Raw genomic sequence first — 72,089 nt, forward strand, 5'->3', positions numbered from 1 at the left:
GAGTTGGCATCAGCACTGGAAGCAGCGGATCGACATGCGATGGCGGCTGGGGGCACTGGGGGCAGCTCACAGGCTGCGTCCGAGAGCGAAGGCATGCATCGGGTCGGCGGAGCGCGCGCGGAGGCTCGCTGCGCCTGCAGACGCTGCGGCAAGCTGGGCCATGCGGAGGGTCGGTGTCGGTACAAGCACTACACCTGTGACTCATGTGGCGAGAAGGGACACCTAAAATCAATGTGTCGGAACCGTAAAGGTAACCAAAAGATTGAAAAAAACCGAGGTCAGTACTATTTAAACCATAGTGACTGTGATTCTAGTGATAATAGTTTTTATAACTTAAAGGACCTGATCAGTAGCGAGGGTGAAGGACCATATTACGTGAAAATTTTTGTTCAAAATGTTCCATGTAAATTTGAGATTGATACGGGTTGTAAAATTTCGGCCATATCTAAAGCTTTTTATGAAAAGCATTTTATGTGTATTCCTATACAAAGCGAAATCTTGAATTTTAGTTCATATACAGGCGATGTAATTGAGACTATCGGTTATATAATGGTAGACGTATCTTGTGGTCGTGAGTCCGCCAAATTAAAACTATATGTAATTAAAAACGGCGGCCCGCCACTGCTAGGCCGAATTTGGATTAAAATATTAAAATTAAGTTTTCTAAAATGTCATTCGATTTCTGAGACGACCTCGACGGTGAAACGAATTTCCAGAAGTGTTTGCTGGAGGTTTAGGAACATGTAAATCACGCATAAAATTACATCTAAAAGAAAAGACGCCAATATTTGTAAAGGCGCGGGCGCTGCCACTGGCGTTGCGCGAGCGCGTTGAGCGAGAACTTGATCGTTTACAAAGTGAGGGAGTTATTTACAAAGTAGATAGGTCTGATTACGGCACGCCTATAGTACCAGTCGTTAAGGCAAATGGCGATATTCGTATTTGCGGCGACTATAAAATCACAATAAACCCACGTCTGAAGGATTATCACTATCCTTTGCCGCACATTAAAGATTTGTTTGCCACTTTAGGTGGTGGTGAATATTACACAAAATTGGATTTATCTAATGCATTCCAGCAATGCCTCTTAGACGAAGAATCCCAGCCGATGACAGCGATCACGACACACATTGGTACTTTTGTCTATAAGCGCGTTCCGTTTGGTATTAAATGCATTCCGGAAAACTTTCAGAAGATTATGGAAGAGATTCTAAGTGGTCTGCCGTCAACCGTTATTTTTGCGGACGATATATGTGTAACCGGAAAAAACAGGTTTGAACATTTATCAAATCTACGAGCAGTGTTGAGGAGACTCAAAGAAAACGGATTAAGAATTAATTATGACAAATGTAAATTCTTTCAAAGTTCTGTTACGTATTTAGGCTATAAAATAGACAAACAGGGCTTACACACTGACAAAAAGAAAGTTGATGCTATAGTGGCCGCCCCCGCACCTACGAATTTAACTCAATTGAGAAGTTTTATGGGTCTTGTTAATTTTTATTCGAACTTCGTTGTTAATATGAGTGATATTTTGAAACCTTTGTATAATTTGTTAAAAAAAAATGTAGAATGGTGTTGGACAAATAAATGTCATCAAGCATTTATACGAATTAAAAAAGTGTTAAGCAGCTCCCCGGTACTGGCACATTATAACCCAAATTCGCCATTAGTGCTTTCCGTTGACAGCAGCCGGTACGGACTGGGCGCCGTCCTCACTCAGAAGCACATCGACGGCACTGAGCGGCTCGTCAGCTGTGCCTCACGGACTCTCGCGCCAGCCGAACTTAACTATTCTCAGCTGGACAAAGAAGCTTTGGCTATAATGTTTGGGGTTACCAAACACCATCAGTATTTGTACGGGAGACGTTTTGTTTTACGAAGTGATCATAAGGCTTTGAGTTATATTCTTGGAAAGAATAAAGGTATACCTCTAACCGCCGCGAGTCGTCTGCAAAGATTTGCTGTAAAGCTAGCTGCGTATGATTTTGAGATCGAATTTATTAGTTCTACAGATAATTGCCAGGCTGACGCGCTATCACGACTTCCACTGGATACTAATTTTAAGAATAATATTAAGGAGTATAATTACCTAAACTTCGTTCAAGAAAGCTTTCCACTCAGTTTTAAAGAAATTAAAAAGGAAGTTACGGAGGATCCTTTACTAAACAAAATTTACGGTTACGTCATGTTTGGCTGGCCCTCTGTCAGTAAAGAACAAGCAGAAAAACCCTATTTTAACAGAAGAGAATCCATACATATTGATCACGGTTGTCTTGTATGGGGTTACAGAATAATAATTCCAACTTCATTGCGAGAGACTGTGTTACAGGAGTTACATGAGGGACATCCGGGTATTGTTAAGATGAAACAATTAAGCCGGAACTACGTATGGTGGGAGACAGTCGATGCGGACATTGAACGTGTATGTGCTCAGTGCCAGGCCTGTCGATCTCAGCGCGCTGCACCACCATCGGTGCCGCTGCACTCGTGGCCATGGCCGGAAGAGCCGTGGGCGCGCCTTAATCTTGATTTCTTGGGACCGTTTAATAACAAATATTACTTAATTATAGTAGACGCTCATTCAAAATGGATCGAGGTGGAAAAATTGAGCTGTACATCAGCCACGGCAGTAATCGCATGTCTCAGACGATTGTTTGCTCGATTTGGCTTAGCAAAAAAGGTAGTAACTGATAACGGACCACCTTTCTCGTCGGTCGAATTTAGATCATATTTAAGTAAAAACGGTATAAAACATTTACCGGTGGCTCCGTATCATCCATCTAGCAATGGTGCAGCGGAAAACGCCGTAAAAACCATAAAAAGAGTGTTGAAAAAGGCTTTAATTGAAAAGGAAGACGACAATACCGCCTTGACAAAATTTCTCTTTATGTACAGAAATTCTGAGCATAGCACTACAGGGCGCGAACCAGCAGTTGCTTTGTTCGGACGTCGCCTGCGTGGAAGACTGGATCTGTTGCGTCCCAATACTAGCTCCATAGTACGAGAAGCACAGCTGGCAAGCGAAAGCTATAATGCAGGCACAGCCGGATATAGGGAGGCTGCAGAAGGAGACTCGGTCCTATTGCAAGATTTCACACAGGGAAAAAAGAAATGGACCACAGGAACAATAAAAAACCGCTCAGGTCCGGTGACATACAGGGTAACAGCAGATGACGGGCGGGTACACAAACGTCACATCGACCAGATTTTAATAAGTAATAATAGTCGAAAATCACGTTATTCTTTGTCCAAATTAAACACTGATTTCGAGACAAAATCAGTAAATGATAGTGTGGGTGAAGTTCGGGAAAGTCCGGGTATGATCGGAGAAAAGGAGCTCAACTCCAGCTATGACACGGGACCGGAAAGTCCACAACCTGTGACTCCTAGTCACTCGCCGGCGCCGAATGTCTTGCAACCATCGCGTCAGCGCCGTAAAGCTGCTTTAACGTGTATTCAGAGAATTAAGGACCAAAATTACTAAATATATTTACATATGTGTGTATAAGATTATATACATGTATTTATGACAGGTATACTAGTAATCTAAATGTTGAGAATAAGAACAACGTGAAAATTGTGTTTAGAGCCTTATAGGGTTATTGTTCGCATATCATTTAGTTAGAAAATAGCAGTATAAACATCATTTGTGTATATGTATTTTTATGTTAGTTATAATCATACGATATTTGTTTCTTGTGAACACTCACTTTTGAAATTGCCTGTTTTAACTGTCATGTGTAAGCAATATCATATAACGCGTTGTTTCAACCATGTTCTCTCATTTATTCAGCATTCGGGAATTTGTATTCATTAATTTAAGAGGAGGACAATGTTATGTATAGATATTAAGTCACATTATAAAAGGGCAGGTAGTTGAAAAAATAAATCAGTCTGCTTTGGAATTCCGACTTTCATTTGTAATACACAACACTTACATTGCAGTAAGCACGTATTTACTGTAAACGTATATGTAGGTCATGACGTCTTACGTAGCATGGGTGACTGAACTCCTCAGCATTGGACTCGAGCTGACTCCTAGCTGCTCCATCTCGGACCCGTACAATTTATCTCCCGGCGCCCTGCATATCCTCTCACTATAAGGCTTGAGCATTCTCCTGGCTCCCGGCAGCAACACCCTTTTCTGTCTTCTTCTATTGTTCTCATCGCTTCATCCAAATTTTTTTTTTTTTTCATTTTCTATAATTTGAAAATCTTCTTTCCTCTTTTCGTCTTCACAAACTTCTATTCTTCATAATTGTATTTGTTCATAATTTATTCAGCTACTCTCGTAATTTATGTATGTTGCAAAATTTTAACTGCTGGCTAAGGGTCGCCATGTATTGGAGTGTTGTAGGTGAAATAAAAGAGAACTGTTCAAGTCGACAATTCGTGTAATACTGTTATAATTTAGTGTGTGCAGTTACAAATATAAGGTTAGGCGAGCTGCACACTACACACTCATCTTGACAGTACGAAAAATAAATAAAAATCACACATTTTCCTAATTTGAATTTGGAATTATCTTCTTTAAAATTTAAACTTTTAATAATACCAAAACCAGTCAGATCCACAGATTCGGTAGAATCTGGCGCCAAGTTCCGTTCAAACATCCCGTTGTAAACGGAGCGCCAGACTACCGACTGTGTTTACTGTGAGCAGAACAGTTTTTTGAGGTTGCGAAATTTTATTTAATTCTACGGTACTTCTGGTTCCTAAATTGTATATTATATCAATCACTCACAACTTTATTTTACTGATATTAACTAGTTATATCAATTACAACAATTAATCTACTTGAAATTATTAATTTTATCACCACAAACTATGGCTCGCTCAAAAATTTCGATCCTGACTTTTTTCGATGTACAAAGTGACATGCCACAGACTATAAATATTCGAGAATGGTAATCTACGGCCGCCAGGGTGCGCTGGAATTATTCCTATTTGTAATGGATTTTATGACCTGGTAACTGAGACCTTTAAGTCATGTCTTATTTTAATTTATATTCATATTTTTATGAAAAATGATATTATGGAGTGAAATGAAATGTGATATTATGGAGTGAAATGAAATGAAGATGATTAATTTGAGACATTAATCAAATGGGATGAAATGAAATGAGATGAGATGATATGGAATGAAATATAATCTTAGTAAAATGGTGGTGGTCATTTACTAAGATCTCAGTGGACTTTTTGGAGGAAACCGAGAAGTTACGTACAGCGACTTTGTTTAATTTTCCCACATTTGTGCACTTTCACAGATATTAAACAGTTAATAAACCACTATTATTACACATTTAAACCCGAAGAAACACTAAATAGACAAATTAAAACAAATCACACAACTTCACACCTCACGTTCCCGCCAAAAAGTCATTATTCCTACATAAACTGTAGCTTCAAGGGGATAGTTTGCAGTTCTTATTGAACGGTTTATACATTAAATAACGTTAATGTTGTTACTGTTAGTATTTTAGTTTAAGTACTGCCGAAGCAAGTACTGTTGTTACTGTTGGAGAAACAATTTTGTTTTGTAATGTAATACCGAAATACTTTACGAGATGGCGTTACAAAAAATCCCTTCCCAAAACTATAAAACCGTTGTGATTGTCTACGAATAATAAATAATATAATAACTAATATTTATTCGTAGGTGATTGTTTAAGATGCTATGATTATTTCGGTTTTGATTTCATCAAAATAACTTGAACTTTACTATTGAATTCCGAAGAAAATTCTAATTAAGGCTGAGTTAAGTTCAGCTTTTTATTTAAGCCTCTTACTGTAGTTTTTAAATTACATTTATGCGGATTGATGTTTCAAGGCTTTCAGATTTTAATTTTAAATTCTGAAATAATTAAGAACAGCGTCATCTACCCTTCACATTTGAAACAAAATTTAATTCGGTTTAAATTTGTAAAAGTTGATGTTGATTATTATTACACTGTAACGCAGCGTTCCGTTTCGCGGGGCAACAGCAGCCAAAGGGAATGTGACTCAGGTCCGTGCCGCGAAGACCCACCCCGCGCTACCCGCGCCCGCGCATCTGTTGCATCATTCGCACCCCCAATTAGTGCGCGCCAGACTTTGAAGCGGAATACACGCGTCCCCGGTCGATACCGGAACTGACAACCCGAGAGTCTCATGCCAGTCGGGCACCTAACATTAAACTGGCAGCCCAAGCGCGGGCCCTTTAACTAGTATTTCGGAGTGAATCTACGTAATTACGACACGTACTCGTCGTCAGTCACGGCGTCAATCCGATTTTCAAGACGTTGAAGAAGAAATTGGTTCAACCGCGGGACCGACGCCAACATTTACCGCAAACAACATGGCGTCATTACAAGAAAGTCAAATGGCAGCATTCGAACGCCTACTCGACCGAGTTTTTGAGCATAAAACTCAACTCGAATCATCAGCAACACCGACGTCGGAGCCGACATCGCCGCCTTCCTCGACGCCCGCTCACCATTCTGGGAACTTCGCGTCATGCACGGCGCGGTTCAGCGGAGCGCCCGGCGACTCACTCGACGGTTTCCTTGACGCGGTCGAATCATACAAAGATTGTGCTGACGTAGGACACGCCATCGATGTTACTAACCGGAAATGCAGCCGTGTGGTGGCAAGGCGTTAAAGCTAGCATCACTTCCTGGGACGACGCTTTATCATCGTTACGAAGCGCTTTCGGTGATTGCAGACCGCCCCATCGAGTCTACTTAGAGCTCTTCAAAATGTCGCAAGGACAAAGAGAGAAGACGGAGATCTTCGTTGCCAGAGCACGAGCCCTACTAGCTCGACTCCCACCTGGTGACCTTAGTGAGAAAGTTCAAATTGATATGCTTTACGGCCTTCTACACCGTCGTGTTCGTAAAAAATTAAGAAGAGACGAAATAACTTCATACGACACGTTATTAAAGAAAACGCGCCATATCGAGGACTCCATCTACGAGACCAGTCCGCCTGAATTTATTCATCATCCTCAGCGAGCGACGCCACGTTCATCGGGTAGTACCGTAGGCGAAGTTCCCGCCGGTGCTTCGACTTCGCAGCATACATACGCGCGGATGACGCCGCGGAAAATATTCAACTCGGGCGCGGCTGGCGGCCCGCCACGCGACGACAGCGCTGCGCCGAGCACCGTTCGAGTCCCCGCGCCTCGCTACACGAACACTGATAATGTATCATCTACGTCGATTGTTAAAAGACTGTTCTGTGTTTATTGCAAAAAGTACGGACATATTCGTGATGAGTGTTTAAAATTAGCGTCAAAAACGAAATTCGACAACGAAAATACGCAAGCTGTATCCTCGTGTTACGGGTGTGGTACCAAAGGTGTTACTCGGTCTCAGTGTACAAAGTGTAACGCAAGTTATTACGCCGTCGACGCTGCACGGACCCGATCAGTCACATCCGATTTACCTATTGGTAAAGTAAATACACAGCTGTCAAGTTCAGTGAACTCTATTCATCGCGGCAGCTCGTTGCATACAGCTTGCACTTCAAACACCGTAAAGTCGTCCATTTATATTAATAATCGTAAACAATGTTTTGTTGATAATGAAAATAATTATTATCCTACCGATTTTAAGGCGATTCTTCCTCCGCGCTTTTTCGGTACTGATAACAAGGTTAGACTTCAAAATTATTCTAGACTTAATCATAATATAAACAATAATATTAGTTCTAGGAATAGGCCCCTGATGCGTTACTCGAGTGGTACCGAACCAAAACATAGTTATTCCGAGGTACCAAGTGGCCGCGATAGGGTGGGTGACCATGATGAACGAAAATAGTGTGACCATGGAAAACGTCGGACATTTTTCGACGATTAATTCTAATGTGAAAAGTGTTGCCCAGAGTAACTCTACTGAGCACCAGGTTAGGTTAAGACCAATTTTAAGTGTTCAAATTTTAGGTATACGAGGTAATGCTTTGTTGGATACGGGAGCTAAGAGTAGCGTTACCGGTGCGTTGCTTTATGAATTGCTGTTAAAGCATAACCATCCGTGTGAGGAAACCAGGCGTCGGGTGAGGCTTGCAGACGGTTCCGCGCGCACCCGCCGAGTTTTGCTCACTACTCTAGAAGTAAGGATAAGTCCCGAAAGGTCAGAAACCCTTGAATTTACTGTTTTTCCAGATGCTCAAAATAATGAAACTTTGCTTGGCATGGATTTTTTGGTGGCGGCAGGTATTGTGCTTGACTTTGCTTCATCCACTTGGCATTTTTCGGGAAAACGGGTTACCTATCCAATTGAATATGAGTGCCCTAAGCCATGCATGTTTGCTTCTACTGCTGACTTCCTGCGTGATGATAAGGGTTCTATGCCTGGCTCCGATGAACGGCAGCAGCTATCACATTTATTGCAGCAGAATGGAGACATCTTTAGGGTGGGGGGAGCCCCAACCCTTTACGCCGAGCACCACATTGATACCGGTGATCATCCGCCTATATCGGTACCGCCGTATAGGCTCACTCCTGTGCTTCAACAGCGAGGAGAGCTTCTCGCAATCGATTTGTTCGGGCCACTGCCAGAAGGAGAGCAGGGGGAGCGATGGGTACTCCTGGTAGAGGATGTAGCTACAAGATGGGTAGAACTCTACGCACTTGTTGATGCCACCGCCGTGGCTTGCTCCCGAGTCCTACTGGAAGAGTATTTCCTTCGTTATGGCTTGCTTATGCGTCTAGGGGTGTAACACGTAAGTTCATGCCACGACGGGATGGCCCGTATCGCGTAGTAAAAATAGTTAGTCCTACAACGTACTTCATAGCAGACTTGTCAAACAATGTCATCGGCAAGTATCACACCGCGGATTTAACCCACTCTCCGTCAAATTCAAGTACGGATCCAATTATGCCAAAGAGGCAAAGAGGAAGGCCGCCGCGTCTTCAGACTAACAGTCCCAAGTTGGACTCGGGACGCGTTCCCAACTTGGAGGGGGAGTATGTAACGCAACGTTCCGTTTCGCGGGGCAACAGCAGCCAAAGAGAATGTGACTCAGGTCCGTGCCGCGACGACCCACCCCGCGCTACCCGCGCCCGCGCATCTGTTGCATCATTCGCACCCCCAATTAGTGCGCGCCAGACTTTGAAGCGGAGTACACGCGTCCCCGGTCGATACCGGAACTGACAACCCGAGAGTCTCATGCCAGTCGGGCACCTAACATTAAAACACTAATTAATTGAGCGTTTCATTAGCTTTTAAGCTGAGTGACTACATATTTATAATTTATTTTTAATTAGTAATAAATGAGCAAAAAATAATACTTAACAAAAAGATATGAAATCCGAACAAAAACAGTTTCACTGTAAAAAATTGCGCCAAGTCCACGTTTATAAAACTCATCTCAATAACATTTGCACTTTACAAAAAAAAGAAGACTTCAATAGCTTTCATTCTCTACAAAAATATGTGAAATACAAAAAAATACCAAGAAACCGTCATAAAGATGAAAAAATTAAAAAAAAAATGTTGAAAATTTAAAAATAAAAAAATAAAAATTTTATCGTACTTGGCGCGCGTCATTGAGTACCCCAAAATTTTTCGGAAGAATTTCAACCCGAGAAAAAAACCATTTTGCTTTAATATACAGTGAAAGCTGAAAAAGTTACCCAGGTTATCTAAAAACTCGACTAGCTTCTCTAATCTTCATCCCGTTTCTGATCGCGGCCATAGCCTATGACAACTGCTCTTCTTTTTACTGGTGGATTGGTCGTTTCGACATTATGAAACTCTAGAATATAAGATTTTAACTTGATCCTTATTAAAATGCATTAAAGTTCAATATTACACAATAGAACTAACGGCCGACTATAGGAGTTAATAGTCCATTAGTCAGCCCTCAGCATATATTTTACTTTTATACACGGCTGACTACTGGTAAAATAATATTTTGGTCATCTAAGAGTTATATTCAATCCAAAGCAAATAACAAGGACTATTCTCTGTGTTAATTTCGACGAATTCTAAGAAAATCGTAAAAAACCAGTAGTCAGCCCCTTGCTGCTGACTTCTGGATCAACCTTAACAAATCGTATGCATCATGTATTTATAACAAATACATGATGCAAGGGAACGACACACGAAGTTGAAGTGGTTTTATGAATGTTGTATTAATTTAAAAATAAGGACAACATTGTGCATAACAGGCGGGGTAAATGCAATTACTCCAGGCATGTGTGTTTACTAATAGCAGATTAAATCAATTATATTTTTAATGGACTGTGATCAGACAAATGACGTTTGATTGTAATAAAACAATTCGCGAAGTATGAAGGTGAAGATTTGTGTAAATGAAAACCTTCTTTCCGTTTACGACTTTTTCGACCTAATTATTATAATCTAATTTAGTATAAATTATTATACTAAATTGGAATGTAATAACTTGACCTTAAAAGTAAAAAATATGAATAGTATTGCAAAGTTATTTTTTTTTATTGCTTAGATCAGTGGACAAGCTCACAGCCCACCTGGTGTTAAGTGGTTACTGGAGCCTATAGACATCTACAACGTAAATGCGTCACCCAGCTTGAGATTTAAGTTCTAAGGTCTCGGTATAGTTACAACGGCTGCCTCACCTTTCAAACCGAAACGCATTACTGCTTCACGGCAGAAACAGGCAGGGCAGTGGTACCTACCCGTGCGGACTCAAGAGGGCCTTTTTTTTTTTTTTTTTATTATTATTATTATTATTTTTTATTTTTTTATTGCCCTTGTAGGCAGACGAGCATACGGCCCACCTGATGGTGAGTGGTTACCGTCGCCCATGGACTTCAGCAATGCCAGGGGCAGAGCCAAGCCGCTGCCTACCGCTTAATACTCTCCACAAGCCTCGTTTGAAGAAGGACATGTCATAGCGCTCGGGAAACACCGTGGAGGGGAGCTCATTCCATAGCCGGATGGTACGTGGCAAAAAAGACCTCTGGAAACGCACTGTGGATGACCGCAGTGGCTCCAGGTAGTATGGATGAACTCTACTCCGGTGGCGGGAGGTGCGATGGTAAAAACGAGATGCCGGTATCATCTCGAACAATTCCTCAGAGCACTCCCCATGGAACATACGGTACAAAATACAGAGGGAACCGAAGTCCCTCCGCAGACCCAGAGGTTCCAAACGATCCGCGAGACCGGGATTATCGACAATCCGAACGGCCCTCCTCTGTATGGAGTCAAATGGAAGAAGCTGGTATTTGGGAGCCCCGGCCCAGAGATGGGAGCAGTACTCCACGCGAGGCCGGACTTGTGCTTTATAAAGCAAAAGCCTTTGTCCAGGCGTGAAGTACCGCTTCGCTCTGTTGAGGACTCCCAGCATTTTGGACGCCAACTTGGCTTTGCCTTCCAAATGACTCCGAAACTGGACATCGCTCGAAAATGCACTCGCGAAGCCTTGAGCTATTCGTCCTCCTTCGGTGGCGTTTGAGCTATTTTTAGCAAACCTTCTGCATAAAATTTCTATTTCATCGAAGAGTAAATTATATTTTACTCGCTATTTTTGACGTTGCCTCACAATGATCAACTACCAGTTAATGCTCTTTGACTTCGAGAAGGGTTCCCTCACGTATCCTGTTTGTTATATAATATGTATTACAGTTATTATAAAAAAAATACAGGGATTTCGTGTATTTGAGAAATTACGTATTGAATTTTACCATATTATTTTACTGTAGCAAATTCTCTATAAAATGTCTAGTTTTCGAATTCAAACCATTTTTACATTTAGCTATTAATAAGTATTTATTTTGTTGGTGTTACAATATAATCGGTGTCATAATAAATGTTGTCTCAAAAATTCGTTTTTAAATTTTGACCTAGTTATGTACAAAAACCAGTGTTCGTGTTTTAATGGCTCGAAACGGGAAACATGTAAGTCTTAAGGCAATAGTCATCATATGGAGCATCAGAGATAGGATCTTCCTACCGGCATACATTCAAATATACAATACAATTACCAAATTCACAGTTGATGTTCGATATATTATATTTTTTTATTTTATTGCTTAGGTGGATGGACGAGCTCACAGCCATCCTGGTGCTAAGTGGTTACTGGAACCCATACACATCTACAACGTAAATGCGCCACCTACCTTGAGATATAAGTTCTAAGGTCTCAGTATAGTTACAGCGGCTGCCCGCCCTTCAAACCGAAACGCATTACTGCTTCACGGCAGAAATAGTCAGGGTGGTGGTACCTACCCGTGCGGACTCACAAAAGTGGTCCTACCACCAGTAAATATTTGTATATTTGGATTTCCCCAAAACCATTTGCAACGACTATTTCCTATTCCTTTACTTACCCACATGTTCTAACCGTCGCAGAGCGCGTCCGAAGATTGCCGAACCATCGATATCAGACGCGTCTTAAATGTAAACTAATTCGTGGAAAACTATCAACGTGAAACATCTAAGAGCCGTCATGTCTTCACTAATTTGCCATTAGTATTGGATTTATTTGGGGTTTGCGACCGGGCCCTATTAATAAGTAATTTCATCCTCACTTGATTTGGATGTATTTAAACACCGAACAAAAAAAAAAACAAAAAAAGCCATCAAAACAAAGTCTCGATATTGCAGAAGTCTTTCTCCATGATAGAGACGACCTATTATAATTGCGTTACGGGGTTTACAATGTCTAAATATTCCATAAGTCATACAAATTTGCGGCGAAGCGGTCACGCGTACCCCTATGAAGGGTGTGATAGTACAGGACAAGCTATCTTTGGGTGTCTGGGCTCCGGTTAATACTTACGAGGGGTGTTCAATAAATAGTGAAAATGCGATACAATTTTCTTTGGAAAGAAAAAAATACTGGCAGGCATAGTTCAGACATTACTTATATATTAAAAAAAAGCAATAAATTATCTTTTATTTTTGAAAAATTGAATTAATTTGTTTGCGTCATGTTGAAACGTGTCGTTAAAAATGGATAAAATTTTATTTTGACTGCGGAACTGGTAAAGCAAGACTCGAGAGCAATATTAGGGGCTCATTCTCCACCATATTCTACGGTTGGGTGTTGTGTGTTGAGTTCAAGCGCAAAATAACTTCTATTAACGACGAACCCCCCGCACGGGACGCCCTACATCGATAGTGACTGAAGAAATGATTAAAATAGTTGAAAACATTGTCCTGGCGGATCGTCGTGTTACTGTTTGTTTTATACCAGAATAAATGAAGATGTCTGTAGGAAGTGTCCATAATATTCAACACACCCAAACTCTGTATAATACCAACGTCGTGTTTGTCGTCCGAGAACCTCACATATAAACGTTACTTAAAAAACTAAAAAAACACGTTTATAAGTATAGCGAACCTATTTTTTTCGAGCCGGCGACCGAATCTGATTGATATGAAAAAGTTTGTTACAGCAAGATCTTGACCGATTTTTGGCTCGATTAATGACTATTCACGAAACATGGCTTCATTATTATAACTTGAAAACGAAAAAGACAGTCCATGACTTAGAAGAGAGCATCTTTTCCAACTCGCCAACTTTAAGGCGATTCCATCCGCCGGTAAGATTATGAGCTGTTTTTTCTTGGCCTGCCAAGGAGTGGTAATTCTCGAATACCTTAATCATGGAGCCACTATTTGGGACTTTGTACGCAGGAAAAATAACAAAGTTTCTTAAGATACACAAGCAACAGCGTTGCATGCCCGCTAAAGTTGTTTTGTTTCACCAAGATAACGCCACTGCATACAAGTCCAAATTTTGGTTCAAGAAGCTAGATTTGAATTGATGGAATGTCCTCTAAATTGATCGGACTTAGCTCCTAGTGATTTCTACCTATTTACGCGGTTATAGCAACATCTCAAGGGCCATGAATTTTAAGATAATGAAACAGTAGTCACAGCGGTACACGATTTTTAAAGGAATTAAGAAGTTTTTTTTTTAAGGTTAATTTTAATCTTAGAAAAAAGATGTACAAAGTCTATAAATTTAAAAGGTAACTACGTCGAAAAATAAAATAACATTTAATAAAATTTCATTGAGTTATACGCATCAACGTCTTTTTATTGAACACCCTTAACAACACTGGGAGATTTTTGAAATGTTCATAAATCAATATAAAAAACCCGTAGCTATGTTCGTATTTTCTCAACCAACCCTATAACTTCATCAGTTCTACTGATGAAGAATATCGATGTATTGATTCCACCGTACCTACTCCCGAGCTCTCGCAAAGCAAACCAATCGATTTGGTAAGAGAGTCGTTATTTCAACACAATTAGAACTTGAGCCTCAAGTATCTGTAGTTAATCTCTGTCTAACTTAAGGCAAGTCTAGTCAAGTTTAGTTTTGAACACAAAATAACAAAACAGAATAATGAAAGAATTTACGAAGCATACTCTCGCTCGGTTAAGCTGGCATGGCCCTCTAATCTTAGGTAGGAAAAAAGCATAGATACTCAACGTAGAGGGCAGTGATAAGGAACAACAATATCAAACAAACAAACATCAACAACAACATCGGAAACAAAATCAATAAATCTTATTATGTAAATTTCATAATCAACTAATAAGTAGTCGTCGTGGCCTAAAGGATAAGACGTCGGGTGCATTCGTCTGTAGCGATGCACCGGTGTTCGAATCCCGCAGGCGGGTATACATTTTTCTAATGAAATACGTACTCAACAAATGTTCACGATTGACTTCCACGGTGAAGGAATAACATCGTGTAATAAAAATCAAACCCGCAAAATTATAATTTGCGTAATCACTGGTGGTAGGACCTCTTGGGAGTCCGCGCGGGTAGGCACCACCGCGCTGCCTATTTCTGCCGTGAAGCAGTAATGCGTTTCAGTTTGAAGGATGGGACAGCCGTTGTAACTTGTAACTATACTGAGACCTTAGAACTCATATCTCAAGGTGGAGGCGGCATTTACGTTATATATGTCTATGAGCTCCAGTATCCACTTAACACCAGGTGAGCTGTGAGGTCGTCCACCCATCTAAGCAATAAAAAAATCTTAATACTCTCTGATTATTTACAATTTATCTTATTTCAAGCGCACAAAATAATTATTTGTAGCAATTCTAATTGGCTCTTAATTGTTCTGAGAAAATAACATAATCTCACGTACTTAAGCGCCTAAAATCTTTCCTGTTCTTGAATAACACAAAATCATATTTTGTCGGACTCGCATATCGCAGATCTCTTTGTGTCTAATAATTCCCAAACAATAAATCACAAAAATATTCAACGCAAAAGGATTTTTTTTATCCCGGTCCACACTATGAAACTCGTGAACAAATAGATATATCAGAAAGCAGAAAACCTTTATTGAATGGAATAAAATTGATAAATTGTAAAAGGTTCGCAGAGTACTTAAAATTAATTTTGCTATAGAGTTGCATCACAAAGACCGAGCGAGCTAGCGACCCTGGGGTTGCCATGGTAACCGTGAGGTGCATCCTCGCCTGGGGCTCGCTGTATTTATGAATCTACGTATGTTGTTGATATGTCCAAACTTTAATGTCGGACTATGAATAAAAATTCACGTCGCACATTTAAAAAAAAAAATTCGCAAAATCCTCTTGAGTTTTTTCAAAGTTTTCAATATAATCTTTAATTAGGTTTCGATTTGTTTTTCGTAATATCAGCTTTATTTTGCCGCAGATTGTCGTCAGATGACCGCGCGGCAGATAAACGTTACGATGGGCGGACCAAATAAAGGCAGCTCTAAGCGGTCTCGGTCAATGAGTCGGTCATCGTTCTCGTCGAACCCGTCGCTTGCGACGAAGGGCTCGGCGAGTAAATTAACCCACAGACACAGCCCACTGAGCTTCTCGCCGGATCTTCTCAGTGGGTCGCGTTTCCGATCCGGTGGTAGATTCTGCGAAGCACGGCTCTTGCTAGGGTTCGTGTCATCAGGTTTGAGCCCCGTGAGCTCACCTATTAGTATTAGCTAAAATTTTAAAATGTATCGAATTTCTTCATTAGATTCACTTGTATTGGAGTGTTGTAGGTGAAATAAAAGAGAACTGTTCAAGTCGACAATTCGTGTAATACTGTTATAATTTAGTGTGTGCAGTTACAAACATAAGGTTAGGCGAGCTGCACACTACACCTCCCCCCCTTTTTAAAAAAAAAAATATTATTACATAATTCCTTTTTTTTTTTACTAAAACTAAATTACACAAAATATTATTAAATTTCATACGTTACTAACAAAAATCCAATAAAACAATATTTTAAGTTACAAACTTCTTTGTATTATTTTTATGAATTATGTATGCTTTATTATCCTTTAAGATTTTAATATTTGGTGAGACATCTTCTATGACTTCGTATGGTCCTAAATAAATCTTATCTAACTTATCTCCTACTTGATTTTTAATTAATACTAAATCTCCTTTCTTATATTTTATTGAGTTAATAGTTTTGTCAAAATTTATTTTTCTTAATTTTTTATTAAATAACAAATTGTTTCTTGCTTCAGCTTGTGCTCTTTGAAGTCTGTACTTTAGTTCTAAAGGGTAAGAATCAGGATTATATAAGGGATCAACATATGAATTTTGTTCTATGTTAGATGGTAGATTACAATGTTTACCAAATACTAATTCAAATGGCGTGTATTTTGTCTCAGAGTGAACTGTAGTGTTAAATGAAAAGCACCAGAATGGAAGCCAACTGCTCCAATCTGTTTTATTATTATCACACTGAATCCTAAGATAAGCACCTAGAACCTTATGAGTGTTTTCCAAACCTCCAAGAGTCTCATGATGATAAGCTGTTGAATGCAGTTTTTTTATATGCAATAAATTGCAAATTTCAGTAAATACTGATGACATAAACTCTGTTCCCTGGTCTGTTATTATTTCTGTAGGGATACCATACCTCAGAATAAAATTATTTACAAATGATCGCGCTACTGAAACTGTATCCTTATTTTCTAAAGGATAAGCTTCAACATATTTAGTCAGATCACATTGTAACGTCAGAATATACTTATAATTAAAATTATCTACATCTAATGACCCCATTAAATCTAAACTAACTCTCTCAAAAGCAGTGGATGCCGTGGATGTGATAACCATTGGCTCCTTTGTATGTCTATTGGAATGCTTTTGAATCTGACAACTTTTACATTTCTTTACGTATTCTGATACGTCATTGGTCATTCCTGGCCAATAATAATACTTCCTAATATTATTTAACATTCTGTTTACCCCCGCGTGGCCACTCGTGGGTAACAGGTGGAAGTCATTTAGGATCACAGTCTTTGTGTCTTTGTCAGTAATACTTGTCACATCTTTAATAACAAGTAACTTGGGAAAATCTTTCAAATGGCTCATTTCCTTTATAAAATTGTTTACAAATCGTTCATAGCGCTTGCTTTTAATTATTACGAGCACGTTTATTTTGATTTGCTTGCAAAAACGTTATAATTCTCTCATTAACACACTTACGGTAGACAACGATTGAGAAATTATAAAAATTGCTGATTTTTCAGGCACGAATTTGCAATTACCATTATCACTAGTAAAATGTTTGAATTTTTCTATCTGTTTTAATATATTTTTATTACAAAATAGAATCAATTCAACGCCGTCAATTGGTCGTTTGAGGATTTCCACTACTTTAGGTTGATCAGGCCTTGGAGTAGAGGATACCTCCGTAGTCATGTTATAATTGTCACAGTCAATTCGTAATCTACGAGCCTGTGCTCTTGTCATGAACGATACTACATGCTGTTGCATTTTCTTTAAGCTGTTGGATGTAAAAGGTATCCGGCTCAATGCATCTGCAGCTGCGTTGTGCAAAATTCACATGATTATTTATAATATTTAAATAAATATGTCCCATAGACTCTAAATTACCACTAATTCCTTTTATAATTATCTTATCATGTTTTACTAAATTCAATAAATTCTTATGTCGCGACAACCATTCATACTTAAGTACACATAAACTAGCTGCACTATCGATTAATAAATTAAGATCGATATTACTATTTTTAAGTTGACACTTAATTACACAAAAATTACTATAACTAAAAATCGAATGAGTGCACTGTTTAGGTGCGAAAAACTCTAAGTTGTCATAATTATTTGCGTTATCGTTGCGCAAGTTGTCTTGGACATTGGACTCTTGCGTGTTATGCTGTACACGCTGATAATTCATCGGTCGTCCGCGAAAATGCTGACGCTGGCGCTGATCGCCTGAGTGTTTACCTCGATTTACGATATGTGAAGTTCGTTGACCTGTACTATTTTCATAACAATTATAGTTACGATTATAATTTGTCTTATTGTTATAAAAATGGCTAGCTCCTCGGCCTCAGAAACCTCTGTAGTTTTCTCGTAGTTGCATAACCTGCTCTTGTGGATAGAAAGACATAGATTTCCTTAAACCGAATATTGCCACTCATTACCGGAAACAGGGAAATTGCAGTTTTGATGTCAAATGAGTCTGACATTTTTGTATCACAATTCGAATATTCTATCATTCTGACATAATTTCCTTAAACTAAATATAAAGTAATTCCGCATGAACTTAATAATAACAACATATACTCGTAATAGAGAACATTAAAATATTAAAAAAAAAAATATTACAATATCAAAGCAAAAACTTACTGTTATGTATAGATATTAAGTCACATTATAAAAGGGCAGGTAGTTGAAAAAATAAATCAGTCTGCTTTGGAATTCCGACTTTCATTTGTAATACACAACAACTGGCGACGAGGATAATCATTTAAAAACATTTTCGACGCGTGTTTTCTTTTAAATTGTAATAATGCCGATTGGGAAAGTTGAAAGTTTTGATATGGGATCTCAAAATTGGGACACATACATTCGTCGTGTAAAACAATTCATGGAACTCAACGACATTGAACAGAGACTTCACGTTGCAACGCTCGTGACCTTAGTTGGGTCTGAGTGCTATGACTTAATGTGTGACTTGTGTGCTCCGGACTTACCAGAAGAAAAGGATTTCGACATACTCGTAAAATTAGTCAAAGATCATCTAGAACCTGAAAGATCGGAAATAGCAGAACGTCATATCTTCAGGCAAAGAAAGCAGCAAAATAACGAAAGCATTCGTTCCTACCTACAAAGTTTGAAACATTTGGCTAAAACTTGCAATTTCGGCATCACATTAGAAATTAATCTACGCGATCAATTCGTATCAGGATTATATAGTGAGGAGATGCGATCAAGGCTGTTTGCTGAAAAAGATATAGATTACAAGCGCGCTGTTGAGTTGGCATCAGCACTGGAAGCAGCGGATCGACATGCGATGGCGGCTGGGGGCACTGGGGGCAGCTCACAGGCTGCGTCCGAGAGCGAAGGCATGCATCGGGTCGGCGGAGCGCGCGCGGAGGCTCGCTGCGCCTGCAGACGCTGCGGCAAGCTGGGCCATGCGGAGGGTCGGTGTCGGTACAAGCACTACACCTGTGACTCATGTGGCGAGAAGGGACACCTAAAATCAATGTGTCGGAACCGTAAAGGTAACCAAAAGATTGAAAAAAACCGAGGTCAGTACTATTTAAACCATAGTGACTGTGATTCTAGTGATAATAGTTTTTATAACTTAAAGGACCTGATCAGTAGCGAGGGTGAAGGACCATATTACGTGAAAATTTTTGTTCAAAATGTTCCATGTAAATTTGAGATTGATACGGGTTGTAAAATTTCGGCCATATCTAAAGCTTTTTATGAAAAGCATTTTATGTGTATTCCTATACAAAGCGAAATCTTGAATTTTAGTTCATATACAGGCGATGTAATTGAGACTATCGGTTATATAATGGTAGACGTATCTTGTGGTCGTGAGTCCGCCAAATTAAAACTATATGTAATTAAAAACGGCGGCCCGCCACTGCTAGGCCGAATTTGGATTAAAATATTAAAATTAAGTTTTCTAAAATGTCATTCGATTTCTGAGACGACCTCGACGGTGAAACGAATTTCCAGAAGTGTTTGCTGGAGGTTTAGGAACATGTAAATCACGCATAAAATTACATCTAAAAGAAAAGACGCCAATATTTGTAAAGGCGCGGGCGCTGCCACTGGCGTTGCGCGAGCGCGTTGAGCGAGAACTTGATCGTTTACAAAGTGAGGGAGTTATTTACAAAGTAGATAGGTCTGATTACGGCACGCCTATAGTACCAGTCGTTAAGGCAAATGGCGATATTCGTATTTGCGGCGACTATAAAATCACAATAAACCCACGTCTGAAGGATTATCACTATCCTTTGCCGCACATTAAAGATTTGTTTGCCACTTTAGGTGGTGGTGAATATTACACAAAATTGGATTTATCTAATGCATTCCAGCAATGCCTCTTAGACGAAGAATCCCAGCCGATGACAGCGATCACGACACACATTGGTACTTTTGTCTATAAGCGCGTTCCGTTTGGTATTAAATGCATTCCGGAAAACTTTCAGAAGATTATGGAAGAGATTCTAAGTGGTCTGCCGTCAACCGTTATTTTTGCGGACGATATATGTGTAACCGGAAAAAACAGGTTTGAACATTTATCAAATCTACGAGCAGTGTTGAGGAGACTCAAAGAAAACGGATTAAGAATTAATTATGACAAATGTAAATTCTTTCAAAGTTCTGTTACGTATTTAGGCTATAAAATAGACAAACAGGGCTTACACACTGACAAAAAGAAAGTTGATGCTATAGTGGCCGCCCCCGCACCTACGAATTTAACTCAATTGAGAAGTTTTATGGGTCTTGTTAATTTTTATTCGAACTTCGTTGTTAATATGAGTGATATTTTGAAACCTTTGTATAATTTGTTAAAAAAAAATGTAGAATGGTGTTGGACAAATAAATGTCATCAAGCATTTATACGAATTAAAAAAGTGTTAAGCAGCTCCCCGGTACTGGCACATTATAACCCAAATTCGCCATTAGTGCTTTCCGTTGACAGCAGCCGGTACGGACTGGGCGCCGTCCTCACTCAGAAGCACATCGACGGCACTGAGCGGCTCGTCAGCTGTGCCTCACGGACTCTCGCGCCAGCCGAACTTAACTATTCTCAGCTGGACAAAGAAGCTTTGGCTATAATGTTTGGGGTTACCAAACACCATCAGTATTTGTACGGGAGACGTTTTGTTTTACGAAGTGATCATAAGGCTTTGAGTTATATTCTTGGAAAGAATAAAGGTATACCTCTAACCGCCGCGAGTCGTCTGCAAAGATTTGCTGTAAAGCTAGCTGCGTATGATTTTGAGATCGAATTTATTAGTTCTACAGATAATTGCCAGGCTGACGCGCTATCACGACTTCCACTGGATACTAATTTTAAGAATAATATTAAGGAGTATAATTACCTAAACTTCGTTCAAGAAAGCTTTCCACTCAGTTTTAAAGAAATTAAAAAGGAAGTTACGGAGGATCCTTTACTAAACAAAATTTACGGTTACGTCATGTTTGGCTGGCCCTCTGTCAGTAAAGAACAAGCAGAAAAACCCTATTTTAACAGAAGAGAATCCATACATATTGATCACGGTTGTCTTGTATGGGGTTACAGAATAATAATTCCAACTTCATTGCGAGAGACTGTGTTACAGGAGTTACATGAGGGACATCCGGGTATTGTTAAGATGAAACAATTAAGCCGGAACTACGTATGGTGGGAGACAGTCGATGCGGACATTGAACGTGTATGTGCTCAGTGCCAGGCCTGTCGATCTCAGCGCGCTGCACCACCATCGGTGCCGCTGCACTCGTGGCCATGGCCGGAAGAGCCGTGGGCGCGCCTTAATCTTGATTTCTTGGGACCGTTTAATAACAAATATTACTTAATTATAGTAGACGCTCATTCAAAATGGATCGAGGTGGAAAAATTGAGCTGTACATCAGCCACGGCAGTAATCGCATGTCTCAGACGATTGTTTGCTCGATTTGGCTTAGCAAAAAAGGTAGTAACTGATAACGGACCACCTTTCTCGTCGGTCGAATTTAGATCATATTTAAGTAAAAACGGTATAAAACATTTACCGGTGGCTCCGTATCATCCATCTAGCAATGGTGCAGCGGAAAACGCCGTAAAAACCATAAAAAGAGTGTTGAAAAAGGCTTTAATTGAAAAGGAAGACGACAATACCGCCTTGACAAAATTTCTCTTTATGTACAGAAATTCTGAGCATAGCACTACAGGGCGCGAACCAGCAGTTGCTTTGTTCGGACGTCGCCTGCGTGGAAGACTGGATCTGTTGCGTCCCAATACTAGCTCCATAGTACGAGAAGCACAGCTGGCAAGCGAAAGCTATAATGCAGGCACAGCCGGATATAGGGAGGCTGCAGAAGGAGACTCGGTCCTATTGCAAGATTTCACACAGGGAAAAAAGAAATGGACCACAGGAACAATAAAAAACCGCTCAGGTCCGGTGACATACAGGGTAACAGCAGATGACGGGCGGGTACACAAACGTCACATCGACCAGATTTTAATAAGTAATAATAGTCGAAAATCACGTTATTCTTTGTCCAAATTAAACACTGATTTCGAGACAAAATCAGTAAATGATAGTGTGGGTGAAGTTCGGGAAAGTCCGGGTATGATCGGAGAAAAGGAGCTCAACTCCAGCTATGACACGGGACCGGAAAGTCCACAACCTGTGACTCCTAGTCACTCGCCGGCGCCGAATGTCTTGCAACCATCGCGTCAGCGCCGTAAAGCTGCTTTAACGTGTATTCAGAGAATTAAGGACCAAAATTACTAAATATATTTACATATGTGTGTATAAGATTATATACATGTATTTATGACAGGTATACTAGTAATCTAAATGTTGAGAATAAGAACAACGTGAAAATTGTGTTTAGAGCCTTATAGGGTTATTGTTCGCATATCATTTAGTTAGAAAATAGCAGTATAAACATCATTTGTGTATATGTATTTTTATGTTAGTTATAATCATACGATATTTGTTTCTTGTGAACACTCACTTTTGAAATTGCCTGTTTTAACTGTCATGTGTAAGCAATATCATATAACGCGTTGTTTCAACCATGTTCTCTCATTTATTCAGCATTCGGGAATTTGTATTCATTAATTTAAGAGGAGGACAATGTTATGTATAGATATTAAGTCACATTATAAAAGGGCAGGTAGTTGAAAAAATAAATCAGTCTGCTTTGGAATTCCGACTTTCATTTGTAATACACAACACTTACATTGCAGTAAGCACGTATTTACTGTAAACGTATATGTAGGTCATGACGTCTTACGTAGCATGGGTGACTGAACTCCTCAGCATTGGACTCGAGCTGACTCCTAGCTGCTCCATCTCGGACCCGTACAATTTATCTCCCGGCGCCCTGCATATCCTCTCACTATAAGGCTTGAGCATTCTCCTGGCTCCCGGCAGCAACACCCTTTTCTGTCTTCTTCTATTGTTCTCATCGCTTCATCCAAATTTTTTTTTTTTTTTCATTTTCTATAATTTGAAAATCTTCTTTCCTCTTTTCGTCTTCACAAACTTCTATTCTTCATAATTGTATTTGTTCATAATTTATTCAGCTACTCTCGTAATTTATGTATGTTGCAAAATTTTAACTGCTGGCTAAGGGTCGCCATGTATTGGAGTGTTGTAGGTGAAATAAAAGAGAACTGTTCAAGTCGACAATTCGTGTAATACTGTTATAATTTAGTGTGTGCAGTTACAAATATAAGGTTAGGCGAGCTGCACACTACACACTCATCTTGACAGTACGAAAAATAAATAAAAATCACACATTTTCCTAATTTGAATTTGGAATTATCTTCTTTAAAATTTAAACTTTTAATAATACCAAAACCAGTCAGATCCACAGATTCGGTAGAATCTGGCGCCAAGTTCCGTTCAAACATCCCGTTGTAAACGGAGCGCCAGACTACCGACTGTGTTTACTGTGAGCAGAACAGTTTTTTGAGGTTGCGAAATTTTATTTAATTCTACGGTACTTCTGGTTCCTAAATTGTATATTATATCAATCACTCACAACTTTATTTTACTGATATTAACTAGTTATATCAATTACAACAATTAATCTACTTGAAATTATTAATTTTATCACCACAAACTATGGCTCGCTCAAAAATTTCGATCCTGACTTTTTTCGATGTACAAAGTGACATGCCACAGACTATAAATATTCGAGAATGGTAATCTACGGCCGCCAGGGTGCGCTGGAATTATTCCTATTTGTAATGGATTTTATGACCTGGTAACTGAGACCTTTAAGTCATGTCTTATTTTAATTTATATTCATATTTTTATGAAAAATGATATTATGGAGTGAAATGAAATGTGATATTATGGAGTGAAATGAAATGAAGATGATTAATTTGAGACATTAATCAAATGGGATGAAATGAAATGAGATGAGATGATATGGAATGAAATATAATCTTAGTAAAATGGTGGTGGTCATTTACTAAGATCTCAGTGGACTTTTTGGAGGAAACCGAGAAGTTACGTACAGCGACTTTGTTTAATTTTCCCACATTTGTGCACTTTCACAGATATTAAACAGTTAATAAACCACTATTATTACACATTTAAACCCGAAGAAACACTAAATAGACAAATTAAAACAAATCACACAACTTCACACCTCACGTTCCCGCCAAAAAGTCATTATTCCTACATAAACTGTAGCTTCAAGGGGATAGTTTGCAGTTCTTATTGAACGGTTTATACATTAAATAACGTTAATGTTGTTACTGTTAGTATTTTAGTTTAAGTACTGCCGAAGCAAGTACTGTTGTTACTGTTGGAGAAACAATTTTGTTTTGTAATGTAATACCGAAATACTTTACGAGATGGCGTTACAAAAAATCCCTTCCCAAAACTATAAAACCGTTGTGATTGTCTACGAATAATAAATAATATAATAACTAATATTTATTCGTAGGTGATTGTTTAAGATGCTATGATTATTTCGGTTTTGATTTCATCAAAATAACTTGAACTTTACTATTGAATTCCGAAGAAAATTCTAATTAAGGCTGAGTTAAGTTCAGCTTTTTATTTAAGCCTCTTACTGTAGTTTTTAAATTACATTTATGCGGATTGATGTTTCAAGGCTTTCAGATTTTAATTTTAAATTCTGAAATAATTAAGAACAGCGTCATCTACCCTTCACATTTGAAACAAAATTTAATTCGGTTTAAATTTGTAAAAGTTTTTTTTTTTTTTTTTTTTTTTTATCTTTATTTAAGGAGTTTATTCACTTAGTGAATATGTCACTCCATTGTGCAACAAAAGATAGTAACAAAAAATTATATAAAAAATAAAGAAAACTGTTATCGTCTCTGAAGGCCCACCAACACTATTTTATAAAGGGACTTAGCCATTTCGGATTCCGGAAAGGCTAATACGCAATTTACACCTCCAACTTGTCGAAAATCTGTATGTTTTGCAAAGAATTGTTGTCTCAAATCATCATTTCGCGCACACTCCATCATAATGTGAAAAGCGTCTTCCACTACGTCACAAACTGAACATTTGGGATCAGGAGCCTTCCCCATTAAATGAGCAAATTTATTGAGTGGGATGTGCCCGGAACGAAGTCTGAAAACAGTCACTAGGGTGGTTCTACTAAGGTTACAAGAATCAAACCATGGCGTTTTCCATGGTAGACTTTGAATTGTTTTGTACCACACGCCTTTTTCCAAAGACCTTTCATCGAAATATACCTTCCATAGACGATAACATTCCTCTCTTACTAAGTTGACACAATCGGTATAATTAGGAACTATGTTCAATGGTACACCATCGCTAGAAGCTTCCTTAGCTAACTTATCCACCCTTTCGTTACCACACAAACCGATGTGAGAAGGTATCCATTGCAATATCACTTCTTTACCGTTCGCTTTTAAGTTATTTATCTGCTCGATAATTGTATAAGCAACTGGATTGCCCCTAACACCATAAACGCATCGATTTAAGTGTTGCAGCGAACTACGAGAATCGGTAAGTATTACAAACTTGTCAGAGTCCACTGAGCTAGCATATGATATAGATTCTAAAATGGCTAGTAGTTCTATGTGCATAATTGACACTCGTACATCTGAGATAATATTGAATTTCGTACAATTTCCGGTTTGTGGGTCAAATATAGCAGCTCCCATATTTAGATTATTTTCTATTGATCCATCTGTATACAAATGGTAGTAGGATGAATAGTGGTTCTCTAGATGACGTACGCAGCTGTTACGTAACATAAAATGGTTATAACTACGCTTAGGCTCATTTATTCCTTCAATGTTAAGTTTAATTAGGTCGCATAGGTTGTATGCACTGATCCATAATCTTAAAGCGAACATTCCTAACTGATCTCTACAGTGGATGACTATGTTGCGGAAACTGTTATGAATACAAACTAGCAGTGGTGTCTTTTTGTCTTTCCAATATCTAGAAGACATAAGGGAATTGAGTTGGTCTAATAGTACAATAGAAGTGTTGCCTGTTATTGATTTAGATTTAAGCCATAATTTTCCAGCTAGATATCTTCTACGAGTCTGAAGAGGTGGTAAACAAAGTTCGCTCTCCATAACATGTATTGGAGTACTCTTAACAAAGCCTCCTATAATGCGCATTGCCTGATTTTGAATTTTACTGAGTTTAACTAAATTTGAATCACAGCTGTTATCATAGAAACAACTTGCATAATCTAGACGGCTTCGTATGATTGATATATATAGCCTGCGAAGATGAGCAGGGTGGACTCCCCATCCCGACCCCGCCAACACTTTAAAAACGTTAAGAAATTTACAAACATTTTGATAAAGTTCATTTATGTGCTTATTCCATCTCAGAGATCTATCCATCCACAAACCAAGGTATTTAAAACTATCTACTTCGCTCAGTGGTGTACCATTTACTAAAATATTTGCTTGTAATACCTTCCGGCCTTTTCTAAAAACACATATTTTACTTTTTGTAGCAGAAATGTTAAGGCCCAATTCATCTAGATTTTTTATTACAAGGTTGAGAGATCTTTGCAGACGGTTTCTAGCCGTATTCATATCGCTGTCTGTTACATAGAGGACAAAGTCATCAGCATATTGGGCTACACATATGTCTTGAATAATATGACAAATTTTGTAAGTTGCTACGTTAAACAATAGAGGTGATAAAGGATCGCCTTGAGCTAAACCTCGTCCTGTATGTCTGCTAATGTACGAGTCATCAGTTTTGATTTTTAAAACCCGTAGGCTTAGAAATTTCCACAAATATAAACAGAATTTTGCCCCTACCCCAAGACCATCTAGTTTATTAAGTAAAGCATTGATTTCAACATTATTATAAGCGTTATCCAGGTCGAGAAAACAAGCCATGGTGAAATTGTCTCTAGAAAAACCAATCTGAACTCTTGAAACCATTCGGCTTAAAACATCTAGACAAGACCTTGATTTACGAAAACCTACTGTTTCATTAGAGAAAATGTTATTTTTTTCCAGAAACCATTCCAATCTTCTACATAAAATTAGATGAAACACTTTGCACACGCATGACATAAGAGAAATAGGTCGCAAAGAAGAAGCGGAGGACGGATCACGACCTGGTTTTGGAATCGGAAAAATATAAATCTCACGCCATTGATCAGGAATAATGCCTCCAAAGATAAAGCTATTATACAAAGAGAGCAGTATTTGTTTGCCTTTAAGAGGTAATCGCTTAATCATAGAAAATGATATATCATCCCATCCAGGGGCGGTATCTTTTGATTTTATATTTACCTCTAACTCATTTAAAGTAATTGGAGCCTCTAAGAAAGGATTCGATGAAACGAATATAGGTTGACATGATTGAACAAACAGAGGACACAAATTATTAAGTAGCGTTTCGGCTTTAGTTGGGTCAACGTAAGCTCTCTCTGATTTGTATCCCTTCAGCCATTTCATTTTGCTCCACAACTCACTCGTATGTGAAACTTCATTTAAGGAATCACAGAATTCGTGCCAATGTTCTCCAGAAGCTTTCCTTAAAAGTTTTTGTGATTCCCTAATACAGTCATTTAAAATGATCAAATTTGACGGAATAGGATTTTTCCTAAAAGTAGCAAGCGCGCGTCTACGTAAAGCAATAGATTTAGATAGATTTGGATTCCAATAAGGTTTTGGGGCAAACTTAGCATAAGGATCTGTGCAAAACTTAATAGATGGGATACACTTATCTGCCGCTTTATTGATCGTGTCAATAAATAAATTATAACCAGTAAAAGGATCATCCGGAAGAGTAAATTCAGCGAAAGAGTCCGTTAACAGGCTACTATATTCTGTCCAATTGGCTGCTTTAAAATTTCGTTTTTTAAAAGAATTTGAAGAACAACGAAATGCTGATGAAATTTTAATACACAGGTGGTCGCTTCCTAAAGTCTCATTTGATACTTGCCAATTAAATTTGAAAGCTATATCTGGAGAGGCGAAAGATATATCAGGGCTACTACATTGTAAATTTCCAGCTACCAATTTAATGCGTGTGTGACTACCATCATTTAGAGAAATTAAATTGCATTCGTTTACAATGTCAAACAGTTGAGACCCTCTGCTATCTGTCTTATATGACCAGGTCAGGTGGTGGGCATTAAAGTCCCCCAAAATTAAAGTGTTACTGGTAAATTGGGAAAAGATAGCTTCCCAATCTCTACGGGTTGTACGTACCGATTGTGGGCAGTAAATTCCAATAATACTTTCTAGATAATTACAATTAAATAGCCTAACAGAAATAATTTCTATCCCAGACTTTATGTTAGTTTGTATTAATTGTGATCTAATGGATTTGTGACAAAAAATTGAGACACCGCCGTAACCATCGCACCGATCTTTTCTAAAAATATTGTAACCACTAACTCTTAATTCGCTTTGTGGCTCCAACCAACATTCACTAACAACAGCGACATGAATTTTTTCTTGATTTAAAAGATGTTTGAAATCTAGAAGCTTGGGCCTCAAACTTTGTGCATTCCACTGAATTAGTTTAAAATTAATTATTTTGTCAGATCCGTTAGCCATTGATAGAATCGAAAATTAAAGTAAACCACTTTTTAAACGTTGATGCATCTGGTAAATTAATTAACATTACATTAATCGTCCAGTCTAATAGATAATTGATACATAGTTTGAATTTAACACTCCAAGGCTTATTACTGCAAAATACTACCTCTTTAAGTTTGTACAGAACCTCCATAATTGAAATATCAGACCCCGAGTGAATCTTCCTAGTACGGTCACGTCGAAAATATTTAGATGTATCGTGTAGTGTCGTTTGTGGTTTAGGATCTTGCGTCGTTGAAGTAGAAGGTATATGCGGGTGACAGGACCCCCCCTGCCCCGCGTCTTGATTTCCCTCCTTGATAGGTCCACTAGTATTAGAGCTGGTCTCCGACGCTTGTGATGACGCATCCCAATCATGAATGGACTGATCCGACGAAAAACGTTGCTTCCTTTTTTTAGATTTTCTTTTATTTTTTTTGGAACTCTTCAAATGTTCGTTAGAAAAAAGTGTATTATTTCCATCTTGGGTTATCTTAGACACGACGGATGCATATGAATTCTTATTACGTGGGTCAGTAGGAAAGGTAGTGTTCTGCATTGTATAAGTGATATTCTCGCTCGTTTCTCTGTGAACAGCTGGTGAAAAAGGTGGTACGTACATCAATGAAGCCTTGCGGTACGTACAGTTAAATTCCGACATGATTTCTCTTATTCTTCTTTCCTTCAAATATATTGGGCAGGTCTTAGCTAGGGCCATATGGTTACCTTTACAATTTATACATTTGAAGGAATTGGTCTCGCAATTAGGGTGATGTTTCCCACATTTAGGGCAGAATATTTTTGTAGAAGGACAATATTTGGCACTATGACCAAAACGCCAGCAATTTGAGCATTGTGTTACGGGGAAAATATATGCTTCGACTTTTACCCTTGTATTGAATAAATATACATATTCCGGAAGTGAGTTACCCTTGAAGCTGAGGCGAATGGTTTCACTGTCTATCCATCCTGGCGAAGCCGGGTTCCGTTTATTCAATCGTTTGATCGCTACTATTTCACAATTATTGCTGGTCCTAATGTTTTCCATAAGGTCATCCTCAGATATGCCTATTTCCATGTTTTTGACAATTCCATAAGAGATATTTACTTCCCATGAATTTTGAATCCTCCAGCCTTGTTCTTGAATTTCAGGACATGCCGCGAATTTTTCGGAAAAAGCTATGTCCTCAAATGCTAGAAGGACTTTAAAAGCATTAATATATTTCACACGAGTTATACCACCAATATTAAGTCGATGAAATAGTTTGGCCAATGCGAATTGTTTTGGTAGCTGATTTTTGCTCGAGATGCAAACATCAACGGAGTTCGGTTTCCAGCGTTTTGCCTTGGACCTCTTTACTACTGTCCAGTCTTCTTCATTCTCTTCATTTTGTCTAATATTGTACTCAGTCTCCATCAAGTCTTCTTCTTCTACTTCTCCAGATTTATTGTGCTGTTCATCAATACTTTCTTCGTCTTCATTCCTTCTTGATTGTATTCGTTCATCTTCCATATTTTGTCTACTCATATTAGCTTCCATCTTGTTGCTCTCAACAGTCTCGTTTGCTTTTTCACTCATAGTGCACTAGGATTATAGTCGTACACCTCATTGACCAGAATACGGACGGACTGCGCCCGAGCGCAGTCCCGATTTAGTCAATAATCCCGTCCTCGATTGAAGGTAACCCAAAACAATATTTGAATAAAACAAAAACCAAATTATAGACACGTGCGCAATCACTCGCGTATTCAGATAGATATACGTTATACGTCCAAATACCCGTCCGCTCTGTTCGGCTGCCGGCGGGCGACGTTGTAAAAGTTGATGTTGATTATTATTACACTGTAACGCAGCGTTCCGTTTCGCGGGGCAACAGCAGCCAAAGGGAATGTGACTCAGGTCCGTGCCGCGAAGACCCACCCCGCGCTACCCGCGCCCGCGCATCTGTTGCATCATTCGCACCCCCAATTAGTGCGCGCCAGACTTTGAAGCGGAATACACGCGTCCCCGGTCGATACCGGAACTGACAACCCGAGAGTCTCATGCCAGTCGGGCACCTAACATTAAACTGGCAGCCCAAGCGCGGGCCCTTTAACTAGTATTTCGGAGTGAATCTACGTAATTACGACACGTACTCGTCGTCAGTCACGGCGTCAATCCGATTTTCAAGACGTTGAAGAAGAAATTGGTTCAACCGCGGGACCGACGCCAACATTTACCGCAAACAACATGGCGTCATTACAAGAAAGTCAAATGGCAGCATTCGAACGCCTACTCGACCGAGTTTTTGAGCATAAAACTCAACTCGAATCATCAGCAACACCGACGTCGGAGCCGACATCGCCGCCTTCCTCGACGCCCGCTCACCATTCTGGGAACTTCGCGTCATGCACGGCGCGGTTCAGCGGAGCGCCCGGCGACTCACTCGACGGTTTCCTTGACGCGGTCGAATCATACAAAGATTGTGCTGACGTAGGACACGCCATCGATGTTACTAACCGGAAATGCAGCCGTGTGGTGGCAAGGCGTTAAAGCTAGCATCACTTCCTGGGACGACGCTTTATCATCGTTACGAAGCGCTTTCGGTGATTGCAGACCGCCCCATCGAGTCTACTTAGAGCTCTTCAAAATGTCGCAAGGACAAAGAGAGAAGACGGAGATCTTCGTTGCCAGAGCACGAGCCCTACTAGCTCGACTCCCACCTGGTGACCTTAGTGAGAAAGTTCAAATTGATATGCTTTACGGCCTTCTACACCGTCGTGTTCGTAAAAAATTAAGAAGAGACGAAATAACTTCATACGACACGTTATTAAAGAAAACGCGCCATATCGAGGACTCCATCTACGAGACCAGTCCGCCTGAATTTATTCATCATCCTCAGCGAGCGACGCCACGTTCATCGGGTAGTACCGTAGGCGAAGTTCCCGCCGGTGCTTCGACTTCGCAGCATACATACGCGCGGATGACGCCGCGGAAAATATTCAACTCGGGCGCGGCTGGCGGCCCGCCACGCGACGACAGCGCTGCGCCGAGCACCGTTCGAGTCCCCGCGCCTCGCTACACGAACACTGATAATGTATCATCTACGTCGATTGTTAAAAGACTGTTCTGTGTTTATTGCAAAAAGTACGGACATATTCGTGATGAGTGTTTAAAATTAGCGTCAAAAACGAAATTCGACAACGAAAATACGCAAGCTGTATCCTCGTGTTACGGGTGTGGTACCAAAGGTGTTACTCGGTCTCAGTGTACAAAGTGTAACGCAAGTTATTACGCCGTCGACGCTGCACGGACCCGATCAGTCACATCCGATTTACCTATTGGTAAAGTAAATACACAGCTGTCAAGTTCAGTGAACTCTATTCATCGCGGCAGCTCGTTGCATACAGCTTGCACTTCAAACACCGTAAAGTCGTCCATTTATATTAATAATCGTAAACAATGTTTTGTTGATAATGAAAATAATTATTATCCTACCGATTTTAAGGCGATTCTTCCTCCGCGCTTTTTCGGTACTGATAACAAGGTTAGACTTCAAAATTATTCTAGACTTAATCATAATATAAACAATAATATTAGTTCTAGGAATAGGCCCCTGATGCGTTACTCGAGTGGTACCGAACCAAAACATAGTTATTCCGAGGTACCAAGTGGCCGCGATAGGGTGGGTGACCATGATGAACGAAAATAGTGTGACCATGGAAAACGTCGGACATTTTTCGACGATTAATTCTAATGTGAAAAGTGTTGCCCAGAGTAACTCTACTGAGCACCAGGTTAGGTTAAGACCAATTTTAAGTGTTCAAATTTTAGGTATACGAGGTAATGCTTTGTTGGATACGGGAGCTAAGAGTAGCGTTACCGGTGCGTTGCTTTATGAATTGCTGTTAAAGCATAACCATTCGTGTGAGGAAACCAGGCGTCGGGTGAGGCTTGCAGACGGTTCCGCGCGCACCCGCCGAGTTTTGCTCACTACTCTAGAAGTAAGGATAAGTCCCGAAAGGTCAGAAACCCTTGAATTTACTGTTTTTCCAGATGCTCAAAATAATGAAACTTTGCTTGGCATGGATTTTTTGGTGGCGGCAGGTATTGTGCTTGACTTTGCTTCATCCACTTGGCATTTTTCGGGAAAACGGGTTACCTATCCAATTGAATATGAGTGCCCTAAGCCATGCATGTTTGCTTCTACTGCTGACTTCCTGCGTGATGATAAGGGTTCTATGCTTGGCTCCGATGAACGGCAGCAGCTATCACATTTATTGCAGCAGAATGGAGACATCTTTAGGGTGGGGGGAGCCCCAACCCTTTACGCCGAGCACCACATTGATACCGGTGATCATCCGCCTATATCGGTACCGCCGTATAGGCTCACTCCTGTGCTTCAACAGCGAGGAGAGGTTCTCGCAATCGATTTGTTCGGGCCACTGCCAGAAGGAGAGCAGGGGGAGCGATGGGTACTCCTGGTAGAGGATGTAGCTACAAGATGGGTAGAACTCTACGCACTTGTTGATGCCACCGCCGTGGCTTGCTCCCGAGTCCTACTGGAAGAGTATTTCCTTCGTTATGGCTTGCTTATGCGTCTAGGGGTGTAACACGTAAGTTCATGCCACGACGGGATGGCCCGTATCGCGTAGTAAAAATAGTTAGTCCTACAACGTACTTCATAGCAGACTTGTCAAACAATGTCATCGGCAAGTATCACACCGCGGATTTAACCCACTCTCCGTTAAATTCAAGTACGGATCCAATTATGCCAAAGAGGCAAAGAGGAAGGCCGCCGCGTCTTCAGACTAACAGTCCCAAGTTGGACTCGGGACGCGTTCCCAACTTGGAGGGGGAGTATGTAACGCAACGTTCCGTTTCGCGGGGCAACAGCAGCCAAAGAGAATGTGACTCAGGTCCGTGCCGCGACGACCCACCCCGCGCTACCCGCGCCCGCGCATCTGTTGCATCATTCGCACCCCCAATTAGTGCGCGCCAGACTTTGAAGCAGAATACACGCGTCCCCGGTCGATACCGGAACTGACAACCCGAGAGTCTCATGCCAGTCGGGCACCTAACATTAAAACACTAATTAATTGAGCGTTTCATTAGCTTTTAAGCTGAGTGACTACATATTTATAATTTATTTTTAATTAGTAATAAATGAGCAAAAAATAATACTTAACAAAAAGATATGAAATCCGAACAAAAACAGTTTCACTGTAAAAAATTGCGCCAAGTCCACGTTTATAAAACTCATCTCAATAACATTTGCACTTTACAAAAAAAAGAAGACTTCAATAGCTTTCATTCTCTACAAAAATATGTGAAATACAAAAAAATACCAAGAAACCGTCATAAAGATGAAAAAATTAAAAAAAAAATGTTGAAAATTTAAAAATAAAAAAATAAAAATTTTATCGTACTTGGCGCGCGTCATTGAGTACCCCAAAATTTTTCGGAAGAATTTCAACCCGAGAAAAAAACCATTTTGCTTTAATATACAGTGAAAGCTGAAAAAGTTACCCAGGTTATCTAAAAACTCGACTAGCTTCTCTAATCTTCATCCCGTTTCTGATCGCGGCCATAGCCTATGACAACTGCTCTTCTTTTTACTGGTGGATTGGTCGTTTCGACATTATGAAACTCTAGAATATAAGATTTTAACTTGATCCTTATTAAAATGCATTAAAGTTCAATATTACACAATAGAACTAACGGCCGACTATAGGAGTTAATAGTCCATTAGTCAGCCCTCAGCATATATTTTACTTTTATACACGGCTGACTACTGGTAAAATAATATTTTGGTCATCTAAGAGTTATATTCAATCCAAAGCAAATAACAAGGACTATTCTCTGTGTTAATTTCGACGAATTCTAAGAAAATCGTAAAAAACCAGTAGTCAGCCCCTTGCTGCTGACTTCTGGATCAACCTTAACAAATCGTATGCATCATGTATTTATAACAAATACATGATGCAAGGGAACGACACACGAAGTTGAAGTGGTTTTATGAATGTTGTATTAATTTAAAAATAAGGACAACATTGTGCATAACAGGCGGGGTAAATGCAATTACTCCAGGCATGTGTGTTTACTAATAGCAGATTAAATCAATTATATTTTTAATGGACTGTGATCAGACAAATGACGTTTGATTGTAATAAAACAATTCGCGAAGTATGAAGGTGAAGATTTGTGTAAATGAAAACCTTCTTTCCGTTTACGACTTTTTCGACCTAATTATTATAATCTAATTTAGTATAAATTATTATACTAAATTGGAATGTAATAACTTGACCTTAAAAGTAAAAAATATGAATAGTATTGCAAAGTTATTTTTTTTTATTGCTTAGATCAGTGGACAAGCTCACAGCCCACCTGGTGTTAAGTGGTTACTGGAGCCTATAGACATCTACAACGTAAATGCGTCACCCAGCTTGAGATTTAAGTTCTAAGGTCTCGGTATAGTTACAACGGCTGCCTCACCTTTCAAACCGAAACGCATTACTGCTTCACGGCAGAAACAGGCAGGGCAGTGGTACCTACCCGTGCGGACTCAAGAGGGCCTTTTTTTTTTTTTTTTATTATTATTATTATTATTTTTTATTTTTTTATTGCCCTTGTAGGCAGACGAGCATACGGCCCACCTGATGGTGAGTGGTTACCGTCGCCCATGGACTTCAGCAATGCCAGGGGCAGAGCCAAGCCGCTGCCTACCGCTTAATACTCTCCACAAGCCTCGTTTGAAGAAGGACATGTCATAGCGCTCGGGAAACACCGTGGAGGGGAGCTCATTCCATAGCCGGATGGTACGTGGCAAAAAAGACCTCTGGAAACGCACTGTGGATGACCGCAGTGGCTCCAGGTAGTATGGATGAACTCTACTCCGGTGGCGGGAGGTGCGATGGTAAAAACGAGATGCCGGTATCATCTCGAACAATTCCTCAGAGCACTCCCCATGGAACATACGGTACAAAATACAGAGGGAACCGAAGTCCCTCCGCAGACCCAGAGGTTCCAAACGATCCGCGAGACCGGGATTATCGACAATCCGAACGGCCCTCCTCTGTATGGAGTCAAATGGAAGAAGCTGGTATTTGGGAGCCCCGGCCCAGAGATGGGAGCAGTACTCCACGCGAGGCCGGACTTGTGCTTTATAAAGCAAAAGCCTTTGTCCAGGCGTGAAGTACCGCTTCGCTCTGTTGAGGACTCCCAGCATTTTGGACGCCAACTTGGCTTTGCCTTCCAAATGACTCCGAAACTGGACATCGCTCGAAAATGCACTCGCGAAGCCTTGAGCTATTCGTCCTCCTTCGGTGGCGTTTGAGCTATTTTTAGCAAACCTTCTGCATAAAATTTCTATTTCATCGAAGAGTAAATTATATTTTACTCGCTATTTTTGACGTTGCCTCACAATGATCAACTACCAGTTAATGCTCTTTGACTTCGAGAAGGGTTCCCTCACGTATCCTGTTTGTTATATAATATGTATTACAGTTATTATAAAAAAAATACAGGGATTTCGTGTATTTGAGAAATTACGTATTGAATTTTACCATATTATTTTACTGTAGCAAATTCTCTATAAAATGTCTAGTTTTCGAATTCAAACCATTTTTACATTTAGCTATTAATAAGTATTTATTTTGTTGGTGTTACAATATAATCGGTGTCATAATAAATGTTGTCTCAAAAATTCGTTTTTAAATTTTGACCTAGTTATGTACAAAAACCAGTGTTCGTGTTTTAATGGCTCGAAACGGGAAACATGTAAGTCTTAAGGCAATAGTCATCATATGGAGCATCAGAGATAGGATCTTCCTACCGGCATACATTCAAATATACAATACAATTACCAAATTCACAGTTGATGTTCGATATATTATATTTTTTTATTTTATTGCTTAGGTGGATGGACGAGCTCACAGCCATCCTGGTGCTAAGTGGTTACTGGAACCCATACACATCTACAACGTAAATGCGCCACCTACCTTGAGATATAAGTTCTAAGGTCTCAGTATAGTTACAGCGGCTGCCCGCCCTTCAAACCGAAACGCATTACTGCTTCACGGCAGAAATAGTCAGGGTGGTGGTACCTACCCGTGCGGACTCACAAAAGTGGTCCTACCACCAGTAAATATTTGTATATTTGGATTTCCCCAAAACCATTTGCAACGACTATTTCCTATTCCTTTACTTACCCACATGTTCTAACCGTCGCAGAGCGCGTCCGAAGATTGCCGAACCATCGATATCAGACGCGTCTTAAATGTAAACTAATTCGTGGAAAACTATCAACGTGAAACATCTAAGAGCCGTCATGTCTTCACTAATTTGCCATTAGTATTGGATTTATTTGGGGTTTGCGACCGGGCCCTATTAATAAGTAATTTCATCCTCACTTGATTTGGATGTATTTAAACACCGAACAAAAAAAAAAACAAAAAAAGCCATCAAAACAAAGTCTCGATATTGCAGAAGTCTTTCTCCATGATAGAGACGACCTATTATAATTGCGTTACGGGGTTTACAATGTCTAAATATTCCATAAGTCATACAAATTTGCGGCGAAGCGGTCACGCGTACCCCTATGAAGGGTGTGATAGTACAGGACAAGCTATCTTTGGGTGTTTGGGCTCCGGTTAATACTTACGAGGGGTGTTCAATAAATAGTGAAAATGCGATACAATTTTCTTTGGAAAGAAAAAAATACTGGCAGGCATAGTTCAGACATTACTTATATATTAAAAAAAAGCAATAAATTATCTTTTATTTTTGAAAAATTGAATTAATTTGTTTGCGTCATGTTGAAACGTGTCGTTAAAAATGGATAAAATTTTATTTTGACTGCGGAACTGGTAAAGCAAGACTCGAGAGCAATATTAGGGGCTCATTCTCCACCATATTCTACGGTTGGGTGTTGTGTGTTGAGTTCAAGCGCAAAATAACTTCTATTAACGACGAACCCCCCGCACGGGACGCCCTACATCGATAGTGACTGAAGAAATGATTAAAATAGTTGAAAACATTGTCCTGGCGGATCGTCGTGTTACTGTTTGTTTTATACCAGAATAAATGAAGATGTCTGTAGGAAGTGTCCATAATATTCAACACACCCAAACTCTGTATAATACCAACGTCGTGTTTGTCGTCCGAGAACCTCACATATAAACGTTACTTAAAAAACTAAAAAAACACGTTTATAAGTATAGCGAACCTATTTTTTTCGAGCCGGCGACCGAATCTGATTGATATGAAAAAGTTTGTTACAGCAAGATCTTGACCGATTTTTGGCTCGATTAATGACTATTCACGAAACATGGCTTCATTATTATAACTTGAAAACGAAAAAGACAGTCCATGACTTAGAAGAGAGCATCTTTTCCAACTCGCCAACTTTAAGGCGATTCCATCCGCCGGTAAGATTATGAGCTGTTTTTTCTTGGCCTGCCAAGGAGTGGTAATTCTCGAATACCTTAATCATGGAGCCACTATTTGGGACTTTGTACGCAGGAAAAATAACAAAGTTTCTTAAGATACACAAGCAACAGCGTTGCATGCCCGCTAAAGTTGTTTTGTTTCACCAAGATAACGCCACTGCATACAAGTCCAAATTTTGGTTCAAGAAGCTAGATTTGAATTGATGGAATGTCCTCTAAATTGATCGGACTTAGCTCCTAGTGATTTCTACCTATTTACGCGGTTATAGCAACATCTCAAGGGCCATGAATTTTAAGATAATGAAACAGTAGTCACAGCGGTACACGATTTTTAAAGGAATTAAGAAGTTTTTTTTTTAAGGTTAATTTTAATCTTAGAAAAAAGATGTACAAAGTCTATAAATTTAAAAGGTAACTACGTCGAAAAATAAAATAACATTTAATAAAATTTCATTGAGTTATACGCATCAACGTCTTTTTATTGAACACCCTTAACAACACTGGGAGATTTTTGAAATGTTCATAAATCAATATAAAAAACCCGTAGCTATGTTCGTATTTTCTCAACCAACCCTATAACTTCATCAGTTCTACTGATGAAGAATATCGATGTATTGATTCCACCGTACCTACTCCCGAGCTCTCGCAAAGCAAACCAATCGATTTGGTAAGAGAGTCGTTATTTCAACACAATTAGAACTTGAGCCTCAAGTATCTGTAGTTAATCTCTGTCTAACTTAAGGCAAGTCTAGTCAAGTTTAGTTTTGAACACAAAATAACAAAACAGAATAATGAAAGAATTTACGAAGCATACTCTCGCTCGGTTAAGCTGGCATGGCCCTCTAATCTTAGGTAGGAAAAAAGCATAGATACTCAACGTAGAGGGCAGTGATAAGGAACAACAATATCAAACAAACAAACATCAACAACAACATCGGAAACAAAATCAATAAATCTTATTATGTAAATTTCATAATCAACTAATAAGTAGTCGTCGTGGCCTAAAGGATAAGACGTCGGGTGCATTCGTCTGTAGCGATGCACCGGTGTTCGAATCCCGCAGGCGGGTATACATTTTTCTAATGAAATACGTACTCAACAAATGTTCACGATTGACTTCCACGGTGAAGGAATAACATCGTGTAATAAAAATCAAACCCGCAAAATTATAATTTGCGTAATCACTGGTGGTAGGACCTCTTGGGAGTCCGCGCGGGTAGGCACCACCGCGCTGCCTATTTCTGCCGTGAAGCAGTAATGCGTTTCAGTTTGAAGGATGGGACAGCCGTTGTAACTTGTAACTATACTGAGACCTTAGAACTCATATCTCAAGGTGGAGGCGGCATTTACGTTATATATGTCTATGAGCTCCAGTATCCACTTAACACCAGGTGAGCTGTGAGGTCGTCCACCCATCTAAGCAATAAAAAAATCTTAATACTCTCTGATTATTTACAATTTATCTTATTTCAAGCGCACAAAATAATTATTTGTAGCAATTCTAATTGGCTCTTAATTGTTCTGAGAAAATAACATAATCTCACGTACTTAAGCGCCTAAAATCTTTCCTGTTCTTGAATAACACAAAATCATATTTTGTCGGACTCGCATATCGCAGATCTCTTTGTGTCTAATAATTCCCAAACAATAAATCACAAAAATATTCAACGCAAAAGGATTTTTTTTATCCCGGTCCACACTATGAAACTCGTGAACAAATAGATATATCAGAAAGCAGAAAACCTTTATTGAATGGAATAAAATTGATAAATTGTAAAAGGTTCGCAGAGTACTTAAAATTAATTTTGCTATAGAGTTGCATCACAAAGACCGAGCGAGCTAGCGACCCTGGGGTTGCCATGGTAACCGTGAGGTGCATCCTCGCCTGGGGCTCGCTGTATTTATGAATCTACGTATGTTGTTGATATGTCCAAACTTTAATGTCGGACTATGAATAAAAATTCACGTCGCACATTTAAAAAAAAAAATTCGCAAAATCCTCTTGAGTTTTTTCAAAGTTTTCAATATAATCTTTAATTAGGTTTCGATTTGTTTTTCGTAATATCAGCTTTATTTTGCCGCAGATTGTCGTCAGATGACCGCGCGGCAGATAAACGTTACGATGGGCGGACCAAATAAAGGCAGCTCTAAGCGGTCTCGGTCAATGAGTCGGTAATCGTTCTCGTCGAACCCGTCGCTTGCGACGAAGGGCTCGGCGAGTAAATTAACCCACAGACACAGCCCACTGAGCTTCTCGCCGGATCTTCTCAGTGGGTCGCGTTTCCGATCCGGTGGTAGATTCTGCGAAGCACGGCTCTTGCTAGGGTTCGTGTCATCAGGTTTGAGCCCCGTGAGCTCACCTATTAGTATTAGCTAAAATTTTAAAATGTATCGAATTTCTTCATTAGATTCACTTGTATTGGAGTGTTGTAGGTGAAATAAAAGAGAACTGTTCAAGTCGACAATTCGTGTAATACTGTTATAATTTAGTGTGTGCAGTTACAAACATAAGGTTAGGCGAGCTGCACACTACACCTCCCCCCCTTTTTAAAAAAAAAAATATTATTACATAATTCCTTTTTTTTTTTACTAAAACTAAATTACACAAAATATTATTAAATTTCATACGTTACTAACAAAAATCCAATAAAACAATATTTTAAGTTACAAACTTCTTTGTATTATTTTTATGAATTATGTATGCTTTATTATCCTTTAAGATTTTAATATTTGGTGAGACATCTTCTATGACTTCGTATGGTCCTAAATAAATCTTATCTAACTTATCTCCTACTTGATTTTTAATTAATACTAAATCTCCTTTCTTATATTTTATTGAGTTAATAGTTTTGTCAAAATTTATTTTTCTTAATTTTTTATTAAATAACAAATTGTTTCTTGCTTCAGCTTGTGCTCTTTGAAGTCTGTACTTTAGTTCTAAAGGGTAAGAATCAGGATTATATAAGGGATCAACATATGAATTTTGTTCTATGTTAGATGGTAGATTACAATGTTTACCAAATACTAATTCAAATGGCGTGTATTTTGTCTCAGAGTGAACTGTAGTGTTAAATGAAAAGCACCAGAATGGAAGCCAACTGCTCCAATCTGTTTTATTATTATCACACTGAATCCTAAGATAAGCACCTAGAACCTTATGAGTGTTTTCCAAACCTCCAAGAGTCTCATGATGATAAGCTGTTGAATGCAGTTTTTTTATATGCAATAAATTGCAAATTTCAGTAAATACTGATGACATAAACTCTGTTCCCTGGTCTGTTATTATTTCTGTAGGGATACCATACCTCAGAATAAAATTATTTACAAATGATCGCGCTACTGAAACTGTATCCTTATTTTCTAAAGGATAAGCTTCAACATATTTAGTCAGATCACATTGTAACGTCAGAATATACTTATAATTAAAATTATCTACATCTAATGACCCCATTAAATCTAAACTAACTCTCTCAAAAGCAGTGGATGCCGTGGATGTGATAACCATTGGCTCCTTTGTATGTCTATTGGAATGCTTTTGAATCTGACAACTTTTACATTTCTTTACGTATTCTGATACGTCATTGGTCATTCCTGGCCAATAATAATACTTCCTAATATTATTTAACATTCTGTTTACCCCCGCGTGGCCACTCGTGGGTAACAGGTGGAAGTCATTTAGGATCACAGTCTTTGTGTCTTTGTCAGTAATACTTGTCACATCTTTAATAACAAGTAACTTGGGAAAATCTTTCAAATGGCTCATTTCCTTTATAAAATTGTTTACAAATCGTTCATAGCGCTTGCTTTTAATTATTACGAGCACGTTTATTTTGATTTGCTTGCAAAAACGTTATAATTCTCTCATTAACACACTTACGGTAGACAACGATTGAGAAATTATAAAAATTGCTGATTTTTCAGGCACGAATTTGCAATTACCATTATCACTAGTAAAATGTTTGAATTTTTCTATCTGTTTTAATATATTTTTATTACAAAATAGAATCAATTCAACGCCGTCAATTGGTCGTTTGAGGATTTCCACTACTTTAGGTTGATCAGGCCTTGGAGTAGAGGATACCTCCGTAGTCATGTTATAATTGTCACAGTCAATTCGTAATCTACGAGCCTGTGCTCTTGTCATGAACGATACTACATGCTGTTGCATTTTCTTTAAGCTGTTGGATGTAAAAGGTATCCGGCTCAATGCATCTGCAGCTGCGTTGTGCAAAATTCACATGATTATTTATAATATTTAAATAAATATGTCCCATAGACTCTAAATTACCACTAATTCCTTTTATAATTATCTTATCATGTTTTACTAAATTCAATAAATTCTTATGTCGCGACAACCATTCATACTTAAGTACACATAAACTAGCTGCACTATCGATTAATAAATTAAGATCGATATTACTATTTTTAAGTTGACACTTAATTACACAAAAATTACTATAACTAAAAATCGAATGAGTGCACTGTTTAGGTGCGAAAAACTCTAAGTTGTCATAATTATTTGCGTTATCGTTGCGCAAGTTGTCTTGGACATTGGACTCTTGCGTGTTATGCTGTACACGCTGATAATTCATCGGTCGTCCGCGAAAATGCTGACGCTGGCGCTGATCGCCTGAGTGTTTACCTCGATTTACGATATGTGAAGTTCGTTGACCTGTACTATTTTCATAACAATTATAGTTACGATTATAATTTGTCTTATTGTTATAAAAATGGCTAGCTCCTCGGCCTCAGAAACCTCTGTAGTTTTCTCGTAGTTGCATAACCTGCTCTTGTGGATAGAAAGACATAGATTTCCTTAAACCGAATATTGCCACTCATTACCGGAAACAGGGAAATTGCAGTTTTGATGTCAAATGAGTCTGACATTTTTGTATCACAATTCGAATATTCTATCATTCTGACATAATTTCCTTAAACTAAATATAAAGTAATTCCGCATGAACTTAATAATAACAACATATACTCGTAATAGAGAACATTAAAATATTAAAAAAAAAAATATTACAATATCAAAGCAAAAACTTACTGTTATGTATAGATATTAAGTCACATTATAAAAGGGCAGGTAGTTGAAAAAATAAATCAGTCTGCTTTGGAATTCCGACTTTCATTTGTAATACACAACAACTGGCGACGAGGATAATCATTTAAAAACATTTTCGACGCGTGTTTTCTTTTAAATTGTAATAATGCCGATTGGGAAAGTTGAAAGTTTTGATATGGGATCTCAAAATTGGGACACATACATTCGTCGTGTAAAACAATTCATGGAACTCAACGACATTGAACAGAGACTTCACGTTGCAACGCTCGTGACCTTAGTTGGGTCTGAGTGCTATGACTTAATGTGTGACTTGTGTGCTCCGGACTTACCAGAAGAAAAGGATTTCGACATACTCGTAAAATTAGTCAAAGATCATCTAGAACCTGAAAGATCGGAAATAGCAGAACGTCATATCTTCAGGCAAAGAAAGCAGCAAAATAACGAAAGCATTCGTTCCTACCTACAAAGTTTGAAACATTTGGCTAAAACTTGCAATTTCGGCATCACATTAGAAATTAATCTACGCGATCAATTCGTATCAGGATTATATAGTGAGGAGATGCGATCAAGGCTGTTTGCTGAAAAAGATATAGATTACAAGCGCGCTGTTGAGTTGGCATCAGCACTGGAAGCAGCGGATCGACATGCGATGGCGGCTGGGGGCACTGGGGGCAGCTCACAGGCTGCGTCCGAGAGCGAAGGCATGCATCGGGTCGGCGGAGCGCGCGCGGAGGCTCGCTGCGCCTGCAGACGCTGCGGCAAGCTGGGCCATGCGGAGGGTCGGTGTCGGTACAAGCACTACACCTGTGACTCATGTGGCGAGAAGGGACACCTAAAATCAATGTGTCGGAACCGTAAAGGTAACCAAAAGATTGAAAAAAACCGAGGTCAGTACTATTTAAACCATAGTGACTGTGATTCTAGTGATAATAGTTTTTATAACTTAAAGGACCTGATCAGTAGCGAGGGTGAAGGACCATATTACGTGAAAATTTTTGTTCAAAATGTTCCATGTAAATTTGAGATTGATACGGGTTGTAAAATTTCGGCCATATCTAAAGCTTTTTATGAAAAGCATTTTATGTGTATTCCTATACAAAGCGAAATCTTGAATTTTAGTTCATATACAGGCGATGTAATTGAGACTATCGGTTATATAATGGTAGACGTATCTTGTGGTCGTGAGTCCGCCAAATTAAAACTATATGTAATTAAAAACGGCGGCCCGCCACTGCTAGGCCGAATTTGGATTAAAATATTAAAATTAAGTTTTCTAAAATGTCATTCGATTTCTGAGACGACCTCGACGGTGAAACGAATTTCCAGAAGTGTTTTTGGAGCCTCTGGGTCTGCGGAGGGACTTCGGTTCCCTCTGTATTTTGTACCGTATGTTCCATGGAGAGTGCTCTGAGGAGTTGTTCGAGATGATACCGGCATCTCGTTTTTACCATCGCACCGCCCGCCACCGGAGTAGAGTTCATCCATACTACCTGGAGCCACTGCGGTCATCCACAGTGCGTTTCCAGAGATCTTTTTTGCCACGTACCATCCGGCTATGGAATGAGCTCCCCTCCACGGTGTTTCCTGAGCGCTATGACATGTCCTTCTTCAAACGAGGCTTGTGGAGAGTATTAAGCGGTAGGCAGCGGCTTGGCTCTGCCCCTGGCATTGCTGAAGTCCATGGGCGACGGTAACCACTCACCATCAGGTGGGCCGTATGCTCGTCTGCCTACAAGGGCAATAAAAAAAAAAAAAAAAAAAAAAAAAAAGTGTTTGCTGGAGGTTTAGGAACATGTAAATCACGCATAAAATTACATCTAAAAGAAAAGACGCCAATATTTGTAAAGGCGCGGGCGCTGCCACTGGCGTTGCGCGAGCGCGTTGAGCGAGAACTTGATCGTTTACAAAGTGAGGGAGTTATTTACAAAGTAGATAGGTCTGATTACGGCACGCCTATAGTACCAGTCGTTAAGGCAAATGGCGATATTCGTATTTGCGGCGACTATAAAATCACAATAAACCCACGTCTGAAGGATTATCACTATCCTTTGCCGCACATTAAAGATTTGTTTGCCACTTTAGGTGGTGGTGAATATTACACAAAATTGGATTTATCTAATGCATTCCAGCAATGCCTCTTAGACGAAGAATCCCAGCCGATGACAGCGATCACGACACACATTGGTACTTTTGTCTATAAGCGCGTTCCGTTTGGTATTAAATGCATTCCGGAAAACTTTCAGAAGATTATGGAAGAGATTCTAAGTGGTCTGCCGTCAACCGTTATTTTTGCGGACGATATATGTGTAACCGGAAAAAACAGGTTTGAACATTTATCAAATCTACGAGCAGTGTTGAGGAGACTCAAAGAAAACGGATTAAGAATTAATTATGACAAATGTAAATTCTTTCAAAGTTCTGTTACGTATTTAGGCTATAAAATAGACAAACAGGGCTTACACACTGACAAAAAGAAAGTTGATGCTATAGTGGCCGCCCCCGCACCTACGAATTTAACTCAATTGAGAAGTTTTATGGGTCTTGTTAATTTTTATTCGAACTTCGTTGTTAATATGAGTGATATTTTGAAACCTTTGTATAATTTGTTAAAAAAAAATGTAGAATGGTGTTGGACAAATAAATGTCATCAAGCATTTATACGAATTAAAAAAGTGTTAAGCAGCTCCCCGGTACTGGCACATTATAACCCAAATTCGCCATTAGTGCTTTCCGTTGACAGCAGCCGGTACGGACTGGGCGCCGTCCTCACTCAGAAGCACATCGACGGCACTGAGCGGCTCGTCAGCTGTGCCTCACGGACTCTCGCGCCAGCCGAACTTAACTATTCTCAGCTGGACAAAGAAGCTTTGGCTATAATGTTTGGGGTTACCAAACACCATCAGTATTTGTACGGGAGACGTTTTGTTTTACGAAGTGATCATAAGGCTTTGAGTTATATTCTTGGAAAGAATAAAGGTATACCTCTAACCGCCGCGAGTCGTCTGCAAAGATTTGCTGTAAAGCTAGCTGCGTATGATTTTGAGATCGAATTTATTAGTTCTACAGATAATTGCCAGGCTGACGCGCTATCACGACTTCCACTGGATACTAATTTTAAGAATAATATTAAGGAGTATAATTACCTAAACTTCGTTCAAGAAAGCTTTCCACTCAGTTTTAAAGAAATTAAAAAGGAAGTTACGGAGGATCCTTTACTAAACAAAATTTACGGTTACGTCATGTTTGGCTGGCCCTCTGTCAGTAAAGAACAAGCAGAAAAACCCTATTTTAACAGAAGAGAATCCATACATATTGATCACGGTTGTCTTGTATGGGGTTACAGAATAATAATTCCAACTTCATTGCGAGAGACTGTGTTACAGGAGTTACATGAGGGACATCCGGGTATTGTTAAGATGAAACAATTAAGCCGGAACTACGTATGGTGGGAGACAGTCGATGCGGACATTGAACGTGTATGTGCTCAGTGCCAGGCCTGTCGATCTCAGCGCGCTGCACCACCATCGGTGCCGCTGCACTCGTGGCCATGGCCGGAAGAGCCGTGGGCGCGCCTTAATCTTGATTTCTTGGGACCGTTTAATAACAAATATTACTTAATTATAGTAGACGCTCATTCAAAATGGATCGAGGTGGAAAAATTGAGCTGTACATCAGCCACGGCAGTAATCGCATGTCTCAGACGATTGTTTGCTCGATTTGGCTTAGCAAAAAAGGTAGTAACTGATAACGGACCACCTTTCTCGTCGGTCGAATTTAGATCATATTTAAGTAAAAACGGTATAAAACATTTATCGGTGGCTCCGTATCATCCATCTAGCAATGGTGCAGCGGAAAACGCCGTAAAAACCATAAAAAGAGTGTTGAAAAAGGCTTTAATTGAAAAGGAAGACGACAATACCGCCTTGACAAAATTTCTCTTTATGTACAGAAATTCTGAGCATAGCACTACAGGGCGCGAACCAGCAGTTGCTTTGTTCGGACGTCGCCTGCGTGGAAGACTGGATCTGTTGCGTCCCAATACTAGCTCCATAGTACGAGAAGCACAGCTGGCAAGCGAAAGCTATAATGCAGGCACAGCCGGATATAGGGAGGCTGCAGAAGGAGACTCGGTCCTATTGCAAGATTTCACACAGGGAAAAAAGAAATGGACCACAGGAACAATAAAAAACCGCTCAGGTCCGGTGACATACAGGGTAACAGCAGATGACGGGCGGGTACACAAACGTCACATCGACCAGATTTTAATAAGTAATAATAGTCGAAAATCACGTTATTCTTTGTCCAAATTAAACACTGATTTCGAGACAAAATCAGTAAATGATAGTGTGGGTGAAGTTCGGGAAAGTCCGGGTATGATCGGAGAAAAGGAGCTCAACTCCAGCTATGACACGGGACCGGAAAGTCCACAACCTGTGACTCCTAGTCACTCGCCGGCGCCGAATGTCTTGCAACCATCGCGTCAGCGCCGTAAAGCTGCTTTAACGTGTATTCAGAGAATTAAGGACCAAAATTACTAAATATATTTACATATGTGTGTATAAGATTATATACATGTATTTATGACAGGTATACTAGTAATCTAAATGTTGAGAATAAGAACAACGTGAAAATTGTGTTTAGAGCCTTATAGGGTTATTGTTCGCATATCATTTAGTTAGAAAATAGCAGTATAAACATCATTTGTGTATATGTATTTTTATGTTAGTTATAATCATACGATATTTGTTTCTTGTGAACACTCACTTTTGAAATTGCCTGTTTTAACTGTCATGTGTAAGCAATATCATATAACGCGTTGTTTCAACCATGTTCTCTCATTTATTCAGCATTCGGGAATTTGTATTCATTAATTTAAGAGGAGGACAATGTTATGTATAGATATTAAGTCACATTATAAAAGGGCAGGTAGTTGAAAAAATAAATCAGTCTGCTTTGGAATTCCGACTTTCATTTGTAATACACAACACTTACATTGCAGTAAGCACGTATTTACTGTCAACGTATATGTAGGTCATTACGTAGCATGGGTGACTGAACTCCTCAGCATTGGACTCGAGCTGACTCCTAGCTGCTCCATCTCGGACCCGTACAATTTATCTCCCGGCGCCCTGCATATCCTCTCACTATAAGGCTTGAGCATTCTCCTGGCTCCCGGCAGCAACACCCTTTTCTGTCTTCTTCTATTGTTCTCATCGCTTCATCCAAATTTTTTTTTTTTTTTCATTTTCTATAATTTGAAAATCTTCTTTCCTCTTTTCGTCTTCACAAACTTCTATTCTTCATAATTGTATTTGTTCATAATTTATTCAGCTACTCTCGTAATTTATGTATGTTGCAAAATTTTAACTGCTGGCTAAGGGTCGCCATGTATTGGAGTGTTGTAGGTGAAATAAAAGAGAACTGTTCAAGTCGACAATTCGTGTAATACTGTTATAATTTAGTGTGTGCAGTTACAAATATAAGGTTAGGCGAGCTGCACACTACACACTCATCTTGACAGTACGAAAAATAAATAAAAATCACACATTTTCCTAATTTGAATTTGGAATTATCTTCTTTAAAATTTAAACTTTTAATAATACCAAAACCAGTCAGATCCACAGATTCGGTAGAATCTGGCGCCAAGTTCCGTTCAAACATCCCGTTGTAAACGGAGCGCCAGACTACCGACTGTGTTTACTGTGAGCAGAACAGTTTTTTGAGGTTGCGAAATTTTATTTAATTCTACGGTACTTCTGGTTCCTAAATTGTATATTATATCAATCACTCACAACTTTATTTTACTGATATTAACTAGTTATATCAATTACAACAATTAATCTACTTGAAATTATTAATTTTATCACCACAAACTATGGCTCGCTCAAAAATTTCGATCCTGACTTTTTTCGATGTACAAAGTGACATGCCACAGACTATAAATATTCGAGAATGGTAATCTACGGCCGCCAGGGTGCGCTGGAATTATTCCTATTTGTAATGGATTTTATGACCTGGTAACTGAGACCTTTAAGTCATGTCTTATTTTAATTTATATTCATATTTTTATGAAAAATGATATTATGGAGTGAAATGAAATGTGATATTATGGAGTGAAATGAAATGAAGATGATTAATTTGAGACATTAATCAAATGGGATGAAATGAAATGAGATGAGATGATATGGAATGAAATATAATCTCAGTAAAATGGTGGTGGTCATTTACTAAGATCTCAGTGGACTTTTTGGAGGAAACCGAGAAGTTACGTACAGCGGCTTTCTTTAATTTTCCCACATTTGTGCACTTTCACAGATATTAAACAGTTAATAAACCACTATTATTACACATTTAAACCCGAAGAAACACTAAATAGACAAATTAAAACAAATCACACAACTTCACACCTCACGTTCCCGCCAAAAAGTCATTATTCCTACATAAACTGTAGCTTCAAGGGGATAGTTTGCAGTTCTTATTGAACGGTTTATACATTAAATAACGTTAATGTTGTTACTGTTAGTATTTTAGTTTAAGTACTGCCGAAGCAAGTACTGTTGTTACTGTTGGAGAAACAATTTTGTTTTGTAATGTAATACCGAAATACTTTACGAGATGGCGTTACAAAAAATCCCTTCCCAAAACTATAAAACCGTTGTGATTGTCTACGAATAATAAATAATATAATAACTAATATTTATTCGTAGGTGATTGTTTAAGATGCTATGAATATTTCGGTTTTGATTTCATCAAAATAACTTGAACTTTACTATTGAATTCCGAAGAAAATTCTAATTAAGGCTGAGTTAAGTTCAGCTTTTTATTTAAGCCTCTTACTGTAGTTTTTAAATTACATTTATGCGGATTGATGTTTCAAGGCTTTCAGATTTTAATTTTAAATTCTGAAATAATTAAGAACAGCGTCATCTACCCTTCACATTTGAAACAAAATTTAATTCGGTTTAAATTTGTAAAAGTTGATGTTGATTATTATTACACTGTAACGCAGCGTTCCGTTTCGCGGGGCAACAGCAGCCAAAGGGAATGTGACTCAGGTCCGTGCCGCGAAGACCCACCCCGCGCTACCCGCGCCCGCGCATCTGTTGCATCATTCGCACCCCCAATTAGTGCGCGCCAGACTTTGAAGCGGAATACACGCGTCCCCGGTCGATACCGGAACTGACAACCCGAGAGTCTCATGCCAGTCGGGCACCTAACATTAAACTGGCAGCCCAAGCGCGGGCCCTTTATCTAGTATTTCGGAGTGAATCTACGTAATTACGACACGTACTCGTCGTCAGTCACGGCGTCAATCCGATTTTCAAGACGTTGAAGAAGAAATTGGTTCAACCGCGGGACCGACGCCAACATTTACCGCAAACAACATGGCGTCATTACAAGAAAGTCAAATGGCAGCATTCGAACGCCTACTCGACCGAGTTTTTGAGCATAAAACTCAACTCGAATCATCAGCAACACCGACGTCGGAGCCGACATCGCCGCCTTCCTCGACGCCCGCTCACCATTCTGGGAACTTCGCGTCATGCACGGCGCGGTTCAGCGGAGCGCCCGGCGACTCACTCGACGGTTTCCTTGACGCGGTCGAATCATACAAAGATTGTGCTGACGTAGGACACGCCATCGCGTTACGAGGACTCTCAATGTTACTAACCGGAAATGCAGCCGTGTGGTGGCAAGGCGTTAAAGCTAGCATCACTTCCTGGGACGACGCTTTATCATCGTTACGAAGCGCTTTCGGTGATTGCAGACCGCCCCATCGAGTCTACTTAGAGCTCTTCAAAATGTCGCAAGGACAAAGAGAGAAGACGGAGATCTTCGTTGCCAGAGCACGAGCCCTACTAGCTCGACTCCCACCTGGTGACCTTAGTGAGAAAGTTCAAATTGATATGCTTTACGGCCTTCTACACCGTCGTATTCGTAAAAGATTAAGAAGAGACGAAATAACTTCATACGACACGTTATTAAAGAAAACGCGCCATATCGAGGACTCCATCTACGAGACCAGTCCGCCTGAATTTATTCATCATCCTTAGCGAGCGACGCCACGTTCATCGGGTAGTACCGTAGGCGAAGTTCCCGCCGGTGCTTCGACTTCGCAGCATACATACGCGCGGATGACGCCGCGGAAAATATTCAACTCGGGCGCCGCTGGCGGCCCGCCACGCGACGACAGCGCTGCGCCGAGCACCGTTCGAGTCCCCGCGCCTCGCTACACGAACACTGATAATGTATCATCTACGTCAATTGTTAAAAGACTTCTGTGTTTATTGCAAAAAGTACGGACATATTCGTGATGAGTGTTTAAAATTAGCGTCAAAAACGAAATTCGACAACGAAAATACGCAAGCTGTATCCTCGTGTTACGGGTGTGGTACCAAAGGTGTTACTCGGTCTCAGTGTACAAAGTGTAACGCAAGTTATTACGCCGTCGACGCTGCACGGACCCGATCAGTCACATCCGATTTACCTATTGGTAAAGTAAATACACAGCTGTCAAGTTCAGTGAACTCTATTCATCGCGACAGCTCGTTGCATACAGCTTGCACTTCAAACACCGTAAAGTCGTCCATTTATATTAATAATCGTAAACAATGTTTTGTTGATAATGAAAATAATTATTATCCTACCGATTTTAAGGCGATTCTTCCTCCGCGCTTTTTCGGTACTGATAACAAGGTTAGACTTCAAAATTATTCTAGACTTAATCATAATATAAACAATAATATTAGTTCTAGGAATAGGCCCCTGATGCGTTACTCGAGTGGTACCGAACCATAACATAGTTATTCCGAGGTACCAAGTGGCCGCGATAGGGTGACCATGATGAACGAAAATAGGGTGACCATGGAAAACGTCGGACATTTTTCGACGATTAATTCTAATGTGAAAAGTGTTGCCCAGAGTAACTCTACTGAGCACCAGGTTAGGTTAAGACCAATTTTAAGTGTTCAAATTTTAGGTATACGAGGTAATGCTTTGTTGGATACGGGAGCTAAGAGTAGCGTTGCCGGTGCGTTGCTTTATGAATTGCTGTTAAAGCATAACCATCCGTGTGAGGAAACCAGGCGTCGGGTGAGGCTTGCAGACGGTTCCGCGCGCACCCGCCGAGTTTTGCTCACTACTCTAGAAGTAAGGATAAGTCCCGAAAGGTCAGTAACCCTTGAATTTACTGTTTTTCCAGATGCTCAAAATAATGAAACTTTGCTTGGCATGGATTTTTTGGTGGCGGCAGGTATTGTGCTTGACTTTGCTTCATCCACTTGGCATTTTTCGGGAAAACGGGTTACCTATCCAATTGAATATGAGTGCCCTAAGCCATGCATGTTTGCTTCTACTGCTGACTTCCTGCGTGATGATAAGGGTTCTATGCTTGGCTCCGATGAACGGCAGCAGCTATCACATTTATTGCAGCAGAATGGAGACATATTTAGGGTGGGGGGAGCCCCAACCCTTTACGCCGAGCACCACATTGATACCGGTGATCATCCGCCTATATCGGTACCGCCGTATAGGCTCACTCCTGTGCTTCAACAGCGAGGAGAGGTTCTCGCAATCGATTTGTTCGGGCCACTGCCAGAAGGAGAGCAGGGGGGGCGATGGGTACTCCTGGTAGAGGATGTAGCTACAAGATGGGTAGAACTCTACGCACTTGTTGATGCCACCGCCGTGGCTTGCTCCCGAGTCCTACTGGAAGAGTATTTCCTTCGTTATGGCTTGCTTATGCGTCTAGGGGTGTAACACGTAAGTTCATGCCACGACGGGATGGCCCGTATCGCGTAGTAAAAATAGTTAGTCCTACAACGTACTTCATAGCAGACTTGTCAAACAATGTCATCGGCAAGTATCACACCGCGGATTTAACCCACTCTCCGTCAAATTCAAGTACGGATCCAATTATGCCAAAGAGGCAGAGAGGAAGGCCGCGTCTTCAGACTAACAGTCCCAAGTTGGACTCGGGACGCGTTCCCAACTTGGAGGGGGAGTATGTAACGCAACGTTCCGTTTCGCGGGGCAACAGCAGCCAAAGAGAATGTGACTCAGGTCCGTGCCGCGACGACCCACCCCGCGCTACCCGCGCCCGCGCATCTGTTGCATCATTCGCACCCCCAATTAGTGCGCGCCAGACTTTGAAGCAGAATACACGCGTCCCCGGTCGATACCGGAACTGACAACCCGAGAGTCTCATGCCAGTCGGGCACCTAACATTAAAACACTAATTAATTGAGCGTTTCATTAGCTTTTAAGCTGAGTGACTATAATTAATTTATTTTTATTAAGTAATAAATGAGCAAAAAATAATACTTAACAAAAAGATATGAAATCCGAACAAAAACAGTTTCACTGTAAAAAATTGCGCCAAGTCCACGTTTATAAAACTCATCTCAATAACATTTGCACTTTACAAAAAAAAGAAGACTTCAATAGCTTTCATTCTCTACAAAAAAATGTGAAATACAAAAAAATACCAAGAAACCGTCATAAAGATGAAAAAATTAAAAAAAAAATGTTGAAAATTTAAAAATAAAAAAATAAAAATTTTATCGTACTTGGCGCGCGTCATTGAGTACCCCAAAATTTTTCGGAAGAATTTCAACCCGAGAAAAAAACCATTTTGCTTTAATATACAGTGAAAGCTGAAAAAGTTACCCAGGTTGTCTTTTTCGCTCTTGTTAGCGTTTTATGAGAAATTGAGACAGAACTACGGTAATTTTCAACAGCTCTCACTATAATATACCTATGGGCTATTATATGCCAAATCGACCACTTTTGCGTTCGACCCCTTTAGATTCAGCTGAAACTTTATTATTCTTTTCTACCCTTTGAAAAACATCTTTGAGAATTTTTTCAAATGTTTTGAAGCCAACTTATACATACGTATCGACTCGTAAGTAGCTTGTATTTGTATAAGCGAACACGAGAGGGTGTTTAGTTCAAATCATAAAAGATGAGTGGGAAATGAAAAAAATTCAAATAACATACGTATGAGATGTCGATTTTACTTAACTTTTGTAAAACTTATTATGAAATAATAATTCATTAATTACATTTATGCATTTCATAGGTTGACCTACATATAAATTTCTAAACATTGAAAGGATGTTCATTTATCCTGAAAAATTTGGGGTACTCAATGACGCGCGCCAAATACGATAAAATTTTTATTTTTTTATTTTTAAATTTTCAACAATTTTTTTATTATTTTTTCATCTTTATGACGGTTTCTTGGTATTTTTTTGTATTTCACATATTTTTGTAGAGAATGAAAGCTATTGAAGTCTTCTTTTTTTTGTAAAGTGCAAATGTTATTGAGATGAGTTTTATAAACGTGGACTTGGCGCAATTTTTTACAGTGAAACTGTTTTTGTTCGGATACAAATAGTATCTATAGCCAAAGATATTTTATTACAAGTTCATACATACTATAATGCTTAAAGACTTTTTCCCCAACCTATTATACAAAGGCCTTGGTTAGTTTCTTAGAACATTATGATTTATTGTACGCAGCTATATACTGTGTAAAAATCAAATAAGTTATTAATGACCATAATTTATTCAAATAAATTACGTATGTATTCATTTAAAAGAAGAATATATTGTTAGAAGATGATGATGACATTGGAGGCGTGGCCTAAGTGACGTCAAGGATGGTGTGATGTCGGGAAGGCGCGTGGCGAGATGTTGGAGGGGCGCGTCTCGGCTCGAGGCGCGTTGGCACAAGACATCGTTCTCTTTTGCTTGCGGCAGTCGGGACGGACGGACGTTCACATCGTTGCACAATCGTTGTATTTTATTATTCAAAGTTATTATTGTCAAAGTTTAATTGTTGTCAAGATTTAGTTGCATTTTGTTAACCTTAGTTAATTTACATTGTTGGTTATAATTAAAGTGATTTCTGTCTAGGTTATATCGTTTATATATTTTTTTTAATAGTAAGGTTAGGGTGTTGATAATAATATATATAAGTATATCAAGTTTTAAATATTATTGTCGTATATACATTGGTTGCGCTATGCGGTTGGTAGACTAAAATTGTAACGGTCATCTATTACAAAAATGAGTGTGGACTGTATTTGCGTTGTTTAACTATGACACTTTCTCGGGCCGTGGCGGGAAGAAACAAAGGAACACAACCCGAGGGAAATTGTGAAGGAAAACGCCGTACCTGGAGACGATGGAGTCGTCCGAATCACGGCTGCTAAAAGTGCTTGACGCCAGTTGGTGTATCTTCTATCTTGCACGACACTGTGATACACTGACACTGATGTTGTATAAGAATAAAGTCTTAGGCCATCTCAATAATTAAATCACAAAATAACTGATTTCTGTAATGCGGAGCGCGCGCTAGGTAACCGCCATATTTTTTTTCTTTTTTTCTTTTCTGTGTGCCCGCGTCGCTCGTACAAGCCAATCCAGGGCGCGGGGGATGGGTGAGGAAGGGGAAGGGAAAAGTGTCATAGCTGCCATATTAATATAAAAACATGTATCTACAAATCTGTTATGACGCTGGCGCAACCATTCCCCCCCAGTTTGAAGGGTTACCTTCAAGAAATAAAGCTAACCTACCAAACACCTAGGCGAAGATCTATCTATCTATCTATATCTATGTATTTATATTAAACTAAATCTAACGAATACCTTATACCTAATACTGAAGTTATTCTATTGTGAATTAGGTAAAGGGCAGAGGCGAATAACCGGGCGTAGATACGATCCTGTTGCGGTCCTAACGCGTACAGTTCTAATCACTCCATTTGAACGAGCAAAAACCTCCTCCACTACTCCTAAAGGCCAATGTAGCGGGGGCGCGTTTTCCGTTATTAAAATTACTACTTTTCCAACAACGATTGGGTTGGATGGAGTGTTCCATTTTTGGCGCGATTGTAGCGTATGTAAGTAGTCTGTTTTCCAACGTTTCCAAAATGACTGAACTAGTTTATCTAAAAGAGAGTGACGCGAGAGAATATGCTGCCTGTCTTCGTCGATATCTCTAGCGGGTAAATATTTAAGCGGCGTCAACGACAAAAAGTGTTAAAAAATGTTAAAAAGTGACAAAAAATGTTACGCGGACGACACTTTGGTCGTGGCCCGGGGGAGGGACTTGCGAGAGTCTGCCCGTCTTTCCTGCGCGGGGGTGGCCTTCGTCATCGGCAGGATCTGAAGGCTGGGTCTGGAGGTGGCGCTCGATAAATCCCAGGCCCTGTTGTTTCACGGGGCCCGGAGAGCGCCGCCTCAGGGGGCCCACCTTGTGATCGGAGGCGTTCGCGTCGAGATCGAGGCGACCGGATTACGGTACCTCGGTCTCGTACTGGACGGTCGTTGGAGCTTCCGCACTCACTTTGAGAGATTAGGTCCCCGATTGATGGCGGCCGCCGGCTCGCCGAGTCGGCTGTTGCCGAACGTCGGGGGGCCTGACGTGGTGGTGCGCCGCCTCTACACGGGGGTGGTGCGGTCGATGGCACTGTACGGGGCTCCCGTGTGGTGCCACGCCCTGACCCGCGACAACGTTGCGGCGTTGCGACGTCCGCAGCGCGCGATTGCGGTCAGGGCGGTTCGTGGATACCGCACCGTCTCGTTCGAGGCGACGTGCGTGCTAGCTGGGACGCCTCCCTGGGACCTGGAAGCGGAGGCGCTCGCTGCGGATTACGCGTGGCGATGCGATCTCCGCTCCAGGGGGGAGCCGCGTCCTGGCGCGGTGGAAGTTCGAGCGCGGAAGCTTCAATCTCGGCGTGCCGTGCTCGAGGCGTGGTCTCGCCGCCTGGCGGACCCCGCCTATGGGCGACGGACCGTCGAGGCGATCCGCCCGGTCCTCTCGGACTGGGTGAATCGCGACCGAGGACGTCTCACCTTCCGAGCGACGCAGGTGCTCACGGGACACGGCTGTTTCGGTCGCTACCTGCACCTCGTCGCCCGGAGGGAGCCGACGCCGAAGTGCCACCACTGCAGTGGCTGCAACGAGGACACGGCGGAGCACACGCTCGCGTACTGCCCCGCTTTCGCGGAGCAGCGCCGCGTCCTCGTTGCAAAAATAGGACCGGACTTGTCGCTTCCGACCGTCGTGGCTACGATGCTCGGCAGCGACGAATCCTGGCAGGCGATGCTCGACTTCTGCGAGTCCACCATCTCGCAGAAGGAGGCGGCGGAACGGGAGAGGGAGAGCTCGTCTTCCCTCTCGGCGCCGTGCCGCCGCCGACGGGCCGGGGGTCGGAGGAGGGCGTTTGTCCAGCTCCAGCTCCTATGAGGAGGCAGTCTCCTGCCGGTGATGGTCACGGGGCGACCTAAGGGGGTTGAGGCTGCGCCGCACGCTACCGTCACTCTAGCGCGCTGGCACCAGGAGGACGGGACGGCGTGTCGGCGGCTGCGGACTGCGATGCGGTCCGCATTTTCGTCGTCGCTGTCGTCGCCGAACATACTGTTGAAGAGCAACCCGGTCGGCGGTGTATCGCGTTCCGACCCGGCAGGCTGGTTCTGGCCCAGCGGGGTATCCCGGAACACCAGCGGCACCGCCCGGGCGGCCTGGTAGGGCCGCCGTACCGCGGAGACTGACGTCGTTGGTCGTCGACTATCGCCTCGACGATCCGTCGGTCGGGCGTCCTCGGGGTGGCGCCGCGTGTCTGGTTGTAGTGTTGACCGCGGGAACCCCCCTACTCTGAACGGGTTCTGACCCCGGACGGAGATCGGACGTCGGGTGTAAGAGTGCAGGGGAGTCGTTTAGTGGGTGGGCCCGCGATCTGCTCTCAACACCTGCAGATCGTTGAGTCTCACATACCCCGCGCGCCCCCTAGGCGCGGGGACCTCGTAGGAGGTTCGGCCCCCGGCCCGAGAAAAAAAAAAAAAAAAGGGGCGCGTCTCGGCTCGAGGTGCGTTGGCACAAGACATCGTTCTCTTTTGCTTGCGGCAGTCGGGACGGACGGACGTTCACATCGTTGCACAATCGTTGTATTTTATTATTCAAAGTTATTATTGTCAAAGTTTAGTTGTTGTCAAGATTTAGTTGCATTTTGTTAACCTTAGTTAATTTACATTGTTGGTTATAATTAAAGTGATTTCTGTCTAGGTTATATCGTTTATATATTTTTTTTAATAGTAAAGTTAGGGTGTTGATAATATCAGAAGTGGGATACGCATAAAGTTTTCATAGCTTTGTGTGTATCCTTAAGCCTACTGTGCTATTCTGAAACATTGTTCTAAAACAAAGTCGAAATGTCAAAGTCAAGTACAGGTAGAGGTAAAAATAGTAAAACACGTGAACGTTCTCCGAATCCTGGACTGTACCAACAACTTCAAGCGATTGTATCTCGCCTGAATGCGTTGGAAGACAATTCAAGGTCTGGTATAGCGACTGTTGTTGAGAGGCAGCCTGCGGTGGAGTCATCGGGATCGGCGAGCAGTGCTGTGGTGCCGTGCGTGGTTCTGGCTTCTGAGCAAAGCACGACACCGCCATTGGTGCCTACGCCGGTTCCACGAGTTTTCGCTGACGATTGCGTCGCTGCCGAGGTAGCCGGTAAAATTGTAAGCGAAATTAATGAATTGAATCTGGTAAGGCCGAACCATATTTATATATCAAACTTTGATCCCGATTTTAATGATATTAATGTTTGGTGTGATGAAGTTGATCATGCACGTGCCATTTATAGGTGGACCGATAGGGAGTGCTTATCTCATATTGGTAATTGCCTTAAAGGCGATGCTCGTGTGTGGTTAAATGAATGGGTCACCAATGACCGTAGCTGGTCTAATTTTAAACGCGAGTTTAAGCCGTTGTGTCCCCGTCGGGTAGATGTTGCAAATATCCTTTTTGATGTTATGAAAACCGATTCCAACAACTATCCTACATACGCGGAATATGTTAGGCGATCTTTATTGCGTCTTCGTATAGTAAATGGACTTAGTGACGAATTAGTTTCAGCAATAGTGATCCGGGGTATCGTTGATCCACAAATTCGTGCGGCCGCTACAAACGCGAGGTTATTGCCTAACGATTTAGTTGAGTTTTTCTCCATATATGTAAAACCTACACCTCAAACAAAAACAAATCATAATACTCGCACTGTCGCTGGTCGTTTTCATAATACACAATTCTCATCACGTAAAAGAGAGCATAGTTCTAGTAGAACCGGTTGTTACGTATGTGGATCATTTGGCCATAGACAAGTGAATTGCCCTAAGCGAACGAGAAAACGTTCGCCTACTGTGAATGATAGATTTACATCTGTACCCGCTGCCAGCTCCTCTGTGCAGAAGCCTGAACCTTGTTCTTTTTGTAAAAAGCTGGGCCATAAAGTAGAGCAGTGTTTCTTTAAGCAGCGTTCTGAAGCTCGTGGAAAATCTAACGTGAATTTTTGCCGTGATACTGTAAATGACTATAGAAAAAATGATATAGCTACTGCGATCGTACAGGGTGTACCAGTCGATATCCTGATAGATAGTGGATCCACAGTCTCGCTTATGTCTGAATCAATTGTAAAACATTTTCAATGTAAACGAGTACCCTCATTTTGCGTGTTACGAGGAATTGGTGACTGTGACACTGAATCTCGCTATTTTACTACTTTGACAGTTGAGTTTCCCGAAATTACACTAGAAATAGACTTTCAAATTGTTAGTGACAAGTTCATGAATACCCCAGTCATAATCGGTACTGACATTTTGAATCGGGAAGGTGTCACGTATATTAGGAAAAAGGGCATACAGCGCTTAATTCGGGTAGAAAAGGTTTTTACTGCTGAGACAACTGAACTTAATTCAATCCCTACCGTGAATACTTCATTAACAGGTGAAGAAAAAAATAAATTATTAGCTTTGGTACGAAAATTTTCAAAATACCTTATAACTGTGTGGAGTCTGTGCTTATATAGAGCGTGTGTGGTATTATGTGGTGATAATTATAAATAAGACACGACAGTTTGCAACCTGTTTATTGTGCGACGACTCGACACAGACTGTCGAAGCTAAGCCCGCTACATCACTCCCCCCTTAAAAATAAGACATAAAATTTTATTACAAAAAAATAAGAGTAAAATGTAAAAAAAAGTATATAAGATAATGTAAAAAAAAAAGTGTAAAAATATAAAAATCTTAACTTAGTAACATTATTCATTGCTTAACAAATAGGAAATATAAAATAAAAGTAATCCTATTTAAAAACATTTTTAAACTTCTAGTCATTCGTAGCACAATTTCACATAATTTCCAACTTAGTGGCTGGTTTTGCAACGCTGCCTGGTTCTCGGGGTCGCCGAAAGCTCAACCTCGTGTTCGCGCTCTGCGCTCGGTTCTGGATATCCGTAATTTGCTTCGTGAACCATTTTTTTACACTCGACCGGCATCCTCTGTACAGGATACAGAACATGATTATTCCTACAAGGATAATACCTGTTACCCCCACCAGAGCAGTGGTGTCTGTCGTAATAACGCCACTTTGGTTTACTAAAACTTCCTCTTTTGATGACTGGTTACCCATTTTAATTTATTAATTTATAGAACGTGTTATTTATTTGCGTTATGAATTTAAAATGTCTACAATTTAGTAAATTATTACAATTACAATTTATTGCGAAATACTTTGTACTGTGCAAAAGGTATCGTTTTTCTATTCACCTACTTAATCAGCAAAACGTACCGGTGGTTTCACAATACGACCACTACGTGTAACACGGTAATTAGCTGAGCGATTTTGATCGCTATTCTCGGAGGCTCTGATAGGTTCCTTGTTGCGGTCAATTATTTTAGGTCTATCCGTTAATAAGTTATTTTTAATAACCAAATTATTTTCTGCCTCTGCCGTATGCATATAAGCGGGTTTCAACCTGTCTACCGATATATACGCATCTCGGTTAGGAAATTGCACTAAAAATACTTTCTCTGTTCTATTTAGGACTTTATAAGGTCCTTCATAGGGAGGTTCTAACGATTTTTTAATTATATCTGAACGAACAAAAACGTGAGTACAGTTATTCAAATCGCTATGTACAAACACTGTATGAGCATCCTTACGCGGTAGCGGTTTAGGTTTCAAATTATATATCATAGCGCGTAAATGCTTTACGTATTGACAATGTTCTAATATAGGTATAATACCATCATTATAAAAATCTCCCGGTAAACGTAATGTTTGCCCGTAGGTCAATTCGGCGGCACTGACGCCTGAGTCGGTCCGTGGTGCTGCACGAAGTCCTAGCAAAACAATAGGTAATTCTTCAACCCACGTCTTAGAATCTAGTCGGGCCATGAGCGCTGCCTTGAGTGAACGGTGCCATCTTTCCACTAACCCGTTGCATTGCGGGTGATAGGGAGTAGTGCGTGTCTTGACAATACCTAGACACTTCATTAGTTCCTTAAAAACATTACTTTCAAATTGTCTGCCTTGATCCGTGGTTAGTTTAGCGGGGCAGCCAAATCGCGAAATCCATCCCTCGACTATTACTTTTGCAACCGTCTCTGCCGTAATATCCTTAACTGGAAAGGCTTCTGGCCATCCAGTTTGACGATCTACAATCGTAACTAAATACCTATAGTCTTGCAAGGATATAGGCAAGGGGCCGACTATATCTACGTGGATGTGCGTAAATCGTTCAGCTAACGGAAATTGACTAATTTTAGATTTAGTATGCCTATGTACTTTTGCTCGTTGGCATTTAATACAACTTTTTGCCCATTTACTGACGTCTACATTCATATTAACCCAGAAAAATCTTTCCTTCACCAATTTTTTAGAAGTTCGAATTCCTGGGTGACTCAAATTATGCACTGAATCGAATGCTAAACGTCTATACTGTTCTGGTATGTAAGGTCTAATTTTGTCCGTTGAGGTTTCACATACTATGGGAATATTACAATCTGACAACAATATTTCCTTGAATTTGTACTGGTTACTTGACCTGCTACGTAACTCAATAAGTTGCTCGTCGTTAGCTTGTGAGAGTGCGATGTCAGTAAAATTCAAGACCGTGGGGCAACTAACTGTTTCTACACGCGATAGTGCATCTGCGACAATATTCTTATCGCCGTCTATGTACCTAATATCTGACGTGAACTCACTAATAAATAAGAGTTGTCTGATGCGACGCGGTAGCTCATTGTTTCCTCCTATTTTAGAAAACGCAAATGTTAACGGCTTGTGATCCGTATATATAATTAAGTTATGACCTTCTACCATATTTCTAAAATATTTTATAGCTGAAAATACTGCTAACAGTTCCCTATCGTAGGTACTGTATTTGGTCTCCGCTGTGGTCATTTTCTTGGAAAAATAACCTAGTGGTTTCCACGTGTTATTAACGAACTGTTGCAACACCGCACCCACACACGTACTCGACGCATCGGTCATAAGTGCAAGTGCGGCATCAGGTTTCGGATACGACAGCGTAGCTGCATTCTGTAAATTATTTTTGCATTCTAAAAATGCTTTGTTTGCATTGTCCGTCCATTTGATTATAGACTTATCGTTTTTCTTTGAATTTATTAAATATTTATTAAGTTCTGCTTGATATTCTACGGCATGCGGCATATGCAATCTGTAAAAATTGACCATGCCTAAAAATCTACGAAGTTGTTGAACGGTTTCAGGTTTCGGGAATTTTTCAATTGCGTCTACTTTATCTTTCAAAGGTCGTATACCTTCTGTTGATACTTCAAAACCCAAAAATTCTATCTTAGGCTGACCGAAACAGCACTTGTGTAAATTTATAGTAATACCAAACTTGTTGAAGCGTTCAAAAACTTCACGCAAATGTTTTTTATGAGTGCTTAAATCTTCACTTGCAATTATGACGTCATCGATATAACCATACAAAAAATCTAGACCTTCTAACACTGTGTGATTCATAAACCGTTGAAAGGTTTGTGCGGCATTGCGCAAGCCGAACGGCATACGCGGAAACTCAAAAAGTCCGAAAGGTGTGATCACTGCTGTCTTCTCCACATCCTCAGGCGCTACCATAATAAAATGATAGGCCCTATTTATATCAATCCGTGAAAAGTACTTTTTATTATGTAATAAGTAAGTGAAGTCATGCAACCTCGGTATCGGATATCTATCCGGTTGCGTCACAGCATTAAGTGCTCTATAGTCACCGCATGGGCGAATTTGCCCGTCCTTTTTAGGTACCACATGCAGAGGGCTTGCCCATGCACTTTTCGACGGTTTACAAATGCCTAGCTCTAGCATAATTTTAAATTCTTCTTTAACCTTCGCGTATCGGTGCGGTGGCAACGGCCTCGCCTTAGCGTGGACAGGCGGGCCCGTGGTAATAATTTCATGGTAGACCGTATGTTTGGGCGGTTCCTTGAATGATATTGGCTTGGTAATATCAGGATACTCGGCCAACAACTGGTAAAATGGATGTGTCACGTCTACTGTTTTTACTGATTGTTCGTTAGTGTTGACAATCCCAGTAAAAATGTTCAACTTTGTGACATCATCAAAAAGCTTACGTGTACTTAAATCTACGATTAACTTAAAATGTACTAAAAAATCGGCACCTATGATCGGCTGTCGTACGTCAGCTATTACAAAAGTCCAGCGAAATGCTCTACGTAACCCTAAATCTAGTAATAAAGTTTTTAGTCCATAAGTTCTTATCATAGTTCCATTGGCCGCATATAATGTATAGTCTGTACACTCACTGCTAACGTTTTTTTGCACTTTACTACGTGGCAATACCGAAATATTCGCACCAGTGTCTATTAAAAAACGTAATCCACTACAACGGTCCGTAACACTTAGGCGGTAATTTGTTCCGCTGCAGACTTCCGCCAGTGATGACTGCGCGGTGGTTAGTTTCCCTGCTTCTTCTCCCAGGCACAAGGCTCTACACACCGGTGTGCTTTTTCCTTATATTTGTAATGGTAAAAGCATACCCAATCCTCGCTTGCTGGAGTACGACGAGGAGTACGTCCTCTTCGTCCGCGGGACGCTGACCTTCCATCTCGGGAATAGTTCCGGTGAAAGAATGGTCTGGAAGCTCTTCCTGCACCTTCGATCTTGCTTAACCGGACATTTATCTTGGCTATCTCGGCAGCCATTGCTGAGTCCACTTGTTTGGAGCTGGTGACTTCAGCGACGCTGTTAGTCGGTTTCATGTTCTCCATAACTTTATCGGCGATCGTTGCCAAGGTCGAAATATCTTTGGTATCCGTCACGGCTAATACTGCGCGTGCAGCGGCTGGCAGATGATTTGCCACAAAAAAATATATGTAAATTACACAATCTAACAGTTTCAGTTTTTCACCTTAAAACACGTAATACCTTTCACTATAAATTGTTACAGTTCATCACCACTATAATCACGTCTCAGTCACGTCGTCAGCAAATCACGTCGGGGTCACCAATGTGGAGTCTGTGCTTATATAGAGCGTGTGTGGTATTATGTGGTGATAATTATAAATAAGACACGACAGTTTGCAACCTGTTTATTGTGCGACGACTCGACACAGACTGTCGAAGCTAAGCCCGCTACAACTGGTACCGCGGCCAGTACTGTTACAACTGGATCCATGCAAATTCGACTCAGCAATGAAACTCCTATTGTTTACAGACCTTACAAATTATCATTTAGCGAAAAACTTCGCGTTAGAGAAATTATTAAGGATCTTCTTGATAAAGGTGTGATTAGGGAGTCTGAATCGGAGTTCTCGAGTCCCGATATTGCTAGTTAAGAAAAAGGACGGCAGCGACAGGATGTGCGTGGACTTTCGGGCTCTTAATGCGAATACTGTGAAGGATCGCTATCCATTGCCGTTAATAGACGATCACATTGACCGGTTAGGTAGCGCAAAATATTTTACAAGCCTCGATATGGCCACTGGTTTCCACCAGATTCCTTTAGCAAACGACTGCATTCACAAAACCGGCTTTGTGACACCCGAAGGTCATTTTGAATACCTTAAAATGCCCTACGGGTTAGCCAATGCCCCGGTTGTTTATCAACGTATTATAACTAATACTCTGAAAGCCTTTAGTGAGACAGGGAGGGCTTTAATCTATATCGATGATGTTTTAATACCTAGTCAGACCATTGATGAAGGCCAAAATACTCTGCGTGAAATCTTTGAAACACTAACTAAGGCGGGCTTCTCGATTAATTTAAAAAAATGCAAGTTTCTTGCTAACGAAATTGAATATTTGGGCAGAACTATCAGCAATGGTCAGGTTAGGCCGAGTGCGTATAAAGTAGAAGCATTGACAAGAGCCCCGAAGCCTGGTAATGTTAAACAAGCTAGACAATTTTTAGGTCTAGCGGGTTATTTTCGGCGCTATATTCCTGCATATTCGTTGCAGACAGCTTGTATTTCTAATCTGTTTCGTAAAGGTGTTGAGTTTAAATGGGGTGATGAACAGGAACAAGTACGCCAGTATATAATTACGCGTTTAACCAGTGAACCTGTCCTCAATATATTTAATCCATCATTATTAACAGAAGTACACACTGATGCTTCTTCTCGAGGGTATGGAGCTGTTTTACTTCAGACTCATGGGAATAATAATAAACGCGTGGTGGGATATTTTAGTAAAGTTACCCAAGGCGCCGAACCACGCTATCACTCCTATGAGCTGGAGACACTCGCTGTGGTCAAGGCTCTGCAGCATTTCAGGCACTACCTCATAGGTATACATTTCAAGGTAGTTACAGACTGCAACGCTTTGAAGCTTACCCAACGTAAAAAAGATTTACTACCGAGAGTCGCTCGGTGGTGGATCTACTTACAAGATTATGATTTTTCGTTAGAGTATCGTAAGGGCGCTGTGCTATCTCATGCCGACTATCTAAGTCGTAATCCTATAAATGTTTGTGAAATTGGTAGACCGCATAACTGGGCACAGATAGCACAGAGTGCTGATGAAGAAACTCGGAATTTAATACAAAAGTTACAAAACGGTGAATTTTTTTTTTTTTTTTTTATTGCTTAGATGGGTGGACGAGCTCACAGCCCACCTGGTGTTAAGTGGTTACTGGAGCCCATAGACATCCACAACGTAAATGCGCCACCCACCTTGAGATACAAGTTCTAAGGTCTCAAGTATAGTTACAACGGCTGCCCCGCCCTTCAAACCGAAACGCATTACTACTTCACGGCAGAAATAGGCAGGGTGGTGGTACCCACCCGCGCGGACTCACAAGAGGTCCTACCACCAGTAATTACGCAAATTATAATTTTGCGGGTTTCATTTTTATTACACGATGTTATTCCTTCACCGTGGAAGTCAATCGTGAACATTTGTTGAGTACGTATTTCATTAGAAAAATTGGTACCCGCCTGCGGGATTCGAACACCGGTGCATCGCTTCAACACGAATGCACCGGACGTCTTATCCGTTAGGCCACGACGACTGCAAAATTATTATTAATTAGAATTAGATGAGACACGCTATGTAACTAAAATGATGTTCTTTATTATAAATTTGATTCTGTTGGCCAACCTAGTAAATTATTATGTTATATTCCAAGAGGACATCGCCTCAGTTTGTTACGAATCTTTCATGATGAGCATCATCATATTGGAGTAGATAAGACGTTTGATCTAATATTAAACCATTTTTGGTTTCCTAGTCTAAGAAAATTTGTTCGTAAATATGTACGCCATTGTATAGTATGTCTTTCACACAAAAAAATACCACGTCAACCCTTGCAGCCGATCGAGTCGTGGAAGAAACCGGACGTACACTTTGACACGGTACATAGTGATGTCTTGGGTCCTCTTCCCGAATCGAACGGTTACAGATTTGTTGTCTTGATAATTGACGCTTATAGTAAGTTCTGTCTACTAAATCCTATGCGTAAGCAGGATGCAACAGAGTTAAAATTAGTATTTGAAAGCGCTGTATCTTTATTTGGTGCACCTAGGCAGATTGTAACCGATAGGGGTAGAATGTACGAAAATAGATCATTTAGACAATGGGTATCAGACGTAGGTAGTAATTTATTCTTTATAACGCCAGAGATGCACCAAAGTAACGGTCAGGCTGAGAGATATTGCAGAACAGTTCTTAACATGATTCGTGTGGAGGTAAATTTCAGAAACGAAAATTGGTCAGAAGTTTTGTGGAAACTGCAGCTCACCCTGAACGTTACGAAACAAAAGTCCACTCAATATTCACCTTTATATTTGTTAATTGGTAGCGATGCTGTGACGCCCGTCATTCGTTCCGTTGTACGCGATGTGGCTCTAGAAGGAACAAGTGCCAACAGAGAAACCTTACGCGAGCTTGCCCGACAAAGAGCTTCTCAACTGCTGGACAAAAACCGAAAACAGCAGGACACTCGAGTAAATGAACGGCGCAAACCCCCGCGTACTTTCCATGAAAACGACGTGGTCTTCGTGCACAAGAATAGCCAATCTGTTGGAAAGCTGGATTCTGGTATGCGTGGCCCGGACAAAATAGTGCGTGCGCTGCCACATGGACGTTATGAACTGAAGCTTCTTTCTGGCTCACTTGGGAAGACCACTGAAGCTGCTGCCGAATTTATAAGTGCCTGGCACGGAGAGTGGACGCCGGATGTGTGCACCGCATTTTTCGAGTATGAGCATAATTTGTAACAGTAATCAATATTAATGCGGTTGTTACAACCCTTGACTATGGCACCAATGAGCCGCGTCAATAGTAGTAAAGCGCAAAGCTCAAGGCGCGCGAGAGAGACGACCTTTCGAGGGGAGACCTTAGATTTCGCACTAATAAGGCTAACTGTAATATTGTCGCCATTGCAAACGTGAAAATACACCACTCCTCCATAAGCCTTCTCACTAGCATCTGCGAACCCCACTATTGTGACTATACTATCTCGAGAGACACCTACATGACGTGGGATTTCTATCTGTTCGAGCAAAGGAAGCTCTTCCCTAAAGCGAGTCCATAATCTGGCCACGTTGTCCGGTGCGATGTCATCCCAGTCACACTGAGAAAGCCAAAGGTCTTTAATAAGAAGCTTCGCGTATAACACTACAGGTGCTACAAAACCCATAATGTCCCATATGCGAGCGACACAAGACAATATGGTGCGGTTGGTACAAGTTGGCGGGGTCGAACTAATTTTGAGACTGAATGTATCTGATGTGGGAGACCAGCTCAAGCCGAGAATCTTATGTGTATCATTGACATCAAAATCCTTAACCGTCGATAGACGATGCGATGGTGGAATCCAGTCCAAAACACGTTGAGAGTTGCTCGTCCACTTAACAAGGTCAAATTGCCCAGTCTTCATTAGGCTTATCACTTGAGTAGCTGTTTCGACGGCTTCAGGCTCGCTATCTACACTATAAGCAAAGTCGTCCATATACAGACCAGTATTGATGGTAGCTTTTGCCTTGGGGTAGGAATCACCTTCATCAAGAACTAACTGCTTCACAGTGCGAAGTCCTTGCGGGACGGGCCGGGCGTGCTGATGATGGGGGGAGATGACCCCCCAGACATGATGTTGCTGTCTTGTTAGCTTTTGTGTTTGGACATCAGGTCCCACTCGGTTCCTATGCGCTAGAGAAAACAAAAAAAAAAGCAGAAATGCAGTTGTATCTTGCAGTGACCGACTTCGGCTGTATTAGGTATCCGAACAAAAACAGTTTCACTGTAAAAAATTGCGCCAAGTCCACGTTTATAAAACTCATCTCAATAACATTTGCACTTTACAAAAAAAAGAAGACTTCAATAGCTTTCATTCTCTACAAAAATATGTGAAATACAAAAAAATACCAAGAAACCGTCATAAAGATGAAAAAATTAAAAAAAAATTGTTGAGAATTTAAAAATAAAAAAATAAAAATTTTATCGTACTTGGCGCGCGTCATTGAGTACCCCAAATTTTTCAGGATAAATGAACATCCTTTCAATGTTTAGAAATTTATAAGTAGGTCAACCTATGAAATGCATAAATGTAATTAATGAATTATTATTTCATAATAAGTTTTACAAAAGTTAAGTAAAATCGACATCTCATACGTATGTTATTTGAATTTTTTTCATTTCCCACTCATCTTTTATGATTTGAACTAAACACCCTCTCGTGTTCGCTTATACAAATACAAGCTACTTACGAGTCGATACGTATGTATACGTTGGCTTCAAAACATTTGAAAAAATTCTCAAAGATGTTTTTCAAAGGGTAGAAAAGAATAATAAAGTTTCAGCTGAATCTAAAGGGGTCGAACGCAAAAGTGGTCGATTTGGCATATAATAGCCCATAGGTATATAGTGAGAGCTGTTGAAAATTACCGTAGTTCTGTCTCAATTTCTCATAAAACGCTAACAAGAGCGAAAAAGATAACCTGGGTAACTTTTTCAGCTTTCACTGTATATTAAAGCAAAATGGTTTTTTTCTCGGGTTGAAATTCTTCCGAAAAATTTTGGGGTACTCAATGACGCGCGCCAAGTACGATAAAATTTTTATTTTTTTATTTTTAAATTTTCAACATTTTTTTTTTAATTTTTTCATCTTTATGACGGTTTCTTGGTATTTTTTTGTATTTCACATATTTTTGTAGAGAATGAAAGCTATTGAAGTCTTCTTTTTTTTGTAAAGTGCAAATGTTATTGAGATGAGTTTTATAAACGTGGACTTGGCGCAATTTTTTACAGTGAAACTGTTTTTGTTCGGATTTCATATCTTTTTGTTAAGTATTATTTTTTGCTCATTTATTACTAATTAAAAATAAATTATAAATATGTAGTCACTCAGCTTAAAAGCTAATGAAACGCTCAATTAATTAGTGTTTTAATGTTAGGTGCCCGACTGGCATGAGACTCTCGGGTTGTCAGTTCCGGTATCGACCGGGGACGCGTGTATTCTGCTTCAAAGTCTGGCGCGCACTAATTGGGGGTGCGAATGATGCAACAGATGCGCGGGCGCGGGTAGCGCGGGGTGGGTCGTCGCGGCACGGACCTGAGTCACATTCTCTTTGGCTGCTGTTGCCCCGCGAAACGGAACGTTGCGTTACATACTCCCCCTCCAAGTTGGGAACGCGTCCCGAGTCCAACTTGGGACTGTTAGTCTGAAGACGCGGCGGCCTTCCTCTTTGCCTCTTTGGCATAATTGGATCCGTACTTGAATTTGACGGAGAGTGGGTTAAATCCGCGGTGTGATACTTGCCGATGACATTGTTTGACAAGTCTGCTATGAAGTACGTTGTAGGACTAACTATTTTTACTACGCGATACGGGCCATCCCGTCGTGGCATGAACTTACGTGTTACACCCCTAGACGCATAAGCAAGCCATAACGAAGGAAATACTCTTCCAGTAGGACTCGGGAGCAAGCCACGGCGGTGGCATCAACAAGTGCGTAGAGTTCTACCCATCTTGTAGCTACATCCTCTACCAGGAGTACCCATCGCTCCCCCTGCTCTCCTTCTGGCAGTGGCCCGAACAAATCGATTGCGAGAAGCTCTCCTCGCTGTTGAAGCACAGGAGTGAGCCTATACGGCGGTACCGATATAGGCGGATGATCACCGGTATCAATGTGGTGCTCGGCGTAAAGGGTTGGGGCTCCCCCCACCCTAAAGATGTCTCCATTCTGCTGCAATAAATGTGATAGCTGCTGCCGTTCATCGGAGCCAAGCATAGAACCCTTATCATCACGCAGGAAGTCAGCAGTAGAAGCAAACATGCATGGCTTAGGGCACTCATATTCAATTGGATAGGTAACCCGTTTTCCCGAAAAATGCCAAGTGGATGAAGCAAAGTCAAGCACAATACCTGCCGCCACCAAAAAATCCATGCCAAGCAAAGTTTCATTATTTTGAGCATCTGGAAAAACAGTAAATTCAAGGGTTTCTGACCTTTCGGGACTTATCCTTACTTCTAGAGTAGTGAGCAAAACTCGGCGGGTGCGCGCGGAACCGTCTGCAAGCCTCACCCGACGCCTGGTTTCCTCACACGGATGGTTATGCTTTAACAGCAATTCATAAAGCAACGCACCGGTAACGCTACTCTTAGCTCCCGTATCCAACAAAGCATTACCTCGTATACCTAAAATTTGAACACTTAAAATTGGTCTTAACCTAACCTGGTGCTCAGTAGAGTTACTCTGGGCAACACTTTTCACATTAGAATTAATCGTCGAAAAATGTCCGACGTTTTCCATGGTCACACTATTTTCGTTCATCATGGTCACCCACCCTATCGCGGCCACTTGGTACCTCGGAATAACTATGTTTTGGTTCGGTACCACTCGAGTAACGCATCAGGGGCCTATTCCTAGAACTAATATTATTGTTTATATTATGATTAAGTCTAGAATAATTTTGAAGTCTAACCTTGTTATCAGTACCGAAAAAGCGCGGAGGAAGAATCGCCTTAAAATCGGTAGGATAATAATTATTTTCATTATCAACAAAACATTGTTTACGATTATTAATATAAATGGACGACTTTACGGTGTTTGAAGTGCAAGCTGTATGCAACGAGCTGCCGCGATGAATAGAGTTCACTGAACTTGACAGCTGTGTATTTACTTTACCAATAGGTAAATCGGATGTGACTGATCGGGTCCGTGCAGCGTCGACGGCGTAATAACTTGCGTTACACTTTGTACACTGAGACCGAGTAACACCTTTGGTACCACACCCGTAACACGAGGATACA

At 40.5% G+C, this 72,089-nt stretch overlaps 2 protein-coding genes across 2 annotated transcripts; one reads left to right on the forward strand and one right to left on the reverse strand.

Moving 5' to 3' along the window:
- Window positions 1-23,206: 23,206 nt before the first annotated feature.
- Window positions 23,207-38,122, reverse strand: LOC134201632 (uncharacterized). The gene is made up of 4 exons (XM_062676867.1): window positions 37,707-38,122; window positions 29,132-31,073; window positions 25,625-25,854; window positions 23,207-23,387 (listed from the first exon to the last, which is right to left on the reverse strand). Exons 2-4 carry the CDS (start codon window positions 30,581-30,583, stop codon window positions 23,207-23,209), a joined length of 1,863 nt encoding a protein of 620 aa, XP_062532851.1. The 5' UTR covers window positions 30,584-31,073; window positions 37,707-38,122.
- Window positions 38,123-65,315: 27,193 nt separating this feature from the next.
- On the forward strand, window positions 65,316-68,056 carry LOC134201633 (uncharacterized). Its single transcript, XM_062676869.1, has 3 exons — window positions 65,316-65,419; window positions 66,029-66,305; window positions 67,151-68,056. The coding sequence occupies exons 1-3, from the start codon at window positions 65,316-65,318 to the stop codon at window positions 68,054-68,056; spliced, it is 1,287 nt and encodes a 428-aa protein (XP_062532853.1).
- The last annotated feature ends 4,033 nt before the right edge of the window (window positions 68,057-72,089 follow it).

This window comes from Bombyx mori, chromosome W (assembly GCF_030269925.1).
Source record: "Bombyx mori chromosome W, ASM3026992v2".
Classification (NCBI taxonomy): domain Eukaryota; kingdom Metazoa; phylum Arthropoda; class Insecta; order Lepidoptera; family Bombycidae; genus Bombyx; species Bombyx mori.

Coding starts and splice junctions, on each gene's coding strand:
- LOC134201632 (XM_062676867.1), bottom strand. CDS start 30,583: ATGAGTGAAAAAGCAAACGAGACTGTTGAGAGCAACAAGATGGAAGCT. Junction 25,855..29,131: donor TTCTGTACAAACTTAAAGAG/GTAGTATTTTGC, acceptor ATTATCGAGCAG/ATAAATAACTTAAAAGCGAA. Junction 23,388..25,624: donor TCTTTGGAAAAAGGCGTGTG/GTACAAAACAAT, acceptor ATTTGGATGAAG/CGATGAGAACAATAGAAGAA.
- LOC134201633 (XM_062676869.1), top strand. CDS start 65,316: ATGGCCACTGGTTTCCACCAGATTCCTTTAGCAAACGACTGCATTCAC. Junction 65,420..66,028: donor TACCTTAAAATGCCCTACGG/GTTAGCCAATGC, acceptor GGGATATTTTAG/TAAAGTTACCCAAGGCGCCG. Junction 66,306..67,150: donor TAAGTCGTAATCCTATAAAT/GTTTGTGAAATT, acceptor CAACCCTTGCAG/CCGATCGAGTCGTGGAAGAA.